Source organism: Solanum stenotomum, chromosome 6, assembly GCF_019186545.1.
Source record: "Solanum stenotomum isolate F172 chromosome 6, ASM1918654v1, whole genome shotgun sequence".
In the NCBI taxonomy this organism is placed as follows: Eukaryota; Viridiplantae; Streptophyta; class Magnoliopsida; order Solanales; family Solanaceae; genus Solanum; species Solanum stenotomum.
Window position 1 is genome coordinate 56,640,081 of NC_064287.1, and position 64,864 is coordinate 56,704,944.

Genomic DNA, 64,864 nt, shown 5'->3' on the forward strand with positions numbered 1-64,864 from the left:
TTATCTATCCTTCTTTGTTATAGATAGTAATTTCATGTAGTTAGACCTTTTTGGTCTTTCATGAATCGGATAGACAAGGGGCTGAATCTCCGTGGATCATGTCAGCAAAGTCACTCTGCTATTTACAATACCCATCATGTGTGGTAAAATATCTTCGCGATTGTATATTTCTAAGTTCTAACTCATAATATACGTTCTCCTTTAGGCAAACGGTATGATGACTAGCTAGTAAACTTGTGTGATTTTAATTTCTTAGGTATACTATCCAATGATCCTCGCGTATTATCTGATGCTCCTAGAGAAGATCCAGCATCAATCAAACAAGCTTTGGTATCTGCTTTCAAAACCAATCTAGCGGAGAACTTGAATGAACAGTTGCAAGGATCTATTGATCACCAGGCTACTGAAAAATTACCTGAAAAGAAATTCAGTCAATGGTCGAATACATGGTGGCAGCAATTCTCAGTGTTACTGAGAAGAGGGATGAAAGAACGAAAACACGAGTCCTTTTCTAACCTCAAGGTTGGAGAAGTCTTGGTGATGTCTTTCTTCAGTGGATTGTTATGGTGGAAATCTAACAACATTCAAGATCAGGTAATTGTTAATTTTACATGAAGTAAGCCGTTGAACTGATATTAAATTGGTATATATACTCTACCTTCACAAGGTACAGGTAAGGTCTGCTTACACTCACCGTCTCCACCCCACCTGTGGGATAACACCGGTGTGTGTTGTTATTATAAAATTGGTACTAACCAGTGTAATTTATCCTGTTATAACTAGGTTGTTATTAACGACTGCACGTTACATGTAGTTATCTTATAATTAGGTGATCTGATAGTGTAAAAAACTCTTTTTACGATGTGATTGGTACATTTATCGAAGTTGAATTAATGTCATTTGTTAACTGTTGCAGACAGGCCTTCTGTTCTTCTACACTAGTTTCTGGGAGTTTTATTCTGTGTTCCAAGGTATTTTTACCTTCCCACAAGAAAGGATGATGTTGGAGAAAGAAAGATCATCTGGCATGTATAGGCTCTCCGCGTACTTTATGGCTATGACTGTAGGTGACCTTCCGATGGAGCTAGTCCTTCCGACTATTTCCACTGTTATAACATACTGGATGGCTGGCCTAAAACCATCCGCGGGGAGGTTCTTCTCTACTTTATTCAGCCTCCTCTACAATGTATTAGTCTCCCAAAGCCTTGGACTTGCTATTGGTGCAATGGTCATGGATGAAAAGTCAGCTACTGTACTCGCTTTAGTCATCTTGATATCGTTTACCTTAGCTGGAGGGTTCTATGTTCAGCATGTCCCGAGGTTCATTGCCTGGATAAAGCACGTATCAATAACTCAGTACGCGTACAAGCTCTTGTTGGGGTCTCAATATAGTCCGGGGGAAACGTATTCATGTGGCCTAAACGCGACGTGTCTGGTTGAAGATTATCCTTCCATAAAAACTATAGGGCTTGGAGGTAAAGGCATCTCAATTGTTGCATTGGCTGTTATGCTTTTTGGTTTTAGGTTCTTGGCTTATGTTGCTCTTATGAGGATTGGTGTGACAAAGAAATAGATTTTGCTTTACTCAAAGATTTTGTAGGAAGTGTTTCCATTTGTAATTTTAGTTTGTTTTCTGCTGAGATATGCTAGTCATGTTCCTTTTAGTGGTGACTTTTATTGCCGCAAAAACATTTAGCGGTAATTGAGTTAATGTTATTGTACTCAGAATTGTTAAAGTCTTTAGTAACATTTATATAGATTATTGGTTATAAATACTCATATTTATTATTGCCGCTAAATATAATATATAATTGTCGCTAAATCCTTTATTTGTTTTAGTGTGTTATACAAAGAACATGCAATTTATGCAACTCTATTTGGTTTCTAGACTTTTTTTTTATGACGACGAAAATCTGCAGCCGCTATTCTTTGGGTACGCACAAGATAAAACCCTTGTTCATATGAAATAGCTTACAAACACAGGAGAGGTAACCCGCACTAGGCAAGTTTAGTGCGACGAGCTACATTGTTTGTCTCTTTTGTTTAATTACTCCAAAGTAAATGCAAACATCCCAATTGTGGCCTAACGAACGAAGTGGTAAAATCTTGACGATTGAGGTATGGCTTATTTGTCTATAAAGTGGGTGAAAACCTTTAAAATATTGTGCACACTTCTTTAATGTTTAACTTGAGTAGTTGGAAACAATTGTCATTTGTCATGAACTTTATTCTGGAATTTTTAAAGTAATAATTATTTTGTGACGATTTTTTTGAGCAAAAACGATACAAAATGAGACGAAGGAAATATTTATTAGAGGTTTGTTTTGCTAAATTATCTTTATAAATAATTATGCTTTTGGAAATGACCAAATTTTGACAACCTAATCAATAAATTCATCACTCTCCATTTCCTCATAAATTGTTTTTTTTTAATGTTTTTTTTAAATGGGGAAGGGGGTAATGGAAGCGCACAAACAAAGTGAAAATCAGATAATCAATCAACTGAGCTACTATGATTCTCTTCGTAAACTAGTCTTAATTACTTCCGATTGCCTCTACATATCAATCAGTTCATATGTATTTCCAAGAATTTAGGAGAGAAAAAAGAAGTCATCAAAGAAGTCTTGATTTTAAATTCTATTAAATAGAGAACCCCAAGAGTTTCTAAACATGGAATAATTAAAGATGGAGAATATATTGTCCCAACAACAAAATCAACACACTGATCATTCTAAAATTGAAGTTATTTTCAACAACATTAATCGTCCTGTCACTCTTAAGGTAATTCTTTAATATTTCATGTGATTTTTTGTTTTGTTTACCACTTCGTGTTGCTCAGGAAGTTTCATATTAAGGGTAAAGTGCTCTCTAACAAAACTAAGTTAGGCTCGATGAGACCTAAGAAATACTTATTACTCTTCATTCATATTAAATGAATTTTTGAGGTGTGACTAGCTCCGCCCCTAAGTCTTTACTAGCTCCACCCCTTATCATTGAGTCCTTACTAGCTTCGCCCCTTATCCCTGTGTCCTTACTGGCTCCGCCCCTTATCCCGGAGTCCTTACTAGCTCCGCCCCTTATCCATGTGTCCTTACTAGCTCCACCCCTTATCCCTGTGCCCTTGCTGCCTCCACCCCTTATCCCGGAGTCCTTACTAGCTCAGCCCCTTATCCCTGTGTCCTTACTAGCTCCACCCCTTATCCCTGAGTCCTTACTAGCTCCGCCCCTTATCCCTGAGTCCTTATTAGCTCCGCCCCTTATCCACAAAGATGTTATATATATACATGAATTGAGCATGCCAGAAGTTAATAAATAGTTCCTCTCTTTTATGATATTGCTAAAAATGTAATGGCTTGAGTAATATTGCAGTTTGAGAATGTTGTTTACAAGATCAATCTCGCGAAAGAAGGGTGTTTCAAGAATTCACCTAAATCAAATGAAGAGAAAATAATCTTGAAGGGTGTCTCGGGGATCGTTTCTCCAGGTGAAATGCTGGCGATATTAGGCCCTTCAGGAAGTGGAAAAACAACTCTGCTAACAGGACTCGGAGGCAGGCTCGTTAATGGACATCTCAAAGGCGTTATAACGTATAATAACAAGACATTTTCCAATGCCATGAATCGTAACACGGGCTTTGTTACTCAAGATGATGTTCTTTACCCTCACCTTACAGTGTCTGAAACACTTGTGTTCACTGCTCTCCTTCGTTTGCCTAAAACATTTACAGTTGAGGAGAAAACCGCGCATGCTGAAGCAATTATGACTCAACTTGGATTGACAAAGTGCAAGGATATCATCGTTGGAGGTCCGTTTTTGAGAGGGATATCGGGTGGGGAGAGGAAAAGAGTAAGTATTGGACAAGAAATGCTTATTAACCCGAGTTTGTTGTTCTTGGATGAACCAACATCAGGACTTGATTCTACTACAGCTTTAAGGATTGTATCGACTTTAAGGGATTTAGCAAAGGGTGGAAGGACGGTTGTGCTAACGATACATCAACCTTCGAGTAGGCTGTTTTACATGTTCAAGAAAGTGTTGTTGTTATCTGAAGGAAATCCCCTGTATTTTGGCAGAGGAGAAGATGCTATGGGATATTTTTCAGGCATCGGATTTTCCCCGTTAGTTGCTATGAATCCCTCAGACTTCTTGTTGGATCTTTCAAATGGTATGTTTCATCTGTATATATATATATATATAGTAATTTCATGTATGAAGACTTTTGCTTTTCTTTTACGAATCAGAGTGACAAAAGGCTGAATATCATGGATCATGATAGCAAGGCCACTCTGCCACTAACAGTACCTCATCTCGTTGTGCTGAGACGGTCATGATGTACGTTGTCTTTTAAGCAAACAGTATAATGACTAATAAACTGGTGTTATTTGATATGTTAGGTATACTTTCGGATGATCCTCGCGTATTAGTAGATACTCCTATAGATGATCCAGCTTCAATCAAGAAAACTTTGGTAACTGCTTTCAAAACCAATCTAGTGGAAAACATGAAGGAGCAATTGCAAGAATCTGACGTTCATCAGGTTGCGGATCAACTACATGAGAAGAAATTTACTCAATGGTCGAATACCTGGTGGCAGCAATTCTCAGTGTTATTTAGAAGAGGGATGAAAGAACGCAAACACGAGTCCTTCTCTAGCCTCAAGGTTGGTGAGGTCTTGGTGGTGGCTTTCTTGTGTGGATTGTTATGGTGGAAATCTAACAACATTCAAGATCAGGTAATCGATACTTCTCCTCGTTAGACATGTAGTTATCTTTGATTAGATGATCTGATAGTATAACAATTCTTTTAACGATGTAATTGCTAACTTGGTGCAGGTTGGACTTATGTTCTTCTACACTGATTTCTGGTCATTTTTTCCCTTGTTACAAGCTATTTTTACCTTCCCACAAGAAAGGATGATGTTGGAGAAAGAAAGATCATCAGGCATGTATCGACTCTCTGCGTACTTTATGGCTAGGACTATAGGTGACCTTCCAATGGAGCTAGTCCTTCCAACTATTTTCACCGTTATAACATACTGGATGACTGGCCTAAAACCATCTGCGTTGAACTTTTTCTCTACCTTATTCAGCATCCTCTACAATGTATTAGTCTCCCAAGGCCTCGGGCTAGCTCTTGGTGCAATGATCATGGACCAAGAATCAGCTACTGTACTCGGTTCAGTCATCATTCTATCGTTCACCTTAGCAGGAGGATACTTCGTTCAACATGTCCCGTGGTTCATTTCCTGGATAAAGTACATATCGATTAGCCAGTACACGTATAAGCTCTTGTTGGGATCACAATATAGTCATGGGGAAACGTATTCATGTGGCATAAACGCGACGTGTCTGGTTGAAGATTTTCCTACCATAAGGACTATAGGGCTTGGAGGTAAAGGCATTTCAATGGTTGCATTGGCTGTTATGTTTTTTGGTTATAGGTTCTTGGCTTATGTTGCTCTTATGAGGGTTGGTGTAACAAAGAAATAGATTTTGCTTTACTCAAGTGATTGTAGAAATGTTCCATTTGTAATTTTGATTTCTAGACTATCTATCAAAAGTTTGAGAAACATTTACTAATACTACATTGTTTGACTCTTTTGTCACAAGCAAGTGTAGACATTTCAAGTTTGTCATAGTAGTCAATGAAGTGAGTGAAAATTTTGATAATCAAGGTTCTAATTCTAGTAGAGACTGGGATGTGTCGTTAATTGGTTAATATAGTGGATGGAAACTTGGTGATCAAGGTTCATTCATGAGAGACAAAAATATGCTTGATTAAGTTTTCCTCAACTGCCCAAACCTTGATAGGTATCAGATGAAGCCAAATTAAAAAACGTGTTTATTTATTATGCCTTTTTTTATTATATATGCTAGACATTCGCATATATGCATTCATTGCCAAATTAAAGAGCGTGTTTAGTTCGATATTATCCTTTTACTCAGCTTCTACTTATATTATTTATATAATATTATATATTATTATACTATATATTTCTTCTTTATATAATTGTATATTTTAATTTAAAAGGTTTGCCTTATGAATAGTAGCTTATCAGGTAGGTACCCCATTGTAGCATGAATGCCAAATTTGAGTTGTAAAATGAATAGTTTGAACTCAATATTAAATTCATATATGTATATTTACAAAATACATTCCCTTTATTATATGAAAATAATTTAGTCAAAACCTAGTAAGTTACCTTGTTTAAAATTTAAACTTTATAAACTCAAAATTGCAATTCTGCCTCAAAATCAAATACCTTTAACTCTATAAAATAAGTGGCAAAATTAGACAATAAAATGATAGTGTTAATAATTCACTCGTTTTATTAACTTGACTCATTTTGATCCGTTTAGTTCAACTCATTTTAAAATTGTACTGATACGTAGCCTAGATTGACTATGTCACAATTTTTAGCTCATTTCAGCTCAATCCTCTTCGTTGAAATAATATTTAAGTGGATTAACGACTCACCTATTTATTAACTCAATTTATTTTGACATTCTCAAATTCAGTTCAATTCAATCCGCCTATTTAACACCCGAAAAATTAGTTGGCCTATTTATGAATGTCGACATAGAATGGCGCCCCCACGAACACAATATTTTGTTTCTTCTTTGTGAATTGCCATAATACAAGTCATAAGTCATAGACGAATGTCTGCGTCTTTATTTGAATTTGACTATAAATCCATCGAATATGCCATTCTTATAATTATTATATTATATATTCATTAAAAAAAAATATAGCACTCACATCATAGCTTTCACGTGTGAGAAATGAAATAATGTCTTTGACAAAATTTATCTCTTTTAATCTAATACATCGTTAACAGATGTGGTGCAGCAGATGAGGTTGTTCTTCTCTGAATTAGAGATCTCGAACTTGAATCCTGAGTATGAAAAAATTCTTGATAGAGAGTGCATCCTCTCGAATATGGGGCCTTACGCAAATTCAAAATAGTCAAATTCAAATAAGAATATCAGATATTGAACGAAAAAATTAATCGTCATCATATGATGATTATAATAAATAACTACCAAAACAAGTTAGGTAAGAATATAATTCTTCACGTTATCAGTAGTTTAAAGCGCGTTGGCAACATAACAATATTAAATATATTATGTTTGTGTGTATGCCAAGAAAAGTTATGGACCAATAGATACTCATTATTCAATATGATGATAAGTATACAAGGTGTGTTGTAAGTAATTTAGGGTCTAAAGAGATTAGACCTAAGACCAAGTCAAGTTGGAAAAACATTACCATGGACTAAAATTTTTGATGAGCCTAACTTAAAAGGAAAGCTACGTACTCCCAATTATTAATAAGTTATATTGTAGATAACGTATCAAATTAAAGCCTTTTGAATCTAGTTTTTAACATTATAAGTCATTTATCATCATTTGGACATATCTACACCAAGTTATGATGGTTTTTTTACTAATAAGTGAAAGATAGGACAATAATAAAAATAGGTCAAAAATCGAGGGTCAAAATAAATTGACAGGCATCCGTTATTTATAAGTAAAATTGAGAAAAAAATTGATGGACTTGACAATTTTGAAAAATGGAGTCTCGATAAGGAAAAATCGACGGACTATTTCAACTGATCAAATCGAAGGTCGTTCACTAGTTAGATAAATATTAATATACTGATATTTATTGAAAAATAGGTATAAAAACAAATTTTATAAAGTTAATGAAGTCCCTAGTCGAGTGATATGATTTTCAAGATGATAGGATGCGTTGCAAGATAGATTTCAATTTTGAAGTTTGAAAGTTAAAAAGTTGGACCAAAGACAACATTTTGAGTTGACGAAGCGGGATTTGAATTTTGACAATTTCACTATGTCTGGGTGATTATTTATGGATTGGTTGGATGATTTTTCTCTTATTAAGTTTCTAAAATTGATATTTTCTTTATTTGAAGTTTGGTTTGTGGTTGCATTTAGCTGATTTTTGGCGCATAAGACTTTTACATTATGTGTAAATCAATTTTGAAATCAATGTTGACTTTTGACCTCAGTAGCTCATAGTTGATTTTTTCACTTAATTTTTGAATTAGAGTTTTATATATAACAATATGGATATAAATAGACTCGTATACTCACATAAAGGATGATTTTGATAGAGTGAGAGCTTTTGGGAGTGATTCAAAAAGGAAGGTGATCTTATGATGGTTCATGAAATATTTGCTCGACTTTCAATGTAGGTTATGACTCTCTTAGATTAGCTTGGGAAGTGATTTATGTATCAAGTGTGATATGTGTTGGAATATTGGTGGATTCGATAAATTAGGAAGAATGACTTTATGTTAAATCTAGGTTGGGACCTAAATAATAGACATTAATTATATGGCATGTTCCTTGTTTTCCATGAGTATTATGTTTGAGGCTTTTGAATTGGTTTAGATTCATTTTATTTTTAAGATATAACTATCTAATTCTTGCTCGCAATTGGTTAATTTATGATGTCTACTGAGTACATGTATTAACATACTTATACTACTCTTGCTGTATTTTTTTTTATGTAGCTCCAACACTAATTGCATGCTGTATTGATTTTGTTGTTCGAGGTAACGTTTATTTGAAAGTTTGGGTGAGCTACTTGGCGTGAAGAGCAATGTATGGCTACATCTATCTTATTTCCAGTCTTTTGTTCAGACAATCTTGTAATTTTGGACCATACGTATGTTTTCAGTTTTAGATGTTCTTGTATCGATGACACTAATTTTGGATATATACAATTATTTTACATCCTATCAATATCTATTAAAGTTCGACTTTAAAGCTAATATGTCGCTATTAATTTTTATTGCTTTGATCTTTCACTTATCTTTGAGGAGTACTTGACTTACATATCGATGAATTAATATAGATATCGTTATAACCTTTGATTTTGGATCGTGACATATAGCGTACGTACAAATGTTAATTACATTCGACATTTTCTTCGCCCTAAACAAGAGAAGGAATTTTAAGAGCTTGATTCTTGGGAGAATTTTCACCCAAGATCAACTCCATCCAACAACCCAAGTAAGTATATATTTATAGTTCATAAATACTATGCTAACCCTAAAGATTTAAAAAAAAAATTGTCAACATTTTATGAATCTTTCAAGAATCAATCATTAATGAAAAATGAGATTATTAAACCAGCATTACATAAGCCTTACTCAACTAGTGACAAATATGCTCATTTGGATCATCATCAAAACATACACATGGCATAAAATAAACAAAACAAAAAAAAGTAGGTTAATATATAGTATTAAATTTGCCCTACTAACAACTTACTCCCATCTCCCCTTTGATGTTATTTAATATTTTTCTTGCCGCATTGGCAATTCCCTTTCACTATACGTGGCAACACTTAGCTTACTCCATATTTTATTTTATATTTGGTTGTATTCTATATGTTTTTTTTCATAAAATAGAAAATGAAAGTAATAACAAAATATAATATGTCATCCCATTTATATGGGAGTAATAATCATAAAATAGAAATGGAAGTAATAACAAAATATTATATGTCATCCCATTTATATGGGAGTAATAATCATAAAATAGAAATGCAAGTAGTAACAAAATATGCTATGTCATTTTTTATACTATAATATACTCAATTCCATTGTGTTCCTACGTATGGCAAAAAAACTTTTACGTATAGAGATATAGTGAGTGTGTGTGAGATCTACATAGTTAGTAACATAAGTAAATAAGTGTTAGTAGAATTCGGAAAAGAATCGCATCTCAAGGACTGTGATGCAAATAGTCCCTTTCACAGTTTAAACTCATGATCTATATTTATATTTAAAATTATTTTTTACTAATGATCCAAGACTCTCTTTTATTGTTTATTCAATTAATGTACATTTTTAACACTATTTTTATGTTCTATGTTCCAATTTATGTAGCACAGTTTGAATTTTGAGAGTCAAATAGTTTTAAGTTTAACTATTAATTGGACATGGAATCTTCTATTTTTTAAAAATAAAATTTACATATTTAAAATTCACCTAAAAATACATTAAATCAAAATAATCAACAATTAAAAATAATTTAAAAGATAAAAGAAGAGTATAGTAAAAAATAGATTTGTTTAGCCTTAAAATTAAAATAAGCCACGTAAATTAAAACGATGAGAATCAAAAGACATTTATATTAATGGCATCTTTTTCCTTTCTATTAGATGAGATAAAAAGATGATAAAATGATAGTGAAAAAGATATCTTGACTTTATGTGAATAAAAAAAAAATACAATTAACTAAAAGACATGTGGCAAAGTGAGAAGTCGAAAACACGACAAATAAAACGTCATCAAATACGAATCATTGAAAAGAAATCAACGTGGCTATTTAGACCTACCAAATAATGAATATTGTCATCTTAATCCAAATAAAAATAGCACAATCAATATACACTTTGATTTAATTTATTAGTGACACGTGAACTATAGTATAAAAGGTATTTAATCAAAGAATAATTTTATTAGCTTTGACCTTACTTTTTTGGGGGTGGTAGTGTACCTAAATTATTGGGAAAAGAAGGAAAATACCCTTTAACGTTATCAAAATTCAAACTCAATTGTTTTTTCTTAATCAACCAAAAAGTGGTTGATTTTTTTATTTTTTTTATTTAAAATAATTGAGGGTATGGGAGGAAGAAAATTACAAGATAAGACATCAAAATTCAAATTCGTCAATCAATAGAACTATTAAACTTTACTTTATTCACAAAAAAATAGCACAAAGAAATAAAATATGGTAGAGAAGCCGAGCAAAAGGGTTATATTTACAGAGTTTTTACTTTAGATCGATCAAGTTGATATTAAAAAGGCGTAGTTTAATGTATATAAAATATTTTACGCTCATTTAGTGATCGAAAAAGGATCAATTTCAAGGAATATAACATAAATAGTCTATTTTGATTCGAGTATTATTAGTTGATTTTATATTTTGAATAGATGATCTATAGATTAGATGAATAAATTATTCAGTAAATTTTTAAACATTAGAAGTGACAAATAGACTGTCGACAAAGTAAGAGGCAGAAGCACACAATAAAAAAAAATCTGTTAATCCAAAAATATTTAAAATATAATTAGAACTTATCTCGTTAAGCAAATCCAAAAATCAGCCTAGCTCCCATAATTCTAAACTAAAAGTTATACTCCCTCCGTCTATTTTTATTTGTTATGTTGTGTTTTTTTCAAGTTAATTTAACTAATTTTCAAAGTTAAATTAGATACATTAATTTGATATTTTAAATAAAAAATTAGATATTTAAAAATTATACGAAAAGTACTATAAATTGTAACTTTTTTTATCTCAATATGATGAAAAAATACATCGTAAAATATTAATAAGAATTCTTATAGTTTAACTTTTTAAAAAGAAATTATGATAATTAAAAGTCGATGAATAATATAGTATCAATTATTAAAGATCTATATATATGCATGAATAATTAAATAGTGTAATGTAAGTATAACTTTTTCATCAATTTCACTAACACCAAAACTAGATGCACAAATGACAATGTCATTTTTCACTTTTAGAAAAAAGAAGAAAAAATGAAAAATGAATGACAAAAAACGTTATAAATTTAATTTTTAAAAAATGCATACGTGTTTTCATAGATGACATTTTTATAAGATTTTTCTTCTGTAGTCTCTTTCACATCCCAATTATTATTTTAAAAAAAATACCACTCAATTCCAAAAGACAGCTAAGTCCTTTTGTTTGTCCACGTATTTGCACGTGTCCCACACTCTATGAATCCTTAAAATATTTACCAATATGTAAAAAAAATATTTACATTAATCGACTTATTAACAAAGTAATAAAAACGATATGATGTTAGTAAGCTAATATAGTTATTATTATCAAAAAAATATATATAACACAGTGATGAAACTGTTTCATTCTTGATAAAGATATTTTAAATTTTAGTTCTAATTATATTATAATATAACTAAAAATATTAATTTTATTATAATAATTATCTCAAGCTAAAATGGTTGTCAATGAATGAAAAAGGACCATATTACATGAAGTTGGACTAATGTAATCATTCAATTGTCACATGTTAAAATTTCTTGTGATAATGTAATAAAATTCCAAAATCAAAATTCAAGCAGCCTTTACCTCTTTCTCTTCTTCCAAAAAAAAAAAAATAGTAATACTACTCACTCCGTCTCAATTTATTTATCATAATTTTTAATATAAAATTTAATTTTAAAATATACAAAATACACTAAAATTAATATTTAATCTAATAATTTTAAATATTTATATATAAAAAATAAAATATTATAATTATCAATAAATTAACAAGAACTTTTTTAATGGACTAAAGAAACTACTTCTTCAATCTCAATTTATTTGACATATTTTTATATTAATTAACAATTTAACTTTAAAAATATTCATTTTATCATTAATAAAATAATTTATAGTCACACAAATATCTATCTTTAAACCATAAATTTCAAACAAAAAAAATTCTTCATAAACATCGTATCCAGATAAAATAACTCATATAAAATAGAATATAAAATAGAACGAAATAAAAAAATATTACTTTTAATCTAAGATAAAAAGTGGGCGGAAAAACAAAAAGATTCAATCTTCTAGAAGTTACATGAGAGAGTGCCACGTAGTAGGGGACCTCAAAGACTTTTTTAAATTATATTTTTGAAACTTGTTTTTTTTATTTAGATTCATGTATTTGGTCCAAAACTTTACTGCTTGATAAGGTCGGCTATTAAAATGCCTAACTTTGTAATACGTGTCACATTTTAGAACTATCAAGATTTTAAGAAAAAGACAATAATACTTATCTCTTTTTCCAATTTCGTCCATATATAAATCCCCCTACCATCCCAATTTCCAAAAGAAAAAGAAGTTTAGAAATTTTGAAAAAAAAAAAATTTGATAAAAAAAATAGTTTGTTAATAAAAAAAAAAATGGGTGTTCAAGAAAAAGATCCACTTTTGCAATTAAGTTTACCACCAGGATTCAGATTTTATCCAACTGATGAAGAACTTTTAGTTCAATATTTGTGTAAGAAAGTTGCTGGACATGATTTTCCTCTACAAATTATTGGAGAAATTGATTTATACAAATTTGATCCTTGGGTTCTACCTAGTAAGTTTCTAGTTTTATTCAATCTCTTCTATTTATTTTTCACTATAGAATTGGGCTGACTAATTTGAGACTTCTGGTTAAAGAATAAATGAAATTATATTCATTTCATCATAATCTTCGTGTGGTTTCTAGTTTAATTAAAGTTTTACTCCTATTGTTTTAATTTTAATGGATGGATTCATAATTTAAGTTAATTTGTATCTAAAATATAGAATTGAGTTTTAGTTATTTTGAATCAATTAATAAGAAAATATTGTTGTGTAATAATAAAATGATGATTTATGTGTTGGAATTTTGAATGAGGAAGAAAAAAAATCAACTTTTGAAAAAAAAAATGAAACTTTTGATTTCATATCATGAAATCATATGACGAAAGGAGTTGCTCGGATGCTAAGCAACCCTCATTTCCAACTCAAAAGTTGCAAGTTTGAGTCATCAAGAGAGCAAAAAGGGGTGGGAGCTCCCAGGGAGAATAAAAAAAATTAAAATAAAATAAAAAACATGAAATCATATCGCATGGCCAAACGGGCCCTTAGTTTAAGTAAGATTTGGAAGTTTGTCCTTAAGACTTGACAAGAAAATTTAAGTTAAATTATTTTCAATTACGAGATGATGCACACCAAATGATATTGTAGTATTAATCATTTGAATTTGATAAATGATGGATTATATGTAATTTTTGTTATTAGGTAAGGCGACATTTGGAGAAAAAGAATGGTATTTCTTCAGTCCGAGGGATAGGAAGTATCCGAATGGATCTAGACCGAATAGAGTAGCAGGTTCCGGTTATTGGAAAGCAACGGGGACGGATAAGATCATAACTTCGCAAGGAAGAAAAGTTGGAATTAAGAAAGCCCTTGTGTTTTATGTGGGTAAAGCTCCAAAAGGATCTAAGACAAATTGGATTATGCATGAATATAGACTTTTTGAATCATCAAGGAAAAATAATGGAAGTTCAAAGGTAATTTAATTCAACATTACTCTTTTTTTTTTTTGGATGAATATTTGCACTTTTAGTCCTTCAAATATTGATAAATTTATGCATTTAACCTTTGATCAATTGAAATGTGCACTTTTAATCCACCTTCTTGTGAATATTTGCAAATTTAGTGAATTATTAAAAAATGTATTTAATAACTAAGCTCTTTGTTTCCTAGCCCGTCAAACTTTCTATTATTCTATTAATGAATTGATTTACAACAACAAAAAGTTAATTTTTGTGCTCAATCAAGCAGCTTCACATAAATTGGGAATTACTACTCATATTTGTTATACTATATGATGAATTTGTACTTGATGTGCTCTAAAGGGACCAAGAGTATACATTTTAGTGATTTGAGGTCAAAATGTGCTTTAGTCAAATAGTATAAGGGTTAAAGTTTAAATTCTCAATAATTTAGAGGACTAAATGTGCAATTATATCCCATTTTCAATTTGTCTTATTGCATTTTTTGATTTGTATCTGATTTTTTTGATTTATTTTTGTATATTTCAGCTAGATGAATGGGTGCTTTGTCGAATTTATAAGAAGAATTCAAGTGGACCAAAACCTCTTATGTCTGGTTTACACAGCAGCAATGAATACAGCCACAATTCTTCGACTTCGTCCTCATCCCAATTTGATGATATGCTCGAATCGTTACCAGAAATGGATGATCGATTCTCCAATTTACCGAGATTGAACTCTCTTAAGACTGAGAAATTGAACCTCGAACGCCTGGATTCTGCCAATTTCGATTGGGCAATCCTTGCTGGGCTCAAACCAATGCCGGAATTGCGCCCAGCAAATCAAGCTCCAGGCGTTCAGGGTCAGGCTCAGGGGAATGTCAATAACCACATCCACAACCACAACAACAACAATATGAATTTTCTCAACGATGTTTATGCCCATCCTACTACGAATTTCCGAGGCAATACCAAGGTTGAAAGTATTAATCTAGACGAAGAAGTTGAAAGCGGGAACAGAAATCAACGGATTGATCAATCAAGTTACTTCCAGCAGAATCTGAATGGATTTTCCCAAGCGTATACGAACAGTGTTGATCAATTCGGAATCCAATGTCCGAACCAGACGTTAAATCTGGGGTTCAGGCAGTAGGACACTGTATATACAGAAGATCTGGATTTAGATTTCATTGCCCCAACGGATTCGAAGAAAGAGGAAGTACAGTTTCGTGGCCGATGAAATTAACGTCTTCGAATGCAAGTTGCGTCTGAAGTCATTAGGCTGAGGGCACGTCTGCTTGGACGTTATTTGCAAGTTGTGTCTGAAGTCATTAGGCTGAGGGCACGTCTTATTTGCAAGTTGTGTCTGAAGTCATTAGGCTGAGGGCACGTCTGCGTGGAGCTTATTTGCAAGTTGTGTCTGAAGTCATTAGGCTGAGGGCACGTCTGCGTGGACATTAAAATAACGTTATAATGTACACAAACAGGAAATATATGCAGGGGCATGTATATTCTTTTAGGTACTGGGCTTATAGTTTGTTTTATTTTATGATACGTTTCCAGATTTGGATGTATTTTGTAATTCTTACATTTCTGTGTAGCAAGTTATAGAAGATATATAGAAGTTACTTTTAAAATATTTTTAAAATTTATCATCTAATAAAATAAGCCATATTTATGTGGGTAGATATCATTTTATCAAAGATAGAATTAAAAATTTAAATTAGTTGTTTCTAAGATAAGATAAAGATAATTATTTTTTTAATCATCTTCTACTCGCCCTTTTTTCACCTAATGTACATCAACTTATATGGCTATTTTATTTGAATCAGTACATTTAGGCAAACCCTGCGAAAAAGACATTGGTGTTATTTGAAACTAATATTCTTATTCGAGAGATTTCTTGCTCAATCAATTGGGCCACTATCGAAGTGGCATATTTATACACTTTCCAGAGACTAAATTTTATTTTTTTTATATGTATCCTTTTCAGACCAAAATTGCATATTCTTTTGTTCACATTGTATAATGTATAGGTTAAATTGAAAATTAAATCAATCCCCTTAATATTCAATTAAGTAATATGAGTGTTTTTTATCCTTTGACTAACGGAAAATAAGCATGGCTTATTAAAATTTGGTATTGAAGTCGATGCGTTAAAAATAAATATGAGTTGAAAATTGATATTGGAGCTCATGCGTCAAAAATAAAAATACAAGTTAAAATTGAGTTAAAAATAGGTACAAGTTAAAAGTGGTTGAAAGTTGTTGTTCTTCTTCTTTTTCAATGAATTCACATATCCATTGAGATTAATGGAAGGGCTCAATGACGATGCATATTGAGTACGTTTCTTATCCTATCACTATTTATTTTTATTTCTCACAGCAAACGACCCCTTGGAGTTTGGACAAACATGTTATTAGAGTTCACTTCTGTTTTATATGCGTTCTTCAGTTTATTTTTTTTTTTGGTTTCTCATTTAGCATAAAATATTTGTAATGAAGTCCAACTAATCTGGATTCTCCCAACATGATATTTTTCTGTTCTCATAGTTTGAGCTCGAACCCAAAACCTTTGTTAAAGGTGAAGGAATCTCAATTATCCCACCACAATTCATACCGATCATTATCAAGTAATTATCTAGATTATTTAACTTTTAAGGATTTGGTTAGTGACAACCTCCTTTTTATCACTATTTCTACTAGTTAGTGAATATTGAACTACAAAGAAAAGAACGGTTTACAAGTTAACTTTATTAATTGAAGCCTAGCCCATTTTTTTATTTTATTTTAATGATAATAGTTATGTTAAAGTTTTACTTTTAATAAAGGAGTAGCAATTCTTTGACTTATCAAATAATCAGCTATAACTTTCCAAAAGTATGTGGAAATAGCCAATATCTAAAGCATTACATATGCATTTGAAGTTAAGAAGAAAGTAAAAAAGTTAGTAGGAAAAAAAAAGTATATTAATACACACACAGATTGTTTTGTGCATATGCACATTTATTTTGTTTATACAATCAAACCATTTTATAAGGTAGAACTCATTGGTAGACCCCTAATATTAGCACAATATTTCACTTAAACATTTTAAATAAGCTAGTGCCTTTTAAATATCTATAGTAGGATCCGACTATGTCATCTTTGATGCTTTTTGACAATCAACAAAAAATATAATAAGAGTATAATACACTAACTAATGATAGTTTGTAAGCGCTATTCAAAATTAAATCGAAATTGATAACTCGAATTGAAAAAAAGTTATTGATTTATCGATTATGGATTATTGATTTTACGGTTTCGGTAACGGTTTTAATTTTTTTTATATCAGGTTATCTATTCTTAACTAACCGATAATTCGATAGTAAATTAAATAATTATATTTATATCATTTGGTACATAAAGTTCTTAACTTAGAGTTTAGTTTCATACTTTTATTTTAGGTTCTCTCAAACTTTTGGTTATTCTACAATGTAATAATGTTTGCTTTTGAGCAAGATGCATTATGATAACTCATGTGCATGATTCATTTAGTTTGTCACCTTGTTTCTAAGTGATTTTTCATGATTTTTTTTGGGCATAATACATAAATGTGCCCAGGGGCGGCTCAACGTAATTTGAGGCTTAAAGAGAAATTTTAATTGAGGCCTAAAATATTTAAACTTCAAATATAGTTGTTTATTTTTTTTTTATCTTTTTAAGTGCAAATTATTACTTGATATCTTTTTTTAAAATGATTTTTTCGAATATCATTTTTTATTATTAATTTTAGGTAATATTTTATCAATTCAACATTGAAAAATATTCTTTTACTGAGGCGATCATTATATAAATTGTTAACATAATTCTATAAGTAATAAGTTGACAAACTTTACATAAAGATAAGGATTAAAACCATAAAATCTGATATAAGAAATTGATAACTTGGTATAACCCTACTTTAATATGTTTATGTAATACTTGAAAATTTAAGAAGAAACAAATAAAAGAAAAATTGTAAGTCATTTTGTTTAATACTTTTCGACTATTAATTTATAATTTTGACAGTGTATTACTCTAGCTTATCAAAAAAAATATTAAAAGAAGTGCAAAAGAATTTTAAAAAGATAAATAATATGAGTGTTAGCGAAGCGAATGTAAACATTCAAAATAATGTTTTCTTAATTTCTTTCTATTTGAATGGCGTTAAAAATAATAAAATAGTATATTCATTTAAAATTATACTTTTTAAGCATAAATAATTATTTTTTTATTAAAAAAGTTAACACATAATTTTTTCTTCATGAAAATTTGAGGCCCCCCAAAATTGGGGGCCTAAGGCATATGCCTTAAATTTATTAAGCAAGAGTCGGCCCTGAATGTGCCCTTTAACTTAACCTCATTTTATATTTATGTCCTTCAACTTTGGGTTTGCACAAGTAGACACTTTAATTTGTGTAAAGTTGAACAAGTAGACACATGAGTCCTACATGGCATAATACAAATAGGACACCAAATAGGGTAAAAATTGTCATGCAGGATGCCACATAGGACGCGTGTGTCTATTTGTTCAACTTTACACAAGTTTAAGTGCCTACTTGTGCACATCCAAAGATGGAGGGCATAGATGTGAATTGTAGCCAAATTTAAGGACATATTTATGTATTATGCCTTTTTTTTAATCAAAACTTAACGGTTAAATCGATAACGGTTAATAACGGACAAACCAATAACCAATAAGCTAATATCTTAACGATTCTATAACAATTTCACATGTCAACAAACCAATAACCAATAAATCAAATCAATTAACTTTAAAATCGAATTGAACTAACCTATACACAACCCTAATAGTTTGGGATAAATTAATTAGTATGTTTGCCAAAGTCAGCAAGAGGGCAAAATCTCATCAACATTTACATGTAAAACAAAGCAGTATAGTTATTGGTACCTCACAAGTTGACAACAAGGGTTGGGACTACCTCACAATTTCCTTTCTTTCTTTGTTAACTTTAATTATTAGGGTCATATCATTGTCAATAAAGGGAATCATTATTATCTTAAAATCACTAAGTTTTAATTATCACTCAATTATTTCCTTTCCAAAAGAACATGCGTACAAAACACCTTTGAAGAAAAAACGATATCTTTTTACTATTTCAAATTTAGGAAATCCATATATAATGCCAAGGATTGAAATGTATGAGGTCACATCATTTTGCAACTTGATATATGAGTATGCATATCATTTTTTATTGAGTTATAATACATAGTCAGTCTCTTACATTTGAAAAAATAAAAGATAAAGGAAATTTACATAAATTTCACTATTTTAAGAGTTAATCACTTACATACATTCTAGTTTGCAATATTACACATCTAATCAGATTTTGATGCCTCTAGATACATGTATCTCAGATACATGATTCAAATTTAGATGTAATTTGTTTTAGATACATCATATCCAAGTGGATTCACACCTATGTAAGATACATAACAAATCTCGTTCGCCACCCTCGCCTCTCTCCCATCTCGCTCGTCACTCTTCCATGTATCTAGTATTCCAGATACATACAGATACATGTATCTAGTGTATATCTAATGTGATTTACATGTATTTGAGATACATACGAATCTCTCTCGCCTCTCTCCCCATTTTTGTGTATCTGATAACAAAAATATATGTATTTAAGTGTAAGATACATAGAAAATTCATAATTAAAACATGTAATAATAGTATATATAGTAGTGAAATATGTTCAATTACATATTTCCATTTTTTTCCGAACTCTTTACGAGCTCAATAAAGTTAAAGTTGAGTTCTTTCTAATAATCAATAATGACACTTCCTTTTGAAATATTATTCACAACTTCTTATCAAAATGAGTTCAGCGCTAATAACCTTAGAAATTAAACTCATCAAGTTCAAATTCTACGGCAAGCGAAAATGTACACATGAAAATAATCATATTATAAACTACTAACGAGGAGACATATACATTGAAATTGTATCATCAAGACCATAGCAACCATGCCAACCAAGAACACTTTGCTTATATGGTAAAAATGTTTTCTTCTTCATATCTTTCAACACCTCCCTCTTCATCTTATAATGCAATTCATGAGCCGAATTTGATCCCATCTTCCTCCTCCTCGAGCTCGAGCTCGAGCTCGATCCTTCCTTCTTAACGTCTTCTTCACGAGCTTTCTTCACCAACGCGTACTTACTCATCTCTTCCGTATTACTACTAGCTCGACTCTCAGAAGCACTTCTAAACAACAATAAGTCTTTCAATTTCCATCTTCTGTTCCATAACGATATCAATGATGAAACAGAGGACTCTGTTTTTTCCGTATCATCAATAATTTCATCTTTTTCCTTGATTAACAAAAGATCTGATACTCTCATAGAAGAATTTAATTGAGAATTTAGGATATCTTTGTTCTTTTGTTTCATTTTCGGCGACTCAATGGGTACTATTACTTGCTTTAGCTTGATTTTCCCGCCATCAAATAACTCGTCAGCTGCTATTGTACTTTTCTCCATTATTTCATGTCCGCTAAATTCAAAAGCGAAATCATTTGTATCATCATCATTATCATTATCATTATCATGAGTAACGTTAGTATCTCCGTAGAGTGCGGAGATACGAGTAGGGCTAGTAGGAGCACTAAAAAAGAATGTTGTACCAAAATGTTGAGGACTTGAAGGTGCACTTATAAATGGAGAAGTACAAGTACTGTCGAAGTTGAAATCTGACATTTTTGTAGTAATTTAATTTATGGGAAAGAAATTGTGAGAGAAATGGGAAATTTTTAGTTTGAGAAAAAGTGGAGAAGTGAGAGTGATTTATATATAGGAGAAGGAAAATACAGAGCAATGGAGGAGGGAGAAGAATGGAAGTTATAGGAAAGAGGAAGGAAAGTGAATGATTTTGATTTGACTTTAATTAGAGATATTTAATTGGTTTTAATACGTTATTGTTTTTCATTTGGTGACTAATTACAAAAGAAAATTCATTGAACATTTGACTGGTTGTTTGGTTGCTGGTTAGAGTTATATAAGAATTAGTTAATGTATTCTTTTTAATAATTTGGACATGTATTAGTTATGTGGATTTCTTAATTGCTAACTATACATCGTATTTGGTGTGTTAAAATTTAGGTATAATATATAAACGTGTCTTTTACTTGACTTGATAGCATCTATGTCCTCCAAACTTTGGGTGTGCATAAGTAGGAATTTTTACTTGATATAGTTGAATAAATAGACACATGTGTTTTATATGACATCCTACATGGTAATCTGTTTTTTTATATGTATTATTTCACGTAGGATTTGTATGTCTACTTGTTCAATTTACACAAGTCCAAGTGTCTACATGTGCATGTCCAAAGTTGAAGAGCATAAATGTTAGTTGAAGCTAAAGTAAAGGACACATTTATACATGGCATGACATAATACAGTATAACACATAAATACACCATTTTAACTTGACTTCATTTAGTATATATGCCCTCTAACTTTGGGTGTGCACAAGTAGACACTTAAGCTTGTATAAACTGAACAAATAGACACAATCGTCGTACATGACATAATACATGTAGGACGCCACGTAAGATGAATGTGTCTATTTGTTCAATCTTATACAAGTTTAAGTGTTTACTTGTGCACATCCAAAGTTGGAGGGCATAGATGTCAGTTGAAGTCGAGTAGAAGGCACATTTATGTATTATGTCATACATAAATAAGCCTTTAACTTGGCTTCGGCTAACATCTATGCCCTCCAACTTTGGATGTGTACATGTAGACACTTAAACTTGTATAAAATGGACAAGTAGACACACACGTCCTACATGACATAATACATGTAGGATGCCACATAGGACAAGAAATTGCCATGTAGGACATCATATAGGACGAATGTGTCTATTTGTTCAATTTTCTATAAACTTATTTGTGGACACTTAAAGTTGAAGGACATAAATATCAGTTGAAGCTAAATTAAAAAACACGTTTATATATTATACTTTTTTCAAAAGTATTGCCCAACAAATTACTGGAAAAATCCAAAAACATTCAGAAAAAAGGCTCCTTCATTCATACCAAACACACCCTTAGGTTATTATATTTAGTTGGTTTAGTTAGGGTCAGAGATGTGGTGCTGCTATATATAATCACCAATTGTACCCAAAATATATATATATTCTCACCAATAACCCTTAAGTTTTTTTTAAATATAAAATAAAAATTTGGGATTATGGATGATTAGATAGACATTAATCCTTCTTTCTCAATTAAACAGCTAGCCAAACAAGACAGCAAGGGATATTAGAAAATAGAAATTTTAAAATTTTATTGTCACGTTTTCAACCAATTTATATATATATATATATATATATATATATATATATATATATATAACAACAAAAGTATATGAGGTAATGAGATATTAACATTACAAAAAAAATAAAAATTCTTGCTTGTGTTTGGGTCAACATAACACGTGAGATATTAACATTATATTACAGATAAATTTATGTTTTTTATTAATAAACATGTTCATGGTGGGTATTTCCTTTTTATAAATAATTTGGGTCAGTTGACATAGACAAATTGTGTTGTTGTTTATTTAGATTCTAGATGGCCGATCATTGTTGATTTCCATTACTATGCAAATACCAATATTAAATCAAATAGATTGAACACTGCGATAAAAACAGTTTTTCGCGACAATAAATATAGAGTAAAAAGTGCTAAAGTCTTTACTAACATTAGTATCTAATTAATGTGGTTATAGACTTAAGAGATATTTACAAAGAGTACTAATTATCGTTAAATAATTATCAATAAAAATTATTTTTGATATAGTGATCATGATTTTATATATAATGAAAAGCCATCGTTTCTAGGGATTAAAGTACAATTCCCTTTTTTGCACGTATGATATATATATATATATATATCAAAATTAGATGCCATGTATACCATTTAAATCACTCATGTTTTTATATAGAGAAAAGGGTTCGAAATATATTTCAAGATCGAAATTGTTGTAACAATTTCAAACTTTGAGCAGGACCTATTACCCCTGCATTATTTAATAATGTATTTTAAAGATATATATGTGTCCACGTGGACAAGTTACTATTTATAATGATGCAATAATTATGATGTCCACGTGGGCACATATATACTTTTAAAATACACTATTAAATAGTGCAGGAGTAAAAGGTTCTTCCCAAAGCTTGGTATTGTTACAACAATATCAGTCAAAGTTCGGATATATTTCAAACATTTTTCCCTTTTATATATATTCAAACCAAGCAACAACAAAAAAAGAAAGTACAACACACCAAGTACATAAGAGTTTTATGATACTTTGGCTACTAGATTTCCAACTAGACTAGAACTAGGACTAGGCTACATATGCATTAGTCCTATTTCCTAAGTACAATATACTACAAATAAATGAATCTTAAGTTGAATATACTATCTTGATATCACAATAAAACAATCTCTCGCAAATTATGGATCTTTTTGAGTAAACTGAATATCTTATGAGAAAATATTAGACCATAGATGACAAGCTAATGTTTTATCTGTGAGGTTGAACAACATACGAGTAAACATTAGCAACCTAAAAAATGACATTTGAGTAAATCAGCCCATATCACATTTATAACACAAAACATGTCAAAAACATAAAAGAGTTCACTTCACCTTAATTCCTTGCATTCAAAGCAACAAGAGATTGCATAAAAAGTGAAGAAAATCATAAAAGTGAGGACTAAATTGTTAGCATGATTTACTACTTTTTTCCTTTTCCCTTTCTAGATTTTTTGGACTTGGCCTTGGCCTTCCCCTTTGGCTGCTTCTTTTCAGTGGCCTTGTTACTGCTTTCAGAATAGGCCGCGATAGACGGTGACTCTATCTCTTCATCTTCAACACACACTGTATTACCTTGTTCCTCACATGAATCCTTCAATGTTGTTGGTACAATGCATTGACTCAATAAAGCTTCAATATTGGGCTTTCTTGACAGCAAACTCTTCAATAGTTGTTCAGCTTTTGCTACTTCCAAGTTGCTGTATAGCATCAATGCAACAATTCATCATCAAGAGTTTTTATTCCAAAAAAAGAGAAAGAAATGGAACTATTGCCTCAACACACTTATAAATGTATGTGTAAGCGTGACGACAAGTAGTTGGAACAAAACATTTGTTAATAGGATGACAACAATTACATACCAGTGTAATCACACAAGTGGGATCTAGGGAGGATGGTACGTATGCAGCCTTACCCCTTACGTTGTGGAGGTAGAAATGTTGTTTCCGATAGGACATTACTATAAAAGAAAAGGGCTCAAGAAAGGATTACATCAGGAGCTAAAGCCACAGTTCCTAAGATGGAATGCTTTTAGGATGAAAGAATCTTTTCGAAATGGATATATTTTGAATGTCCTAAACAACTTTGGAAGTGTACGTTTAAACAAGCGCAACCCATAAATGCAAGTAGCACGATGGTAAGAAAGCATCATACCTCATATCCAAAAAAGAATGGAGCTGTTGCAGCTCCTGAAGCATACTTTGCACTTCCTCATCCATGTCCTCGCCAGCGTCAGGCAGAGTGATGGCAGCAGTCAAGAACTTTATGTGCATATTTATTTCCTCCTAAAAACTCAACAAGTTTAGTACCTTAATAATAATAATTCATAAACAGACACTCAAACTTGGCCTCTGTGTGCAAGTAAGCACTCCAACATTGAGAGTCACATCTAGAGACCTTAACTCGGTCACAAGTCCCATCTAACAAGTAAACACTCCAACTCTTTCCCACTATGTCTCATGGACACCTGACACTGACATGACACATAAATTTTGGAGATGCATGTGTAGATTATGATTCTGTAAGTTGAGTGTTGACACAGTGGAATCAAGCTGAGTTGAGGCGTTTAGATGTACACTCTCAAAGTTGGAGTCCTTTACTTGCCATCTAAGGCCAGGTTGAGTGTCTATTTACGTACTATGCCTAATAGTACTGTAATAATTAAATCCTTACCTAGCAGACACCTTTACAAGTTCCAAGTTAAAATTAAAAGAGAACTAGGATTACCTTCATCTTCTGAGCGACAGTCGAGGTAGTTCCATCATTTTCACTGGCAATATGCTTAAAAAAATCAGATAATTCATGAAACAAGGCCCAATTCACTTGTTGCAGATTCTGCTCCGACGGAGGAGAGACTTCAGAACATGGCACTGTCAAAATCTTTGGTTGGTCAGAACAATCCGAGGAAGAAGTAGCATCCGGATTAGTCATGACTTCCGAAACTGTGGAATTAGGAGCTTGTGACTCATTTCTAGCCGGAAACAGCAAGTCAAAAATGTCTTCTATATTGCAGTTTGTTCCCAACTGCACATGAATGACATTAGGATGCTTTCTGGTGGTATTTTCATGCAGGTTAACACACAAAAGAGGATCTCCAGAAATTTGAAATGCTTCCCCAATTTCACTGATTTGGATGTACTTCCGCCTCAAACCTGGTCCAAGAATGTCATAGAAATTCTTCGGAAGCTGGTTCTTAACATCATAGTTTCTGAGCATATAGATAAGAACATCATAGTATTTCCCGCTGTTCACACACAACAAGCATAGGATAACAACCAACCTCATAACAAATAGCTTATAGGATGCCTCAAAAATGATCCCTGGTTGTCTAATCCATTGAATTGTACCATGTTTATCGGAAAGGAATTGTCGTACCATTGTAAGAACAGAGTCATAAAACTTTTCCAAAGACTCTCGGTTTATAGCAACCTTGGAAGTGTGCAGGACCTCAGATTGCTCGGAATTCAGCCATTCCACCAATGAAGATTTTGTAGTGAAAAAGAACCCTTTAGACTGTGACACCAAAATCAGAAAACGCTCAACAAGATACAAGAAACAACTCGGGGAGATATAGTCACTTAATCTGATCCAATTCACCTTATAGGTATCTTGTAATGCTTCATAAAATTTCTCAACTAATGTAACCTCCATAACTTCACTTGGAACAATATCTATAGCTACACGAGACTCGGAAGTTCTGCCTCCACTAGCTTTGCCTGATCGATACTCTTCCATTTTTGTCACTCTAATGCAGCTGAGAATTTCCATGAATGATTTCCATGATTCTGTTGGACCTCTACCAATAATTTTCTTGAACAAATCTTCAGATAGTTTTCTGGAGCCAAGCCATATGATCATCACTCTTCCAATCTGTCCATAGCTCAGAACATCTCTGGTGTTAATATTTCGATGGATGAATTCTTGCAACAAGTCACGAGATAGCTCGGTTCTCCTTAGAGAAATCATATTCTCCATCAGTGATTGTCGAGGATCAAGAGGGAAGGCTTTATCAAAGTATTCCATAGACAGTGTCAAGAAATTCCGTAGTCTCCACTGAAAACTCTTAGAATCAAGCTCCTTGGACTCACTTAAAAATTTAGCAATCTCATATATGTTTAGAAGGCACAAGCTTTGCTGGAAATGAGACTTTGAAGTTGCAGTCGACTTATAGATGGATTCAAGAGTTTCAAGAACCTTCAAACCAACAATAAGTAATTCGGTATGCCAGTGTTGTCGAGCAGCATAAATAAAATGCCGAGCATCAACAAATACAATCTTTTTGCTCCTTCGGATGAAGTTTTGGTGAATTTTTTTCACCCATTCAGCAGCAGGATGCAACAGTGCATATGTAACATTAAGATGATTCAATTGCTGCCTAGCACCAAAGTAATTTATGCAGAAATTACATAAGCTGTTATACTTTCCGAAGTTTTCAATCTCAAGGCCCTGGAGAGATTCTATTAGATCAAAGATGGTCTGCTTCCACAAATTCCAAAAGTGAAGCAGTGTCCTTACACTGACTTGGCTGCATAAAAGCAATTCTTCTGAACTCATCACATTGGCTGATAAATTATCATCCCAAATATACTTTGCCACGTTAGTTTCACAATGAACATCCAGTATTTTTCTACAACTCAAAATTTCACCGATTGGACTGTTACATTTCTGAGACGTGACATAAACGTGCTTCAAGCCAGACCAATCACTTGACTCATTTGATAAAACTTTAACCACGGTGCACGTGGTTTCAGAATTGGATCCATGCATTGCAAACGACATGGCCTTCTCCAAAAGTTCCTTCTTTTCAGAAAATGACTTCAAAGGCCAACCTTTACCTCCTGAGATCCACAGAGAGTTAGAGAGAACATAAAGAAGAACAAGTGACGAAGCCTTGTCAAAATCCCCATCCTTTGCTGTTATATCTGCTTCACGAAGAATATTCCCTTCCAGCCGGGCAATTTCTGCAGCTTCAGTGAAGTTCCCTAACTCTTCTTCTAACAACAGTAACTCATCAAGGCACCCCAGAGACTTCAACAAATTGCGTTTCATGTCAATTCTAGGGAATGCTTTCACAAATCTCATCATGGAAACTCGGTCGTTGAGCTCAAAATAATGTAACGCGCAATTGCTCAGGAACTCCTCCTCCATTTTGTCAATTTCAGTCTCTCTTTCATCCACTGTACTACACTGAGCAGCATCGTGTTTCCAGTACTCAACATATTGCAAGCCCAAGTCAAAACACTTTCCTTTGGTGCAAACTGATAAGCACTCTGAGAAATGACTGCCTTTTGCATAAACTCTGGCAGCCTGCTCATAGCATCCAGCCAGTGTAAAACACTCGGCGGCTTTAATCAGCTCGGGTTTTCCACACTTCTCCAAATAAATTTGTCCTGCGGGTAAGTTTAGAAAGTTAAGAAAACGATCAAAAAACAACATTATTTAGTCATGATGTAAGGTTACCGTGATGCAAAGCAAGACCAGGAAAAGATTCTCCAGTCATCAACTCAGAACACCAAAAAGAGAATGTGAGTGAAGTAAAAAGTCCATAGAGGTTCTTTTTTTATGACATAGAAATCTGTCTAGAACAAAACGTTTGGGCCAACCATATTCTTCTCCACTTAATACTAGACATAGTTCATTTAGCACAAGACTCGAACTTAAATAAGTCACTCGAGGTCTACCTAGCATAGCAGTACAGTTCATTATTACTAACAGAAATGTTCGGAGATGTATATAACTAGAGCTCAAAATTGGATACAAGTATCTGATACTCCCTCTGTATCAATTTGTTTGTCTGGATTTTGACTTGGCACAAAGTTTAAGGAAGTAAAGAAGACAAAAAAATAATTGAAAACGGAGGGAGTAAATGGAAATGAAGAAATGTTCTAATAAAACACTAGAAAATGCCTAGCAAAGAAGGAACTCTTGAGAAAGTAAACACCAAATGTTACCTGCCCGTTTATACTCCCTCAAATCATAAAAACATTCGGCTGCTGCCTCGAACCTTCCTATCGAGTCAAAAATTTCAGCCGCCTGACGTAGGTAGGTGGAAGATTCTTTGGAATTCGAATCACGAATTCGCTCAGCAGCTGCCCTGAATCCAGCTGCCTTTGCCCTTTTCTCCCAATTCCTTTCTCCTGCTTTTTCAAAGCACATGATTGCCATCTCATAATTCTTTTCCCAAAAGAGCTGCATGATAACATCAAAGCACTTTATCAGGACCAATTAACGCTCATATGTAAAGCAACACAAGAGAGAGATTTGAACAAATGAATTTGTTAATAGAAATAAGACTAGGCAAATCAACTGGACAAACCTTCACTCCCCTCGACTTCCACTCCTCCGGAGTGCTAGAAGTTTGCATTGCTTGTGCAAGTGAATCATCTATCTCCCTTGTTTCCACTAGACACAATCCTCTCCAGTAATCAAACATAGGCTTGGAAAATTCTTCGACACTCTCAGAAATCCATAACCTTTGTCTTGTTCGAGTGATAGCAACATAAAGCTGTTTTAGTTCAGAACACAATAGACTATGTCGTTCTTCACAGAAATTTGGGAAGGATATATCTACTACACCTTTTCCTTTCATAAACTCATATACCACTCTCCACTTATTTCTAAGTGGCGATGACCCGAAAAAATTGTACAGCAGTACATCCTGCAAAAGATCAAAGAAGGAAATAAGATGATAAAGGTAAAGCTATCAACCAGTAGATGGGATGGGTAAATGAAGCAGTTATATCGAATATCATTAAAAACCTAGGCTAAACATAAATATGTTGAATATCATTAAAAAGAAAACAGATTTGATTGATACTAACAATTGAAATCCCAAGAATAATAATTAAGCAAATTTAGGACTTGCCTGAAATTCCAAACCCTTGCATTCAACAATAGTCAAAATAAGTGCTTGCCTTCCAATATAACCGGAGATTTCCTTCTTCGCAGATTCATCCCGCACTAAGATTACCTGTTCTGCACCAAAACCTATCATTTTTTCTCCAATACTTCCAGTATTCCCAAAAATAGTTAGAATTGCATTTTCATCAGCTCCGGGCTTCAACAATACCGGAGCCTCACCATAAATAAGACTTGTTTCAGGTTTCAAGAAATCAACAGAGAGAGGGAAATAATGACAAAGCAAATCAACTACACTCTGTGCTAGTTTGAGTACACCGGCATGTGTCCGGAAGTTCTGAAGCAACTGAAAAACAGGTGATAAATGTCCCTTGTCTTTTCTATGGGAAACTTCATCACCCTTTGAATCCATGACAAACTCGGTATAGAATAGATTCCTAATGTCTTCAAACCTGAAATCTATCCCCCTAGCAATTGTTTGTGCTGTATCACCAGAGAAAACAAATCCTTCTTCGACATTTCTACAAATATATTTGAACAACGCTATCTGTCTCATTGTGAGATCTTGAACTTCATCAATATACACAAAATCTACTTTGTCACCATCGAGATGCTGATACTTTAGCCGACTATGAAGATCATTAACCAAATCAGCTATATCATATTCACCACGCTCCATCTTCATCTTTTCATAATCCTGAAAAATACCATATATTCTATCTCTTTTTTCTGCACTTATCGAAGAGACTCGATGTTCGGACATTGAAATATAAGCCTCTTTGCTGAGTTTCCCATCATGAAAATCTCCTGATTTTAATCCTCCTTTTATATAAGAAAGAATTTCAGTAAACACCCTTGAATGATCAAGATTTTTCGTCAACACAGTACTGAAGTGAGGCCAATACGAGCTACAGAAGCATTCATAGTTGACCTCCTTCTCTCTTACGAAGGATCTTAAAGCAGCTGACCTCAAACTTCTGTCTTCAAACAGGTCCCACTTCAAATGGAACCTATCAAAGTAGGAAGAACCTATTGTTCCGTCAAGCATCAATAAGAACTTGTGAAATGTGATCACAAGAGGGTATTTCATGTAAGGAATGCCAATAAAAGAGTTCGGTAAATCTCTAAACTGTGTCGTCCCATCCAAATCATCAATTTCAAGCAAGCTGTTTTCTGCTGAGAAACTTCCACCACAAGCAAAGCTGCAAAATTAAGAATGCACACCTCTAAATTGGATAAAAATAAAAACTTTGTTGAATCTTATAGCCGCAACACTAACTCACCTGAAAAACATGTCTGAACTAATAAATCATAATAACATAAAAAACAAGCAATTAGAAGTGTGAAAATCTACGACACGCCCAGCTACAAATCATTTAAACTAGCTCACCAAATTGTCAAGTTTATGGGAAGAGTTGTTATCATGTTAATACCTTAACTACCTACCTGCATTCCTACTTGTTTATAAAGCTAAGAGAAATTCGGAAATGCAAGTACTATGTGTTAGTAGAGGTTAAGAACTCCGACTTTTATAGGTTGCAATTTGACAATAAAAGATTTAGGTAGGTCACACAGCAGCAAATGTTTTCAAAATATAAAAGGCAGCACTAAATCAATTAAACTTCATTCCGAATATCAATAACCATGGCATCTAGCTCTCATTAGACATATGCAAATACAAAACAAGCAAGCATATAATTAATTGTTACGAACTGTTTTAATAACCTAGAAATCTCGATGGCCAGTGGCGCACTGAGTAAAACTCGGTGGAGAATGGGCCACCTTCCAGTCCTCCTCCCTTCTTAAACTTAAGGACCAGGTGGGGTTCAAACCCCTGACTCATGCCTAGACGACATCACACTTTGCGCTCTTACCCCTAGACCAAAGCCCTAAAGCTATAACTAAATGTTCCATAATTGCAAGTACATATGATACAACGGAGATTATTTTCCAATAATAAACATTACACTTTAGTTCAAGGTTTCATTAGTCATCAAGGATCAAGCATGCAACTTATTAAAGCAAGCAGCTCCAGTAAACTCAGACATCACACTTTGCGCTCTTACCCCTAGACCAAAGCCCTAAAGCTATAACTAAATGTTCCATAATTGCAAGTACATATGATACAACGGAGATTATTTTCCAATATTAAACATTACACTTTAGTTCAAGGTTTCATTAGTCATCAAGGATCAAGCATGCAACTTATTAAAGCAAGCAGCTCCAGTAAACTCAGACAACAAGATTAGGACTCACCTTTTCAACTGAGAAATCTGCTGTTTGACAGCATAACAAAGTTTCGGACTAACAGTCACGAAAAGTTGACGCAGGGTTTCACTGCTAGCCTCTCCTACACATTGATTATCCTCATCTGCTTCCCCTTCAAATTGATTTACTTCTTGCTTCCCTGCTTTATTTAATCCTTCAACAGAATTGTGATGTTGTTGCTCCTTCTGCAATAACTTCATGGTCAAAACTGTGGTTTTCCCCGTGCCTGAGCGACCGAGGATGAAACTGCTTCTACTAAATTGGATTATCTCCCTCTCTTCATTAGTAACTTCAAAAGGGAGATCTAATGCTTCACCATGGAGATCAGAGAGCAAATGATTGACAACACCAGATGATAATGAGTAAAACTTCATCAATAACAAGCTTTCGCTGACTCTTGAATGTTCAACACAATTTCTACCATCTTCCGCACCAGTTGATTCATGATTCAATTGGCTCTCACTAGAAATGCTTTTATACTGACTTATCTCACGACAAAGCATCCAAATCTTCGGAACTTCCAAGTCCCTGTACAAACATGAGAAGGTTAAAATAAAATTTACAAGAAGCAATTGTCGTTCATCGTAATACTTGAATCTACAGAGCACAAAAGAATTAGTTTACCCCTCAAGATACTTCTCCTTGCAAAGCTTAATGAATTCATCAGTGTACATTGAAAATATGTTATCAAGACGTTTCAACAACTTTGCAACCTCCTCCAAGGGTAATACATCCCAAACCTTCAGCACTTGAGTATAGGTGGAGTATTTCTGAATATCAATAGAGCAAACAACATACCGCCCTTCAACCTTAAATTGTTGTACAATTTGAGATGAGCTCTCAGAAATTGAATCCACATTCTTTCTCTTGGGACGCCATCCACTGGCCAGCTTAACCAGAAGACTTATCACAGACTTCCTCAACCGGGAGGATGTTAGCTTTACAAATGACTTTCTAAAATTGTCACTGAAGAGTACCTGAGCAACCATGCGGAAGAAAATACATCATGATGGCCAAGTAAACTCACAAGTACAGGAATCATGTATTTATGTGTGACAAATAATACTGACCAAAGTTTAGCTTCAATGAGTGAAGCAGACACTAAGAAAGAACAAACTTATAAAATGGACAAAGACAGATGTTTGCCATTGACTATAACTGATGCAAGTAGAACACACAAAACTTAGAATTATAGGTGCACTGGGCCAAGAGCAAGTGTCGTGGTAATGCTAATGCAAGACGACACTTTAGAAGTGAAGCACAATTGTTCCAAATAAGGAAGTAAACCATAAGAAAAACAGCATGCATTACTCATTAATGTATCAAAAGTTTTACATAAAACAGCCATATGCAACCTTTGGACTGTATCTATGTGAGTGACACAATTCTAAAATTTACAAAGCAAGAGAACTAAAGCACAAGATTTTACCTTCCATCGTTGAGATTTGAACAAAATACTGTCTGCATTAAGTAAATCATCCAGCTGATCATATTCTTTCTTAACATCTAAAATTGTTGTCCTCATGTCATTGTCTTCATCAGCATGAAAGAAGCATTGACGTTCCTTGGCGTCCAGAACTAATGCTTCCCACACAGAGTTGCTATTAAGTAATGTTGGCTCATTGCCAAGAATCCATAGACAGTGCCTACCAAGAATAAAACCCTGAAATGTCAGCATAGAAGAATAAAGATCTAGATGTCATGAAACAGCGACAAAGATTGATCCATACCGAGCCCTGGTCAAAGCAACATTAGCCCTTTGAAGACTAGACAAGAAACCAATTGATCCGCCTAAATTAGATCTCACCGTAGATATTATAATGATATCTTCCTCCCCTCCCTGAAATCCATCTACTGACTTCACCTTAACTTCAAAACCCTCAAGGTTATCATACCTCCGCCCAAGTTTACCTTTTATAGCCAAAACTTGTGCAGCATAAGGTGATATAACACCAATGCTGAGTTTCTTCCTGGAGCCACCCCAACCTGTGTAGAAGAAGATACAAAAACTAAAATAAAAAACTGGAAAAGCATTTAAGCTACAAAGAACCTCCCACTCATGCAAAACCGACAATAATAACATACCCAGTGTCATCGCACAACTGGGGTCTGGGGAAGGTAGGATGTATGTTACCCCTACATTTGTGGGGTAGAGAGGCAGTCGTCACAATTAAAACATTAATTAAGAGAGCACAAACTTGATATTTGAAAGAGTACAGTCGTCACAAGCAAATCAAGTTGTTGCACATCACTCAATCAAGTTTGCTAGTGGAAATTTTGTAATCAAAGACTCGATGACACAAGCCCAAATACAAAATTTGGGTCAGAAGCAACAACAACACAATAATGAATAAACCCAGTATAATCCCACAAGTGGGGTCTGGGGAGTGTGGAGTGTACGCAGAACTTACACCTAAATTTGGGATTAAATCATTCCCTTCAATACCCTGATACACCTATCGGTACCATCTTACATCATCTTTTGAACAAGAAAAAAATTATCGTTGATTTCAAGTTTAAAGACAAGAGCATTTCAGGAAATATTCTAACCATAAAATTGTACCTTTATACAAGTTGTCCACTATCTTCATCACTAAAGCCACCTCAACCATATTCCTTCGGCTATGTCCAACATCATCCATTTCTTCTTTACCCAACGGAACATTTATAAAGGAATACGGGCCAAAACATCTTCCTGGAAGATACCTTTTCTCATATGTTTTATGTTTTACATCAGGGGCATCACAAATTTGCTTACGATAGAAACTTGAATTTGGAAATTGGCTAATTGATGGATGCATTCGGTACTGTATGTTAAGCAAGTGTCTAGAATGACCCAGAGAACTGAGTCTTTCAAAAAGGCTCCTTCCAAAGTCAGCTTCTTCAGAAACCTGTAGAGTAACAAAATTGTGTAAAAAGAAGTTATAGTGACAAGATATCAGTTGAACTTGCAATTCCTTTAAATTGCACACATGAAAGGCAGCAAACTTACTCGACTCATGACTGCTGCGGGCAGTTGACACTCATCGCCCATCAACACAGTATGCCTCAAACATGGTAGTTGAAAGGGTATGACAGATTCACACTCCTTCAACTGGGCAGCTTCATCAACAATTAATAAGTCAAATGGCTTTATATCCAGTGGATGAAGCTTATACGAACTTGATGCCGTACAGAAAACCAAGGAAGCCTTTTGTATACAGAACTCCCTAATCGACTCCTTGCTCATTGCACGAGGAAGACTCAATTCTCCGAGAGATTGTGTAATGACCCTCTTGGTCATTTCTGTGTCTTGCCTTCTGTGTGTCGTTTAGAGCGTTCCTATAGCGACCCCAAGTCATTTATGACTTGCTGGGACTGATAGTTCGGTCACCTGGTCGTTCGTTTGGTCCTGGTGTGAGTTTTTGTGTTTTGGAGCTTATGAACCTTGAACGATCATTTTCGATCAAAAGTTCAAGAAGATGACATCGGAATCCAATTCTGACGATTTCATCAGCTCCGGAAGGGTCATTTTAGGCTAGTAGCATGGTCGACATGACTCCCGAGGTTTTCAGTGTGAGTCGGTGCGATTAGGCGTTTTAGCCTTTGAATTTTGGCATAAGGTTGACTTTGGTCAACATTTTGAGTAAACGCGCTCGGATGAGAATTCCGTCAGCGTGGTTAGCTCCGGAATGTCGAGTTTGGTCTAGATTGACCTTTCTTTTGTGTCTGGAGGTTTTCGATATCTTTCCGAGCCCTTTTGTGGGTTTTGACTTAAAATGGCTTTTGGAAGTGGGACCCACTTTTTATCGAAATGACCTCTGATGGAAATTTCGACTGCGCCGTTGAGTCTGGAATATCGAATTTGGTATGGTTGCATATCTCGTTTGCGTGCACGGGGTTCCGAACGAGATCGAAGCACCCCGTCGGAATTTAAAGTTTTGGAAATGTTGCAGATTTTCTGCAATAAATTGCAGAAAATCAGCCACATTTCCCAAACTTCAAACTCTCATCTCTCTCTCATCTCTCAACCGATTTGGGTGATCCAAAAGGCTAAGTTGTGAGATTTTTCGAGGGCAACGTGTTGGTGAGCTCGGATAGTGATTTGGAGTCCCCGTTTGAGGTAATTTTCGAAAAATACCTGCTGCCAGACCTCTTTTTGTGACTTGATTTTGGAAATTTTGAGACTTGTTTTCTTAGCCATTTTAGATCCGATTTTGGTGATTTTTGAGGCTATCTTGAGTGGTTTTTCGAGGAGAACATTGTGGTGTTGTTAGATTTTACTGTAGATCGCTCGTTTTTGGTAAATACACTGCTGTCCCATTTCGATTTTTGAGAAAATTTGGGTTTTAGTTGTATGTTGGTATTGTGTTGTTCCCGAGCCCCGAATTGTGTCCCATTATGGGAAATGAGCTGGGGGAACTGGTTAGGACCCACTTTTGGGGTTAATTTCGGAATTTTCTGTGTGGGTCCCACGATTCCCGTTTTGACTCCAAAATTGACCCGTCTCTGTTTGTTGTGATTTTGGTGTCTAAACGACCGTATTAACGTTGTGATACTATTTTTGATAGCGGGGAAGCGTTTCGAGACCTTTCGGAAAGGAAAATCTCCGGAGGAGTGATTTTGGAGCGCGTGTGATCGGCTTTAAGGTAGGCTACGGTTTTCCCTCTCTTAGATTGAGCTCGAGAATGTGAATGCATGTTGATTAGTTGGGATTTGGGTTGGGTAGTCATTGAATCTTGCATAGGTGTTAAGAAATCATGTTTTCGGCCTATTTCGGGAATTATCCGGTAACTGTGAGCATGCTTTGTGTTATTAACGGACCCTCCTCGCTATGTGGAGTGCTTGCATGCTTAATTATTGTTTATTTGAAGAATGTTGGGCCTTAGTTTAGGTTTGACTAGGGCTTGCCTTAGAAATACATTATTCGGATCCAATAGGCCTTAGTTTTGCCCCGACGTCGCTCGGTCGGCTTAGATCCTTGTAGACTGGTGTAGCAGACTTGAGTCTGATAGTTTGGGCCTTAGTTAAGCGATACTCTTTCTCCGACTATAGTTATTCTTATTTTTCCTCGATGTTACGGCTTCACGAGTTACATCGGCGACACTAGTTCTACTTCGCGATTTTAATTTGATTTTTGATTTGGTTCCAAGGACTTTCATTGATTGGCTATGTGTGGACGGCGTTCCACAGATATTTATGAGTATGGATCAATTGGGACTCTTTCAGCAGCTACATTGGCACTTATATAGAGCATCCGGTTTGAGGTCCGGCCTCTATTGCCCAGATACTTATATAGAGCATCCGGTTTAAGGTCCGGCCTCTATTGCTCAGACACCTATATAGAGCATCCGGTTAGAGTTCCGGCCTCTTATACTTGATACTTGTGATTGGTTACTTGGGTACTTCTGCTGAGCATCCGGTTCGAGGTCCGGCCTCAGTGCTGTCAGATTCTACTAATTAGGGTTGAGGTTCTGGTTCGATGTTCTTCGTTCTTGGGTTCTTTTATGCAATTCTCTTTAGTTATAGTTATTCTGTGTACTCGTCGGGCTTATGGGGGTCCGTTCGGGTTTTTATTTAACTTGCGCACGAGTGTACCTTCTGGGCTTATGGGGGTCCAGTTAGGTGTAGTTAGCTTATAGATTACTTTAGTTAGTTCTTTGTACACTCGTGTGCATTTCATTGTTAGTTAGATTTTCGTTCTTGACTTCGGTTTGCGTATTCCTTCTTTTCATATTGCCTTTACTTTTCAAGTTCAGTCGGCCTATGATGCCTACTGGGTACCTGTTGTTTTGGTACTCATGCTACGCTCTGCATCTATTTCGTGATGCAGGTCCGGGCACTAGTAGCCAGCGTTGATCGAGCTTGGAGCAGACTGATCCGGAGACGGGAGTGAGCACACGACGTTTTGTACTATTTCAGTCTCCATCTGTATATATAGACTTGTCTTTTACCTTTCGAGACAGTCCAGTCTCTGTTGTCCACTTTTGGGACTTGTACTCATTTTGTTAGTAGCTCTGTACCAGTGACTTCCAGGTTCTGGGAGGGATCTTTATTTGTATATATGTTTTTGGTTTGCTTCCGCCTGTTTATATTGTTATTTGCCTTCTCTTGTTTAGTTTCTACCCTCAGGCCCATTACTTGTTGTTCCGGGTTACGGGTTGGCTTACCTACTGGTGGGTTATAGTAGGTGCCATCACGACTTGAGAAATCGGGTCGTGACAGATTGGCAAACATCTTTCAGAAGAAATAGGCACTGGCTTCTTAAACAAGGTAAGGACCACTCATCCAAAAATGAGTCGGAAGAGACTTCAATTGGTTGTTGACAAGAGAAGAGTTGCTCAAGATCTTTAGAGCCAAGATTGTCTTGAAATAACATTCCCTCCAAACAATCAAGTAGGGAGATAAGGCGTACCATTTTTTCAAAATTCTCCTCCTGAATAAAACTTAATGGTAGATGAGTACAGAATGTAAGCAAGCATCTTCTCAAAGATGAAGCTGTAGATTTGAACCGGGATTTGACAATATCAATCAATGAGCTGATTTTTTCTTTTTCCTTCTGAGCTTCCTCTTGATCAGAAAGCTCCTTCAGTTTGATCAACTCATTGTCAACATATATGTTATACTGAGAAATACAATCTTCCAGAAACCCGCTCATGGAACTTATACAGTGTTTCCAACCAGTCACGGGTACGAGGCACTCCACCAGCCTATCAACACGATAATCAAGGTATATCTCCTCAATATCTTGACCAACTTTCAGACGGTACTTATTCCCAAACAAGAGAATGTCACCCAAAGGACAAATATCCATTTCTGCAGAAGAATTATTAAATGACTCACTGATCAGTTTAACTAACCGCGAAGCCACTTGTGTTATTGCTACATTTGTTGGGGCACAAGTAAGAGTTCTATACTTCATTTTCAATAGTATGAAGAGCATGACACTCATAGTCTTGGTCTTGCCTGTACCAGGTGGTCCCCATATGAGTTCAACTGAAGGCTTGTGACAACACTTCAACGAATCAAGAGAGGTCAAGATCGCCTCAGCCTGCGAATCATTCAACTTAGACAGCAGATTATTAACAACTTCTCCAGATAGTCCATCATTATTAGATGCAGAACAAACATCACATTTATCCTCATCCTGTTTCTGCACACAAACAAGTGTCTTTTCATTCACAAAATGAACTAAGTGAACAGATGTTGATAACAGGAAAAGACAAGCATACAGTCCAAATCCATATATCTAAGGAACGAAAACAGCCGTTGAGGCTGCATGTGGAAAGAAAGAGCATGTTTCAGTTTTTGAGGAACACATAGTATTCCTTTTGAGGTCTGAACGAAAAGTATTGATATTAAGTTATCGAAACCATACACTGAGAGACTAGGCGTACAGTAGAGCATAAATTGTTTTTAACAGCTTAAGGGCACACATCACATTGCTTTTCATTGTTTAAGAGTACATATTTTCTAAAATAAAGAGTAAAGGTTTAGAATAAGAAAAATGCAAGAAAGGTCAGTCATTTCCTACACAAGAGACCAGTGAATCTACATTACATTTCTTAGACAAAAACACAAATTTGAAAACTAACCATCAATAAAAAGATGAGACTTATTAAAAGGTATCATACAACTGTTGTAAATCGAAGAAGATAAATATTACTTAGCATTACAGTAATATTATCACAAGCAACACGTAACTTTTATAAGCATACATACACTGCCATTTTTGTCTTTCATTTCTAAAAGAATGCTAATGTCATCTCTGTTATGTATTTTGTTCAGTCACACTTGAGAAACAAGATGACCATCACACATTAACTTGAAATATAATCTCATCGATCACTTCACACCTACGAGGCATCTAAAAGGTACTAACATATTGTACTTTATTAGTGCAGCCAAATATCAGAACCTATGTTGCTCAGACTCTCTAAAAATGTTGTCATGCCCATGTTAGATCCTTCAAAAATGCACTACCTTTGGAGGATCCAACATGCACCTGGCAGCATTTTTGAAGAGCCCGAGCAACATATAAAAAAATAAGGGATACCACGTTTGTTGATGATCTAGGATATATTAAGTACGTTAAAAGGCAGGGAGACTCTAGATGATGCTTCTAGAAGGACGTAAATCAGTAAGATTATTTACCTCATTCTCACTGCACAGAACTTTCTCAATAAGGTTCAAATTCTTTCTCATCCTCAGTGCACTCCATACTCTCTTACTCGGTAGCACATTTACCAAATACACTATATACAACGATTTTTGCTTTCTCTCAGAAATCACAATATCTCTAGCAACTTTGACTGTAAAACTAGTGGATGCATTTGAATCATCACTCTCAGCGTCACTGACTCTCGTTACAAATGCAAATGTCCAGTTCCATCCGAGCCGTAGCAGGTCAGAGGCAGTTTCTGGTTTGGCATCTGAGATAATGACAATATCTCCAGGCAACGTTCGATAAGGCTCCTTTCCGTCACCAGACAGTTTCCTCCAATAGTCAACCTGAACTTTAAAAAATAGTGATCCAAGTGGTTTCTCATCAAAGGAGATCAATTCACCAAAAGGTGCTTTGTCTATGACTTCCAAAGAAGCACTAATATCAGCCCGTATTTCTTCCAGTAACGAGTAGTGAAACGATCCCAAGTAATGATCGACTGATTCAAATGATTTTGGAATCTTCTCCACCTACAAAACAGGAAACTTTCAATTAAATGAGAAACAAGTAACTTGTTCTGGCATTATGGGAAGCCATGCATTCCATTAACTAGTTGGTAGCAATCATATATAATATATATACTCCCTCCAGTTCAATTTGCTTGTCTTAATTACGTTTGTAGTCCGTTTCCAAAACAATGTCTCTTTCCTTTAACTTTTCAATGTCAACTTTTCACATGACGTGTTCAAAACATAAGAAATTTATGGAAAACATTTTTCTAGAAACACGAGTTTGAGTAAAATGACTACGAAAAACAAGTTTCACAAGTGACATTCCACCTAAGTGCCCCCTCTCCACACAAACTACCCCACACCCATCCTCCATAGCCCCCATTGCCACCACCCCCACACCTTACCCCTATTCTCCATCGCTTTAGCCTAAATTATATACAAATACTCTTGAAACAATACTTTATGTGTGCTTATGCACCAAACAAAAGATAAATAAGTTCAAAAATCACTTATTTCATTGAAAAATATTTCCAAATAAATATATATTTCCATAAAAAACATTTTCCTAATACCAAACACCATTAAAGAAAAATAATCTAGAAAATAGGCAAAAAAAAAAATACCTGGTTTTGATATAGAGTATCATCAAGAATATCTTGTATAGACCATGAGAAGACCAAATCAATGAGGTCATCTTTAAGTCCTCCTTTCTTTTTCCTAGAATTACTACTTCCTTCCATACTTTAATCACTCAAAATAAATCTTCACAATATATATTTTTTTATATAAAATAAATGTCACTGTGCTCCAAATTGCTGCATACAAGGGAAAATCATTAAGTTAAATTTTGTAATAATATTATATACTCCCTAGTGTGCCTAAAAAACTAATAAATAAATAGTAAATCAAATATGGAAGTCTTCATCATGAAGTAAAAAAAAAAAAACAATGAACTTTAACAATATGTACGTACCAATAAAAAGATGAGATCAAATTAACTTTTTTTTTTTTTTTCAAAGTTAAAAGAAATATAATGAAGCAAGCAAAACAAGAACTATTTGTACGACAAAGAGGAAAGGTGCTATAGAGATACGTGTACGTTTTTTGGGAAACCAAACAAACAGTCTTTTCATCTTACAAAGAAAAAAGAAGTTTCACTAAACCAATGAGAGGTATGTTTGGTAGCATATATCAAAATACATACAGTATATATTATGATTATCTCATTTGTTAAATTTTTTAAAGTTGTATACAACACAGTCTATTTGATATTAAGATATGTATAATGAATATATGGAGATATATGATATTAGTAATATAAAGGATTTATGTATGTATTAGTATGATTAAATTCACAATTATCAGTTACAACATCCTTTCCACTATATAAACCAAACACTCCATACAAAATACAATACATTAATCTCAGTATAGCTAGTACAAGCATTAATAATACACTATTCAATATTATTCCTATACACCCTATAAAATAATCTGTAAAATTATTTCGAGATTATAATACTGACACCTTTTAGCTAAAATAATATGTAAATTCAATCTCCAACTTAATTGTAGATTGTATTATATTATCCCATGAATCAAACAACCCTTGAATACTTTATGTTTATTTTTTACATATAACATTATTTTTTATTAATTATGATTAATTTATATGTTCTCTCATACTAATAAAGTTATCTTATGATAAAGTGATCTCATGATTCATTCAGAGTTAGTATTGAGGACTTGAAGGTGCACTTATATATGAAGAAGTACAAGTACTGTCGAAGTTGAAATCTGACATTTTTGTAGTAATTTAATTTATGGGTAAGAAATTGTGTGAGAAATGGGAAACTTTTAGTTTGAGAAAAAGTGGAGAAGTGAGAGTGATTTATATATAGGAGAAGGAAAATACAGAGAAATGGAGGAGGGAGAAGAATGGAAGTAATAGGAAAGAGGAAGGAAAGTGAATGATTTTGATTTGACTTTAATTAGAGATATTTAATTGGTCTTAATATTTTATTTTATTTTTCATTTGGTGATTAATTACAAAAGAAAATTCATTGAACATTTGATTGGTTGTTTGGCTGCTGGTTAGAGTTATACAAGAATTATGTATTTTTTTAATAATTTGAACATGTATTAGTATTAGTTATGTGGAATTCTTAATTGCTAACTATACATCGTATGTGGTGTGTTAAAATTTAGGTATAATACATAAACGTGTCTTTTACTTGACTTCTAATAGCATCTGTCCTCCAACTTTGAGCGTGCATAAGTAGGAACTTTTACTTGTGTAAAGTTGAATAAATAGACACATGTGTTTTACATGAGATCCTACATGGTAATTTGTTTCCTTCGTGTATTATTCCATGCATGACCAAAATTGGAGTGCATAGATGTCAGTAGAAGCCAAAGTAAATGACACATTTATATATGGCATGACATGATACATAAAGGCATAACACAAAAATACACTATTTAACTTGACTTCATTTGACATTTATACCCTCCAACTTTGGCATGCACAAGTAGACACTATAAAATTGAACAAATAGACACATTCGTCCTACATGGCATAATGCATGTAGGACACCACGTAGGACACAAAATTTCTATGTAGGACGTCACGTAAGACGAATCGGTGGCAGCCACAGACGGCAACAAAATCTTTTCATCATCAACACACACTGTATTGCCTTTTTCCTTCTCTGATGGTACAATGCATTGGTTCAATAAAGCTTCAATCTTGGGCTTTCTTGACAGCAAGCTCTTCAATAGTTGTTCAGTTTTTGCTACTTCCAAATTACTGTAAAGCATCAATGCAACAATTCATCATCAAGAGTTTTTATTCCAAAAAAAAAGAGAAAGAAATGGAATACTGCCTCAACACACTTAAAGATGTATGTGTAAGTGTGACGACAAGTAGTTGGAACAAAACATTTGTTAATAGGATGACAACAATGACATACCAGTGTAATCACACAAGTGGGGTCTAGGGAGGGTGGTACGTATGCAGCCTTACCCCTTACGTTGTGAAGGTAGAGATGTTGTTTCCGATAGGACATTACTATAAAAGAAAAGTGCTCAAGAAAGGATTACATCAGGAGCTAAAGCCATAGTTCCTAAGATGGAATTCTTTTAGCATGAAAGAAACTTTTCGAAATGGATATATTTTGAACATCCTAAACAACTTGGAAGTGTATATTTAAACAAGTGCGACCCATAAATGCAAGTAGCACGATGGTAAGAAAGAATCATACCTCATATCCAAAAATGAATGGAGCTGTTGGAGTTCCTGAAGCATACTTTGCACTTCCTCAGCCATGTCCTCACCAGTGTCAGGCTTCTTCAGCTCAGGCGGAGTAATGGCAGCAGTCAAGAACTTTATGTGCATATTTATTTCCTCCTAAAAAAAATAAGTTTAGTACCTTAATAATAATAATTCATAAACAGACACTCAAACTTAACCTCTGCAGGCAAGTAAGCACTCCAACATTGAGAGTCACGTCTAGAGACATTAACTCGGTCACAAGTTCCAACTAACAAGTAAACACTCCAACTCTTTCCCACTATGTCTCATGGACACTGGACACTGACATGACACATAAATTTTGGAGATGCATGTGTAGATTATGATTCTGTAAGTTGAGTGTTCAACTGACACAGTGGAATCAAGTTGAGTTGAGGCGTTAGATGTACACTCTCAAAGTTGGAGTTCTTTACTTGCCATCTAAGGCCAGGTTGAGTGTCTATTTACGTATTATGCCTAATAGTACTGTAATAATTTAATCCTTACCTAGCAGATACCTTTACAAATTCCAAGTTATAATTAAAAGAGAACTAGGATTACCTTCATCTTCTGAACAAAAGTCAAGGTAGTTCCATCATTTTCACTGGCAATATGCTTAAAAAAATCAGATACTTCATGAAACAAGTCCCAATTCACTTGTTGCAGATTCTGCTCTGACGGAGGAGAGACTTCAGAACATGACATTGTCAAAATCTTTGGTTGGTCAGAACAATCCGAGGAAGAAGTAGCATCCGGATTAGTCATGACTTCCGAAACTGTGGAATTAGGAGCTTGTGACTCATTTCTAGCCGGAAACAGCAAGTCAAAATTGTCTTCTATATTGCAGTTTGTTCCCAACTGCACATGAATGACATTAGAAAGCTTTCTGGTGGTATTCTCACGAAGGTTAACACACAAAAGAGGATCTCCAGCAATTTGAAATGGTTCCCCGATTTCAGTAGCCTTGTTACTGCTTTCGGAATCAGTGGCAGCCACAGACGGCAACACAATCTTCTCATCATCAACACACACTGTATTGCCTTTTTCCTTCTCTGTTGGTACAATGCATTGGTTCAATAAAGCTTCAATCTTGGGCTTTCTTGACAGCAAGCTCTTCAATAGTTGTTCAGCTTTTGCTACTTCCAAATTACTGTAAAGCATCAATGCAACAATTCATCATCAAGAGTTTTTATTCCAAAAAAAGAGAAAGAAATGGAACTACTGCCTCAACACACTTAAAGATGTATGTGTAAGTGTGACAACAAGTAGTTGGAACAAAACATTTGTTAATAGGATGACAACAATGACATACCAGTGTAATCACACAAGTGGGGTCTAGGGAGGGTGGTACGTATGCAGCCTTACCCCTTACGTTGTGGAGGTAGATATGTTGTTTCCGATAGGACATTACTATAAAAGAAAAGTGCTCAAGAAAGGATTACATCAGGAGCTAAAGCCATAGTTCCTAAGATGGAATTCTTTTAGCATGAAAGAAACTTTTCGAAATGGATATATTTTGAACATCCTAAACAACTTGGAAGTGTATATTTAAACAAGTGCGACCCATAAATGCAAGTAGCACGATGGTAAGAAAGAATCATACCTCATATCCAAAAATGAATGGAGCTGTTGGAGTTCCTGAAGCATACTTTGCACTTCCTCAGCCATGTCCTCACCAGTGTCAGGCTTCTTCAGCTCAGGCGGAGTAATGGCAGCAGTCAAGAACTTTATGTGCATATTTATTTCCTCCTAAGAAAAAATAAGTTTAGTACCTTAATAATAATAATTCATAAACAGACACTCAAACTTGGCCTCTGCGGGCAAGTAAGCACTAGCTCCAACATTGAGAGTCACGTCTAGAGACCTTAACTCGGTCACAAGTCCCAACTAACAAGTAAACACTCCAACTCTTTCCCACTATGTCTCATGGACACCCGACACTAACGTGACACATAAATTTTGGAGATGCATATGTAGATTATCATTTTGTAAGTTGAGTGTTCAACTGACACAGTGGAATCAAATTGAGTTGAGGCGTTTAGATGTACACTCTCAAAGTTGGAGCTCTTTACTTGCCATCTAAGGCCAGGCTGAGTGTCTATTTACGTATTATGCCTAATAGTACTGTAATAATTTAATCATTACCTAGCAGACACCTTTACAAGTTCCAAGTTATAATTAAAAGAGAACTAGGATTACCTTCATCTGCTGAGCGACAGTTGAGGTAGTTCCATCATTTTCACTGGCAATATGCTTAAAAAAATCAGATACTTCATGAAACAAGTCCCAATTCACTTGTTGCAGATTCTGCTCTGACTGAGGAGAGACTTCAGAACATGGCACTGTCAAAATCTTTGGTTGGTCAGAACAATCCGAGGAAGAAGTAGCATCCGGATGAGTCATGACTTCCGAAACTGTGGAATTAGGAGCTTGTGACTCATTTCTAGCCAGAAACAGCAAGTCAAAAATGTCTTCTATATTGCAGTTTGTTCCCAACTGCACATGAATGACATTAGGAAGCTTTCTGGTGGTATTCTCACGCAGGTTAACACACAAAAGAGGATCTCCAGCAATTTGAAATGCTTCCCCGATTTCACTGATCTGGAAGTACTTCCGCTTCAAACATGGAGAAAGAATGCCATAGAAATACTTCGGAAGCTGGTTCCTCACATTGTTGTTTCTGAGCACAAAGGAAAGAACATCATAGTATTTCCCACTGTTCACACACAGCAAACATAGGACAACAACCAATCTCACAACCAATAGCTTATAGTATGCCTCAAAATTTATACCCGATCGTTCAATCCATCGAGCTGTACGGCCTCTATCAGAAAGGAATTGTTGTACCATCATAAGAACAGAATGATAAAACTTTTCCAAAGACTGTTGGTTAATAGCAACCTTGGAAGTGTGTAGGACCTCAGACTTCTCGGAAATCAGCCATTCCACCAATGATGATTTTGTAGTGAAAAAGAACCCTTTAGACTGTGACACCAAAATCAAAAAGCGCTCAACAAGATACAAGAAACAACCAGGGGAGATATAGTCACTTAGTCTGCTCCAGTTCACATTATAGGTATCTTGTAATGCTTCATAAAATTTCTCAACTAAACAAGACTCGGAAATTTTGCCTCCACAAGCATTGCCTGATTGATATTCTTCCATTTTTGTCGCTCTAATGCAGCTGAGAATTTCCATGAATGATTTCCATGATTCTGTTGGAGCTCTTCCAACAATTTTCTTGTACAAATCTTCAGATAGTTTTCCAGAGGCAAGCCATATGATCATCACTCTTCCAATCTGTCCATAGCTCAAAGGACCTCTGGTGTTAATATCTTGATGGATGAATTCTTGCAACAAGTCACGGGAAAGCTCGGTTCTCCTTAGAGAAATGATATTCTCCATCAACGATTGTCGGGGGTCAAGGGGAAAGGCTATCTCAAAGTATTTTGTTGACAGTGTCAAGAAATTCCGTAGTCTCCACTGAGAACTCTTAGAATCAAGCTCCTTGGACTCACTTAAAAATTTAGCAATCTCATATATGTTTAGAAGGAACATGCTTTGCCGGAAATGAGGCATTGAAGTTGCAGCCGACTTATAGATGGACTCGAGAGTATCCAGAACCTTCAAGCCAACAATAAGTAATTCGCTATGCCAGTGTTGTCGAGCAGCATAAATAAAATGCCGAGCATCAACAAATACAATCTTTTTGCTCCGTCGGATGAAGCTTTTGTGAATTTTTTTCACCCATTCAGCAGCAGGATGCAACAGTGCATATGTAACATTAAGATCATTCAATTGCTGCCTAGCACCAAAGTAATTTACGCAGAAATTACATAAGATGTTATACTTTCCGAAGTGTTCAATCTCAAGGCCCTGGAGAGATTCTATTAGATCAAAGATAGTCTTCTTCCAAAAATTCCAAAAGTGAAGCAGTGTCCTTACACTGACTTGGCTGCATAATACCAATTCTTCTGAACTCATCGCATTGGCTGATAAATTATCATCCCAAATATACTTTGCCACGTTAGTTTCACAATGAACATCCAGTATTTTTCTACAACTCAAAATTTCACCGATTGGACTGTTACATTTCTGAGACGCAACATAACCGTGCTTCAAGCCAGACCAATCACTTGACTCGTTTGATAAAACTTTAATCACGGTGCACGTGGTTTCAGAATTGGATCCATGCATCGCAAACGACATGGCCTTTTCCAAAAGTTCCTTTTTTTCTGAAAATGACTTCAAAGGCCAACCTTTACCTCCTGAGATCCACAGAGAGTTAGAGAGAACATAAAGAAGAACAAGTGACGATGCCTTGCCAAAATCCCCATCCTTTGCTGTTATATCCGCTTCACGAAGAATATTCCCTTCCAGCCGGGCAATTTCTGCAGCTTCAGTGAAGTTCCCTAACTCTTCTTCTAACAACAGCAACTCATCAAGGCACCCCAGAGACTTCAACAAATTGCGTTTCATGTCAATTCTAGGGAATGCTTTCACAAATCTCATCATGGAAACTCGGTCGTTGAGCTCAAAATAATGTAACGCGCAATTGCTCAGGAACTCCTCCTCCATTTTGTCAATTTCAGTCTCTCTTTCATCCACTGTACTACACTGAGCAGCATCGTGTTTCCAGTACTCAACATATTGCAAGCCCAAGTCAAAACACTTTCCTTTGGTGCAAACTGATAAGCACTCTGAGAAATGACTGCCTTTTGCATAAACTCTGGCAGCCTGCTCATAGCATCCAGCCAGTGTAAAACACTCGGCGGCTTTAATCAGCTCAGGTTTTCCACACTTCTCCAAATAAATTTGTCCTGCGGGTAAGTTTAGAAAGTTAAGAAAACGATCAAAAAACAACATTATTTAGTCATGATGTAAGGTTACAGTGATGCAAAGCAAGACCAGGAAAAGATTCTCTAGTCATCAACTCAGAACACCATAAAAAGAATGTGAGTGGAGTAAAAAGTCCATAGAGGTTCTTTTTTTACGACATAGAAATCCTTTGGGCCAACCATATTCTTCTCCACTTAATACTAGACATAGTTCATTTAGCACAAGACTCGAACTTAAATAAGTCACTCGAGGTCTACCTAGCATAGCAGTACAGTTCATTATTACTAACAGAAATGTTCTGAGATGTATATAACTAGAGCTCAAAATTGGATACAAGTATCTGATATTCCATCCGTTTCGATTTCTTTGTCTGGTTTTTTACTTGATACGGAGTTTAAGTAAAGAAGACAAAAAAATAATTGAAACAGAGGGAGTAAATGGAAATGAAGAAATGTTCTAATAAAAAACTTGAAAGGTACACAATTGAAGAGGGAAAGAAATGCCTAGCAAGGAAGGAACTCTTGAGAAAGTAAACACCACATGTTACCTGCCCGTTCATACTCCCTCAAATCATAAAAACATTCTGCTGCTGCCTCAAACCTCCCAATCGAGTCAAAAATTTCAGCCGCCTGACGTAGGTAGGTCCAAGACTCTTTGGAATTCGAATCACGAATTCGCTCAGCAGCTGCCCTGAATCCAGCTGCCTTTGCCCTTTTCTCCCAATTCCTTTCTCCTGCTTTTTCGAAGCACATGATTGCCATCTCATAATTCTTTTCCCAAAAGAGCTGCATGATAACATCAAAGCACTTTATCACGACCAATTAATGCTCATATGTAAAGTAACAGAAGAGTGAGATTTGAACAAATGAACTTGTTAATAGAAATAAGACGAGGCAAATCAACTGGACCAACCTTCACTCCCCTCGACCTCCACTCCCCCGGAGTGCTAGAAGTTTGCATTGCTTGTGCAAGTGAATCATCTATCTCCCTTGTTTCCACAAGGCACAATCCTCTCCAGTAGTCAAACATAGGCTTGGAAAATTCTTCGACACACTCACAAATCCATAACCTTTGTCTTGTTCGAGTGATGGCAACATAAAGCTGTTTTAGTTCAGAACACAATAGACCATGTCGTTCTTCACAGAAATTTGGGAAGGATATATCTACTACACCTTTTCCTTTCATAAACTCATATACCACTCTCCACTGATTTCTAAGTGGCGATGACCCAAAAAAATTGTACAGCAGGACATCCTGCAAAAGATCAAAGAAGGAAATAAGATGATAAAGGAGAATTAGCTTTAGCAGAGGATGTAATCTAATCAGACGACATGCTTTACAGTGTTTAAACAACACATTTCAATGTACCACTTGATTTCATTCGCTCTTCACTTTCCTTGATGCACATGATTTAACACGTTAACCAACCAATCAAAAACTAAACTACAATCCCAAGATAATTGGGGGCAATATGAATCTATCTTTGTTCTCTCTATATTACGGTCCATCTCATTCCAATACTAAATAACAACTCCTTCGGTTTAACTCAAGTGTCTTACTTCCATTTCATTCCAATACTAAATAATTGCTCCATATGTATCACTTTATGTGACTTACTTCCCTTTAATCAGATTGTTTCAAGACAAACACCACTTTCTATATTATTAACTCTTTCTTTAATCCCAACATCTCATATGGCATGTCAAAGACTATAAGATTCAGAGAGCATTTTTATACATTATAGACATCTTTAGTCTAAGACAACAGATTCAAAAGTCTCTTACATTGAGACCAATCAAACTAAGACAAGTAAAATGAAACGGTGGAGGTATATGTTCAGGGCCGGAAGCAGTTATGAGGCTACTTAAAAACTAGTTAAGCTACACAGTAATATGTCGAATATCAGTAAAAAGAAAAGAGATTTGGTTGACACTAATAATAGTTGAGCAAATTTAGGACTTGCCTGAAATTCCAAACCCTTGCATTCAACAATAGTCAAAATAAGTGCTTGCCTTCCAATATAACCAGAGATTTCCTTCTTCGCGGATTCATCCCGCACTAAGATAACCTGTTCTGCACCAAAACCTATCATTTTTTCACCACTGCTTCCAGTATTCCCAAAAATAGTTAGAATTGCATTTTCATCAGCTCCAGGCTTCAACAATACCGGAGCCTCACCATAAATAAGACTTGTTTCTGGTTTCAAGAAATCAACAGAGTGAGGGAAATAATGACAAAGCAAATCAACTACACTCTGTGCTAGTTTGAGTACACCGGCATGTGTCCGGAAGTTCTGAAGCAACTGAAAAACAGGTGATAAATGTCCCTTGTCTTTTCTATGGGAAACTTCATCACCCTTTGAATCCATGACAAACTCGGTATAGAATAGATTCCTAATGTCTTCAAACCTGAAATCTATCCCCCTAGCAATTGTTTGTGCTGTATCACCAGAGAAAACAAATCCTTCTTCGACATTTCTACAAATATATTTGAACAACGCTATCTGTCTCATTGTGAGATCTTGAACTTCATCAATATACACAAAATCTACTTTGTCACCATCGAGATGCTGATACTTTAGCCGACTATGAAGATCATTAACCAAATCAGCTATATCATATTCACCACGCTCCATCTTCATCTTTTCATAATCCTGAAAAATACCATATATTCTATCTCTTTTTTCTGCACTTATCGAAGAGACTCGATGTTCGGACATTGAAATATAAGCCTCTTTGCTGAGTTTCCCATCATGAAAATCTCCTGATTTTAATCCTCCTTTTATATAAGAAAGAATTTCAGTAAACACCCTTGAATGATCAAGATTTTTCGTCAACACAGTACTGAAGTGAGGCCAATACGAGCTACAGAAGCATTCATAGTTGACCTCCTTCTCTCTTACGAAGGATCTTAAAGCAGCTGACCTCAAACTTCTGTCTTCAAACAGGTCCCACTTCAAATGGAACCTATCAAAGTAGGAAGAACCTATTGTTCCGTCAAGCATCAATAAGAACTTGTGAAATGTGATCACAAGAGGGTATTTCATGTAAGGAATGCCAATAAAAGAGTTCGGTAAATCTCTAAACTGTGTCGTCCCATCCAAATCATCAATTTCAAGCAAGCTGTTTTCTGCTGAGAAACTTCCACCACAAGCAAAGCTGCAAAATTAAGAATGCACACCTCTAAATTGGATAAAAATAAAAACTTAGTTGAAGTTTGTAGCCACAACACAAACTCTATTTGATGAAAAACATGTCCGAACTAGTAAATCATAATCACATAAAAAAAAAACAAGCAGGTAAAAATGTGAAAACCTACGACTCCACCAGCTACAAATCATTTAAACTAGCTCACCATATTGTCAATTTTATGGAAAGAGTTGTTATCATGTGAATACCTTAACTACCTCCCCACGTTCCTTCTTTACTTGTTTATATACAGATGAAAGAAATTCAGAAAGGTTATGAACACGGACTTTTCTAGGTTGCAAATTTCTTTTTGACAATAAAAGATTTAGGAAGGTCAAGCAGCAGAAGATGTTAAAAAAAATAAATGGTAGCACTGCGTAATGCTTATGTCATGGAATATTACGAGCACCTATAATTCAGATAGGATAAATGAACTAATGCCTGACGTGTAACTAATCGACATTACATTTTGAACTCTTACCCCTAGATCAAAGCCCTAAAGCTATAACTTCATGTTCCATAATTCTTAGTACATCTGTTCCAACGAAGATTATTTTACAATATTTAACATTGCACTTCAGTTCAAGGTTTCAATACTCATAACTCATCAATAGTCAGCAAGCAGCTCCAGTAAACTCAGACAACAAGATTAGAACTTCACCTTTTCAACTGAGAAATCTGCTGTTTGACAGCATAACAAAGTTTCGGACTAACAGTCACAAAAAGTTGACGCAGGGTTTCCCTGATAGCCTCTACTACACATTGATTATCCTCATCTTGCTTCCCTGCTTTATTTAATCCTTCAACAGAATTGTAATGTTGTTGCTCCTTCTGCAATAACTTCATGGTCAAAACTGTGGTTTTCCCGGTGCCTGAGCGACCGAGGATGAAACTGCTTCTACTAAATTGGATTATCTCCCTCTCTTCATTAGTAACTTCAAAAGGGAGATCTAATGCTTCACCATGGAGATCAGAGAGCAAATGATTGACAACACCAGATGATAATGAGTAAAACTTCATCAATAACAAGCTTTCGCTGACTCTTGAATGTTCAACACAACTTCTACCATCTTCCGCACCAGTTGATTCATGATTCAATTGGCTCTCACTAGAAATGCTTTTATACTGACGTATCTCACGACAAAGCTTCCAAATCTTCGGAACTTCCAACTCCCTGTACAAACATGAGAAGGTTAAAATAAAATTTACAAAGAAGCAATTGTCGTTCATCGTAATACTTGAATCTACAGAGCACAAAAGAATTAGTTTACCCCTCAAGACACTTCTCCTTGCAAAGCTTAATGAATTCATCAGTGTACATTAAAAATATGTTATCAAGACGTTTCAACAACTTTGCAACCTCCTCCAAGGGTAATACATCCCAAACCCTCAGCACTTGAGTATAGATGGATTCTTTCTGAATATCAATAGAGCAAACGACAAACCGGCCTTCAACCTTAAATTGTTTTACAATTTGAGATGAGCTCTCAGAAATTGAATCCACATTCTTTCTCTTGGGACGCCATCCACTGGCCACCGTAACCAGAGTATTTATCACAGACTTCCTCAAGCGGGAGGACATTAGCTTCACAAATGATTTTCTAAAATTGTCACTGAAGAGTACCTGAGCAACAATGTGGAAGACGATTCACCAGGACGGCCAAGTAGACTAATAATACTATTGTATAAATCAAAAGAATGTATTTATGTGTGACAAATAATACTGACCAAAGTTTAGCACCTTCAATGAGTGAAGCCGACACTAAGAAAGAACAAACTTATAAAATGGACAAAGACAGATGTTTGCATTGACTATAACTGATGCAAGTAGAACACACAAAACTTAGAATTATAGGTGCACCGGGCCAGGAGGAAGTATCGTGGTAATGCTAATGCAAGATGTCACTATACAAGTGAAACACAATTTTTCCAAATGAAAAGTGAGCCACAAGAAAGACAATATGCATAACCCGTAAACGTATCAAACATACTACATGAACAAACAACCAGAAGGGGGTGGAAACACATGGGCCACCTGTGACAATAATAGTAGGTACAACAATCCAAAAATGAAATATTCCATCCTTAGTTAAAAACACTTTTAAAGATGAGATTGAAAATCAACTACTAATTTCTTCAGATTTCACTCGTTACAATAAACAAGAGCAACATAGAATAAGGAAACATTATTTTCATGAAAATAGGCCATTGCAAATCCCACTTGGGGTTCAATATACAAGAAAAATAACAAGAAATGGAAAAAGGAGTGTTGCGGACCAAACACTCAAGTGTTGAATGTTCATGGTGCCATAACTCAAGAGAACTAAAGCACAAGATTGTACCTTCCATCTTTGAGATTTGAACAAAATACTGTCTGCATTAAGTAAATCATCCAGCTGATCATATTGTTTTTTAACATCTAAAATTGTTGTCCTCATGTCATTGTCTTCATCAGCATGAAAGAAGCACTGACGATCCTTAGCGTCGAGAACTAATGTGTGCCAGACAGAGTTGCTCTCAAGTAATGTTCGCTCATTGCCAAGAATCCATAGACAATGCCTACAAGAATAAAACCCTGAGATGCCAGCTTATAAGAATAAAGATTTTACTGTGATGAAACAACCAAAAAGATTGATCCATACCGAGCCCTGGTCAAAGCAACATTAGTCCTCTGTAGACTAGACAAGAAACCGATTGATCCACCTGAATTAGATCTCACAGTAGATATTATTATGATATCTTCCTCCCCTCCCTGAAATCCATCGACTGACTTCACCTTAACTTCGAAACCATCATGGGTATCATACCTCCGCCCAAGTTTACCTTTTATAGCCAAAACTTGTGCAGCATAAGGTGATATAACACCAATGCTGAGTTTCTTCTTGGAGCCACTCCAAGCTGCAAACAAAGTATAGAAGATAACGAAACCAAAAAAAAAAATCAGAAAAAGTGTTTAAGCTACAAAGAGCATCCCACCCATGCAAACCCCACAACAACATACCCAGTGTAATCCCACAACTGGGCTATGGGGAGGACAAAATGTACGTGGACCTTACCCCTATGTTTGTGGGGTAGAGAGGATGTCGTCACAGATATATTCACTAAGCCTATGTTTCTTTTTGGTGGTTAAGAAATACAATTTAAGGATACCTCATGCACAATAACACTTGCTTATTTTTGCTACTCTTGGGACTAAACCATTCAGTACCATAAATAGTGTTAATTTCGAGAAAGGTAGATGTAGTTATAAAGAAAATTGACAAAAAGAGAATTTCAGGAAAATTCTAACCACAAAATTGTACGTTTCGTTAGTACGACTATACCTTTAAACAAGCTACGCACCAAGTTCATTACCAAGGCCACCTCAACCATATTCCTTTGGCTATGTCCAACATCATCCATTTCTTCTTTACCCAATGGAACATTTATAAAGGAATACGGGCCAAAACATCTTCCTGGAAGATATCTTTTCTCATACGTTTTATGCTTAACAAAAGGGGCATCAAGAATTTGCTTACAGTAGAAAGCTGAATTTGGGAATTGACTAATTGATGGATGCATGCGATATTGTACGTTAAGCAAGAGTTTAGAATGACCCAGCGAACTGAGTCTCTCAAAAAGGCTCCTTCCATAGCCAGCTTCTTCAGAGAGCTGTTTAAGAGTAACAGAATTGTGTTAAAAAAAATTATAGTGACAAGATATCGGTTGCACTTGCAATTCCTTTAAATCGCATGCACGAAAAGGCAGCAAACTTACTTGACTCTTAACTACTGCAGGCAGTTGACACTCATCACCCACCAAAACAGTATGCCTCAGACATGGTAGTTGAAAAGGTATGACAGATTCACATTCCTTCAATTGGGCGGCTTCATCAACGACTAATAAGTCAAAGGGCTCCATATCCAGTGAATGAAGCCTATACGAACTAGAAGCCGTGCAGAAAACCAAAGAAGCCTTTTGTATACAGAAGTCCCTAATCAACTCCTTACTCATTGCACTAGGAAGACTCAGTTCTCCGAGAGATTTGCAAACATCTTTCAGACAAACAAGGCACTGGCTTCTTAAACAAGGTAAAGAACACTCACCCAAAAATGTGTCAGAAGAGACATCAATTGTTTGTTTACACGAAAACAGTTCCCTCAGTTCTTTAGATCCAACATTCTCTTGAAATAACATTCCCTCCAAACAATCAAGTAGGGAGATAAGGCGTACCATTTTTTCAAAATTCTCCTCCCGAATAAGACATAACGGTAAATGAGTACAGAATTTGAACATGCATGTTCTCAAAGACGAAGCTGTTAAATTAAACCGTGATCTAGCAAAATCAATCAATGAGCTGATTTTTTCTTTTTCCTTTCGAGCTTCCTCTTTATCAGCAAGTTTCTTCAGTTTGATCAACTCATTCTCAACATATATGTCATAATCAGAAACACAATCTTCAAGAAACCCGCGCGTCGAACTTATACAGTGTTTCCAACCAGTCATCGGTCCGAGGCACTCCACCAGCCTATCAACACGATAATCAAGGTAAATCTCTGTAATATCTTGACCAATTTTTAGCCCGTGCTTATTCCCAAACAAGAGAACATCACCCAGAGGACAAATATCCATTTCTGTGGAAGGATTTTTAAATGACTCACTGATCAGTTTAAGTAATCGCGAAGCCACTTGTGTTACTGCTACATTTGTTGGGGCACAAGTAAGAGTTCTATACTTCATTTTCATTAGTATGAAGAGCATGACACTCGTAGTCTTGGTCTTTCCTGTACCAGGTGGTCCCCAAATGAGTTCAACTGAAGGCTTGTGACGACACTTCAACGAATCAAGAGAGGTCAAGATTGCCTCAGCCTGTGAATCATTCAACTTAGACAGCATATCACTAACAACTTCTCCAGATAGACCATCATTAATAGATGCACAACAAACGTTATATTTATCCTCGTCCTGTTTCTGCACACAAACAAATGTCTATTTCATCCTCAAAATGAACTAAGCAAAACAGATACTGAAAATAGGAAAATACAAGCACACATTCCAAATCCATATGTACACTCCAAGGGAAAAAAACAGCCATTGAGGCTGTATCTGGAAAAAAGGGCATGTCTCAATTTCTTTTCCAAGATGGACAAGGAACACACAGTTTTTTTTTTCAGGTCCGACAGAAAAGTAAATATATCAAGTTATGAAAACTGTACAATGAGTAGTAGAGTGATGTAGTTGTTTACAGAACTACCTAAACTCGGGAGGTGACTCTGCATCGAGTCATTACGAAAAATGAGTTTTTTTAGCAATTAAGAAGCAAAATTACTTACCTCATCCCCACAGTACAGAACTTTCTCAATAATGTTAAAATTCTTTCTCATACTTAGTGCACGCCATACTCTCTTACTCGGTAGCACATTTACCAAATACGCTATATAGAACGATTTTCGCATTCCCTCAGAAATCCCAATATCTCTCGCAACTTTGACTTTAAAACTAGTGGATGCAGTTAAATCATCATCCTCATCATCAGTAATGCTAATTAAAGATGCAAAGTCCAATTCCATCCAAGCCGTAGAAGGTCAGAAGCAGTTTCCGGTTTAGCATCTGAGATAATGACAATATCTCCAGGCAATGTTCGATAAGGCTCCTCTCCGTCACCAGATAAATTCCTCCAATAGTCAACCTTAACATTAAAACATAGTGATCCAAGTGGTTTCTCAATCTCATCCAAGGAGATCAATTCACCAAAAGGTGCATTGTTTATGACTTCCAAAGAAGCAGCAATATCAGCTCGTGTTTCTTCCAGTAAAGGGAAGCCAAACGATCCCAGGTAATGATCCACTGATTCAAATGATTCTGGAATCTTCTCCACCTACAAAACAGAATTCATATAAGCAGACTCTGATACATGTAAAGATATGGCACATGAGCCAAACTCAACCCCAAAAGTTAGCTCATGAAAGGAGGATTTCTTAATTCCATATAAGAAGACCACCAGTTCATTCATTAGAGTACAAAGAAATAAGAGACTGATGCAACTTCATGAGGAATATATAACATCTAGGCAAATCCCTCTTTCCAAATTGCAAACAAAACATTGTGCAAAACATCAAAAAACAACAACATATATACACAATGTAGTGGGGTCTGGGGAGGATAGAGTGTGTGCAGACTTATCCTACCTCGAGGCAGAGAAGTTGTTTTTGAAAAATGTTCAACTCATGAGTCATGTGCAATGCAAATCATCAAATATGCAACATTCTCAATAATTTTGACAATAAGTTTCCCAATCACTAAACTTCATAGGATACTAAAATGCAAAAAAACTTGTTGGTCATAATGAGCCTACAATACCAGTCCATGAAGTGAAAATTATAAAAAAAAAAAAAAAATCTCTATTCCATTCTTTAGAGAAATAATCCCCCATATTAATAGTTGAAAACATTTCCCTTTTTTTTTTTTTTGTCTACCGTTTCAGCTTTTCACCTAGCATGTCTAAGACCAAAATATTCATACACATTCTAGTACATTCTACGAATCTTTAGCTAAACACCATAACATTCAAAAGTTTTGTACTTTCTTAAATTTCGTATCAAGTCAAAATAAACAAACAAACAGTACTGAACTCTTTCAAGATCACTTCTGAACCAAAATAAGTAACCAAAAAAGAAAAAAAATACCTGCTTTTGATATAGAGTATCATCAAGAATATCTTGTATAGACCATGAGAAGACCAAATCAATGAAGTCATCTTTAGGTCCTCCTTTCTTTTTCCTAGAATTACAACTTCCTTCCATACTTTAATCACTCAAAAGAAATCTTCACAATAGATAATTTTTTATATAAAATAAATGTCACTGTACTCCAAATTGCTGCATACAAGAGAATCATGAAATTAAATTTTGTAATAAAATATAGTACTACTTAGTGTGCCCAAAAAACTAATAAATAAATGAAAAAGCAAATATGGAAGTCTTCATCATGAAGTTTTTCAAAAAAAAAACAATCAACTTTAACAATATGTACGTACCAATAAAAAGCTAGCTACTAGCAATATTAGTCAATAAAAAGATGATCAAATTAACTTTATTTCTTTTTACAAAGTTAAAAAGAAATATAACGAAGCAAGCAAAACAAGAACTATATGTACGACAAAGAGGAAAAGGTGTTATACAGATATGTGTACGATTTTTGGGAAATGAAAGAGGCAGTCTTTTCATCTTCTACAACAACAAAAAAAATGAAAGTTTCACTAATCCAGTGAGGGGTAATTTGGTTCGCGGACTAAATTATAGTATTGAGAGATAAATTTAATTTCGAACCTAATTGTAGGTGTTTTATGTTTTCTCTGTCTCTAATTACTTGTCCACTTTTGAATTGACACATCTATTAAGAAAACAATTAATGACATGGTGAGTTTATCATTTTATTCCTATTAATTATGAAGTTGATGAAAAACGGACAAGTAATTAGGTACAGAGGAAATATTATTTCATGGATCAAACAACCTTTGAGTATTGTATATGTTTATTTTTACATATAAATTTTCTTAATTATATATACTTTCATATTAGTTAAGTTATTTTATGATTATATACCGTAATTAGCAAAAAATGATAAAATATTTATTGATGAACTTACATAAATCTTATTAGTTTAGAACATAATTATTTAGAAATACTCTAGGTTGCAATATTACTCCAAATTGCTGCATACAAGAGAATCATGAAATTAAATTTTGTAATAAAATATAGTACTACCTAGTGTGCCCAAAAAACTAATAAATAAATGAAAAGGCAAACATGGAAGTCTTCACCATGAAGTTTTAAAAAAAATAAAAACAGATCAACTTTAACAATATGTACGTACCAATAAAAAGCTAGCTACTAGCAATATTCTACTTTATTATAAAGGAGAGTTTAGGGTCAAGTATAATATATAATATTCAAGATTAGGACTTTTCTCAATCTTGAATATTATATATTATACTTGTGGACTTTTAAAATTCTATTTTATACTCAAGTATAATATATAATATTTAAGATTGGAACTTTCTTGAATATTATATATTATATTTATTATATAGTAGAACTTGGGCATAAATTCCCTTTTAAAATAAGAATATATATATATATATCTCACAAATGGAAAAATCTCAATCAAGAAAGCAACATATATTATTTATAAATGACTTAAAAAGCATTAAAAATTACAATAATTACCAATTTAAAATATTTAAAAGCTATATAATAACATAGGTTGACTCTCAGAATTCTATCATGCTCACATATATTGGGACAGAAAAAATAACACATATCATTTTAATATTACCAAAAAAGTATTATAAATAATAATAATTAACAACTTAAAATATCTGAAAGACATTTTAAAAGGGTTAATTTTGTAATTTTATCCATATCACATAAATTAGGACAAAGTGACCAGTAATGTACATTATTTCAAAGTTACATAAAAATATTATAAATCACAATAATTAATAACTTCAAACATTTTTAAAAAATATATGAAAATTTGGATGACTCTCCAAATTTCATTTGTGTCACATAAATTGAGACAACAAAAATAACATATATTGGGTCCATTTTAATTTATTTGTCTTATTTTTTTTATATTTGAAAATTGCGTAAAAAATACTATAAATCATAATAATTGACAACATAAAATATGTTTTGAAAAAATATTCAAAAAATTTCACTGATTCTTGAAGTGAATCTATCATAAAAATACTATAAATCATGATAATTGACAACATAAAATATTTCAAAAATATTGTATGTGGGTAGTCTTATTATGCCTTAAATAGCGTCAAAGAAAGTACATGTTTGTGATAAAAAAAACTTATTCCTTTATCCACGCAAACAATCGCTTCAAAAACTCGATTATTAGCCCCAAAATATACCATTTATATTACTGGGCCCGTGCATAACACGAACAACATTATCTAGTTAGTCAATAAAAAGAAGATCAAATTAACTTTATTTCTTTTTTCAAAGTTAAAAGAAATATAATGAAGCAAGCAAAACAAGAACTATTTGTACGACAAAGAGGAAAGGTGCAATAGAGATATGTGTACGTTTTTTGGGACACCAAACAAACAGTCTTTTCATCTTACAAAGAAAAAAGAAGTTTCACTAAACCAATGAGAGGTATGTTTGGTAGCATATAACAAAATACATACAGTATATATTATGATTATCTCATTTGTTAAATTTTTTAAAGTTGTATACAACACAGTCTATTTGATATTAAGATATGTATATAATTAATATATGGAGATATATGATATTAGTAGTATAAAGGATTTATGTACGTATTAACAATTATCAGTTACAACATCCTTTCCACTAAATAAACCAAACACTCCATACAAAATACAATACATTAATCTCAATATAGCTAGTGCAAGCATTAAAAATACATCATTTAATATTATTCTTATACACACTACAAAATAATCTGTAAATTTATTTCGAGATTATAATACTGAGACCATTTAGCTAAAATAATATGTAAATTCAATCTCCAACTTAATTGTAGATTGTATTATATTATCCCATGAATCAAACAACCCTTGAATACTTTATGTTTATTTTTTACATATGACATTATTTTTTATTAATTATGATTAATTTATATGTTCTCTCATACTAATAAAGTTATCTTATGATAAAGTGATCTCATGATTCATTCAGAGTTGGTATTGAAGACTTGAAGGTGCACTTATATATGAAGAAGTACAAGTACTGTCGAAGTTGAAATCTGACATTTTTGTAGTAATTTAATTTATGGGTAAGAAATTGTGTGAGAAATGGGAAATTTTTAGTTTGAGAAAAAGTGGAGAAGTGAGAGTGATTTATATATAGGAGAAGGAAAATACAGAGAAATGGAGGAGGGAGAAGAATGGAAGTTATAGGAAAGAGGAAGGAAAGTGAATGATTTTGATTTGACTTTAATTAGAGATCTTTAATTGGTCTTAATATTTTATTTTATTTTTCATTTGGTGATTAATTACAAAAGAAAATTCATTGAACATTTCACTGGTTGTTTGGTTGCTGGTTAGAGTTATACAAGAATTAGTTATTTATGTATTCTTTTTAATAATTTGAACATGTACTAGTATTAGTTATGTGGAATTCTAATTGCTAACTATACATCGTATGTGGTGTGTTAAAATTTAGGTATAATGCATAAACGTGTCTTTTACTTGACTTCTGATAGCATCTATGTTCTCCATCTTTGGGTGTGCATAAGGTGAAATTTTTACTTGTATAAAGTTGAATAAATAGACACATGTGTTTTACATGAGATCCTACATGGTAATTTGTTTCCTACGTGTATTATTCCATGCACGATCAAAATTGGAGTGCATAGATGTCAGTTGAAGCCAAAGTAAATGACACATTTATATATGGCATGACATGATACATAAAGGCATAACACATAAATACACTATTTAACTTGACTTCATTTGACATTTATACCCTCCAACTTTGGTATGCACAAGTAGACACTATAAAACTGAACAAATAGACACATTCGTCCTACATGGCATAATGCATGTAGGACACACAATTTCTATGTAGGACGTAACGTAAGACGAATGTATTTATTTGTTTAATCTTATACAAGTGTAAGTGTCTGCTTATGCACACTCAAAGTTAGAGAACATAGATGTTAGATGAAACCAAATTGAATGACAGATTTATGTATTATGTCATACATAAATAAACCCTTTAACTTGACTTCAACTGATATTTATGCCCTCCAACTTTGAGTGTGTATAAGTAGTCTCTTGCATAAAATGGAACAAGTAGACACACACGTCCTACGTGAAATAATACATGTAGGACGCCACATAGGATGCAAAATTGCCATGTAGGACAAATGTATCTATTTGTTCAATTTTCTATAAGTTTAAGTGTATACTTATGGACTCTCAAAATTGTGGGACATAGATGTCAGTTGAAGCCAAGCTAAATGACACGTTTATAAATTATGCCGGTTTCAAAAGTATTGCCCAACAAAATACTGGAATTTTTTTTTAAAGATCTGAAAAATGGTTGCTTCATACCAAACAGACCCTTAGATTATTATATTTAGTTGGTTTAGTTAGGGTCAGAGATGTGGTTGCTGCTATATATAATCATCAATTGTACCCAAAATATATATTTTTTCACCAATAACCCTTAAGCTTTTATTTTAAATAAAAAAATAAAATAAAATTTTGGAATTATGGATGACTAAATAGACATTAATCTTTCTTTCTCAATTAAACAGCTAGCCAAACAAGACAACAGGGGAAATTAGAATATAGAAATTTTAAAATTTGATTGTTACGTTTTCAACCAATAATTTTATATCCCAACAACAAAAGTATATGAAGTAATAAGATATTAACATTAAAAAGAAAAAAAAATCTTGCTTCTGTTTGGGTCAACATAACACGTGAGATATTAACATTATAAAACAGATAAATTTATGTTTTTTTTATTAATAAACATGTTTATGGTGGGCATTATATATCCTTTTTATAAATCATTTGGAACCGCTAACATAGACAAATTGTCATGTTGTTTATTTAGATTAGATGGCCGATCATTGTTGATTTTCATTACTATGCAAATACCAATATTAAATCAAATAGATTCACTCGGTAAAAACAATTTTTTAGCGGTAATAAATATACACTTTTAACACTAAATTGACTGACATTGGTTAATTGTTATTAAATCTAATATTGGTATAGGTTTTAGGAAGATTTACAAAGAGTACTAATTGCTTTAGCGACAATTAAATTATTATTATTAATTAATTTCTGCTAGAAAATCATTTTTAATACAGTGATTATACAGGATTTTATGTATGATGAAAAGCCATTGTTCTTACGTATTAAATTACGATTTCTTTTTTCTTTTTGCACGTACGGTATATAGCAAAATAACCCTCAAAATTAGATGTCACGTATAATGTTTATTCAATCATGTTTTTATATATTCAAATCAAGTACTATAGGCTCCAAAAGGAAGTACAATATATACTACAAATAAATGAATCTTAAGTTGAATATACTATCCTGATATGGATCTTTTAGACTATGGACTTAAGTTTCCTTTCGAGTAAATTGAATATCTTATAAGAAAATATTAGACTATAGATAACAAGCTAGTGTTTTATCTGCAAGGTTGAACAATATACGAGTAAACATTAGACCCGTGATCCAAAAAGAACAAATAAGCCCGTATCACATTCATAACACACAAAGCAACCACATAAAATAGTTCACTTAACCTTCCTTGCATTCACAGCATTAAGATTGCACAAAAAGTGAAGAAAATCATAAAAATGAAAGCGCTAATCCTGTACTCCCTATATTGTTGCATCATGGTTTTTATTTCTTTTTTCCTTTTCCTTTACCTCTTCCTTTTCCCTTTTTGGAGTTGTTGAACTTGCCCTTCCCTTTTGGTTGTGGTGGCTGTGGCTGCTTCCTTTCAGTAGCCTTGTTACTGCTTTCGGAATCGGTGGCAGCCACAGACGGCAACACAATCTTCTCGTCAACAACACACACTGTATTGCCTTTTTCCTTCTCTGTTGGTACACTGCATTGGTTCAATAAAGCTTCAATCTTGGGCTTTCTTGACAGCAAGCTCTTCAATAGTTGTTCAGCTTTTGCTACTTCCAAATTACTGTAAAGCATCAATGCAACAATTCATCATCAAGAGTTTTTATTCCAAAAAAAGAGAAAGAAATGGAACTACTGCCTCAACACACTTAAAGATGTATGTGTAAGCGTGACGACAAGTAGTTGGAACAAAACATTTGTTAATAGGATGACAACAATGACATACCAGTGTAATCACACAAGTGAGGTCTAGGGAGGGTGGTACGTATGCAGCCTTACCCCTTACGTTGTGAAGGTAGAGATGTTGTTTCCGATAGGACATTACTATAAAAGAATAGTGCTCAAGAAAGGATTACATCAGGAGCTAAAGCCATAGTTCCTAAGATGGAATGCTTTTAGCATGAAAGAAACTTTTCGAAATGGATATATTTTGAACATCCTAAACAACTTGGAAGTGTATATTTAAACAAGCGCGACCCATAAATGCAAGTAGCACGATGGTAAGAAAGAATCATACCTCATATCCAAAAATGAATGGAGCTGTTGGAGTTCCTGAAGCATACTTTGCACTTCCTCAGCCATGTCCTCACCAGTGTCAGGCTTCTTCAGCTCAGGCGGAGTAATGGCAGCAGTCAAGAACTTTATGTGCATATTTATTTCCTCCTAA

At 34.4% G+C, this 64,864-nt stretch overlaps 6 protein-coding genes and 2 long non-coding RNA genes across 8 annotated transcripts in view; 5 read left to right on the forward strand and 3 right to left on the reverse strand.

The window, feature by feature from the left end:
• LOC125867662 (ABC transporter G family member 9-like) overlaps positions 1-1,643 on the forward strand; it is a 3,423-nt gene extending 1,780 nt beyond the window's left edge. Inside the window, exons 3-4 of the mRNA XM_049548220.1 lie at positions 257-594; positions 917-1,643. Of these exons, the coding sequence (XP_049404177.1) occupies positions 257-594; positions 917-1,573 (995 nt within the window). The 3' untranslated portion in view covers positions 1,574-1,643. The remainder of the gene's footprint in view (positions 1-256; positions 595-916) is intronic.
• Positions 1,644-2,654: 1,011 nt separating this feature from the next.
• LOC125867661 (ABC transporter G family member 9-like) lies at positions 2,655-5,499 on the forward strand. The gene is made up of 4 exons (XM_049548219.1): positions 2,655-2,781; positions 3,370-4,165; positions 4,395-4,732; positions 4,833-5,499. The coding sequence occupies exons 1-4, from the start codon at positions 2,686-2,688 to the stop codon at positions 5,487-5,489; spliced, it is 1,887 nt and encodes a 628-aa protein (XP_049404176.1). The 5' UTR covers positions 2,655-2,685; the 3' UTR covers positions 5,490-5,499.
• A 7,418-nt stretch (positions 5,500-12,917) lies between these two features.
• On the forward strand, positions 12,918-15,260 carry LOC125869108 (NAC domain-containing protein JA2). Its single transcript, XM_049549665.1, has 3 exons — positions 12,918-13,157; positions 13,847-14,118; positions 14,653-15,260. Exons 1-3 carry the CDS (start codon positions 12,977-12,979, stop codon positions 15,253-15,255), a joined length of 1,056 nt encoding a protein of 351 aa, XP_049405622.1. The 5' UTR covers positions 12,918-12,976; the 3' UTR covers positions 15,256-15,260.
• Positions 15,261-15,750, forward strand: LOC125869109 (uncharacterized). Its single transcript, XR_007446777.1, has 2 exons — positions 15,261-15,406; positions 15,505-15,750. It is a non-coding gene; the product is annotated as an uncharacterized LOC125869109 (long non-coding RNA).
• Positions 15,751-20,039: 4,289 nt separating this feature from the next.
• LOC125866786 (uncharacterized) lies at positions 20,040-20,891 on the reverse strand. Its single transcript, XM_049547135.1, has one exon. The coding sequence runs from the start codon at positions 20,844-20,846 to the stop codon at positions 20,064-20,066; it is 783 nt and encodes a 260-aa protein (XP_049403092.1). The 5' UTR covers positions 20,847-20,891; the 3' UTR covers positions 20,040-20,063.
• Positions 20,892-23,715: 2,824 nt separating this feature from the next.
• Positions 23,716-58,431, reverse strand: LOC125866787 (uncharacterized). Its single transcript, XM_049547136.1, is given in 17 exon segments — positions 23,716-24,172; positions 43,517-43,662; positions 44,107-44,695; positions 45,149-45,294; positions 45,745-48,365; positions 48,932-49,169; positions 49,297-49,638; positions 50,348-51,542; positions 52,234-52,746; positions 52,844-53,196; positions 53,915-54,131; positions 54,215-54,470; positions 54,896-55,223; positions 55,329-56,522; positions 56,885-57,111; positions 57,114-57,429; positions 58,238-58,431. Coding segments are annotated over 17 exon segments (9,075 nt in total). The 5' UTR covers positions 58,355-58,431; the 3' UTR covers positions 23,716-23,895.
• LOC125866788 (uncharacterized) lies at positions 35,475-37,654 on the forward strand. Its single transcript, XR_007446561.1, has 3 exons — positions 35,475-35,700; positions 36,149-36,226; positions 37,411-37,654. It is a non-coding gene; the product is annotated as an uncharacterized LOC125866788 (long non-coding RNA).
• A 5,308-nt stretch (positions 58,432-63,739) lies between the features above and the next one.
• The window catches only part of LOC125868964 (uncharacterized), a 14,286-nt gene continuing 13,161 nt past the window's right edge, over positions 63,740-64,864 (reverse strand). The window contains exons 13-14 of the mRNA XM_049549519.1: positions 64,715-64,860; positions 63,740-64,261 (exon numbers count right to left, since the gene is read on the reverse strand). Of these exons, the coding sequence (XP_049405476.1) occupies positions 63,967-64,261; positions 64,715-64,860 (441 nt within the window). The 3' untranslated portion in view covers positions 63,740-63,966. The remainder of the gene's footprint in view (positions 64,262-64,714; positions 64,861-64,864) is intronic.

Coding starts and splice junctions, on each gene's coding strand:
- LOC125867661 (XM_049548219.1), top strand. CDS start 2,686: ATGGAGAATATATTGTCCCAACAACAAAATCAACACACTGATCATTCT. Junction 4,166..4,394: donor CTTGTTGGATCTTTCAAATG/GTATGTTTCATC, acceptor TTGATATGTTAG/GTATACTTTCGGATGATCCT. Junction 4,733..4,832: donor CTAACAACATTCAAGATCAG/GTAATCGATACT, acceptor AACTTGGTGCAG/GTTGGACTTATGTTCTTCTA.
- LOC125869108 (XM_049549665.1), top strand. CDS start 12,977: ATGGGTGTTCAAGAAAAAGATCCACTTTTGCAATTAAGTTTACCACCA. Junction 13,158..13,846: donor TGATCCTTGGGTTCTACCTA/GTAAGTTTCTAG, acceptor TTTTGTTATTAG/GTAAGGCGACATTTGGAGAA. Junction 14,119..14,652: donor AAAATAATGGAAGTTCAAAG/GTAATTTAATTC, acceptor TGTATATTTCAG/CTAGATGAATGGGTGCTTTG.
- LOC125866786 (XM_049547135.1), bottom strand. CDS start 20,846: ATGTCAGATTTCAACTTCGACAGTACTTGTACTTCTCCATTTATAAGT.